General features: G+C 42.6%; 2 protein-coding genes across 2 annotated transcripts; one reads left to right on the forward strand and one right to left on the reverse strand.

The window, feature by feature from the left end:
• The first annotated feature begins 340 nt into the window (after positions 1-340).
• Positions 341-36,717, forward strand: LOC149303538 (RING finger protein 112-like). Its single transcript, XM_089480774.1, has 14 exons — positions 341-451; positions 6,403-6,503; positions 13,556-13,874; positions 15,317-15,532; positions 16,702-16,839; positions 18,019-18,123; positions 18,241-18,291; positions 19,936-19,992; positions 21,870-21,956; positions 23,706-23,832; positions 27,302-27,432; positions 30,661-30,714; positions 31,978-32,052; positions 33,927-36,717. The coding sequence occupies exons 1-14, from the start codon at positions 341-343 to the stop codon at positions 34,470-34,472; spliced, it is 2,118 nt and encodes a 705-aa protein (XP_089336900.1). The 3' UTR covers positions 34,473-36,717.
• A 1,273-nt stretch (positions 36,718-37,990) lies between these two features.
• Positions 37,991-53,647, reverse strand: LOC149303539 (microfibril-associated glycoprotein 4-like). The gene is made up of 6 exons (XM_089480526.1): positions 53,193-53,647; positions 47,814-47,898; positions 46,582-46,742; positions 45,122-45,218; positions 43,553-43,735; positions 37,991-42,639 (listed from the first exon to the last, which is right to left on the reverse strand). Exons 1-6 carry the CDS (start codon positions 53,196-53,198, stop codon positions 42,392-42,394), a joined length of 780 nt encoding a protein of 259 aa, XP_089336652.1. The 5' UTR covers positions 53,199-53,647; the 3' UTR covers positions 37,991-42,391.
• Positions 53,648-72,089: the final 18,442 nt, after the last annotated feature.

A 72,089-nucleotide genomic window follows, 5' to 3' on the forward strand; every position in this document is an offset into this window, starting at 1 on the left:
AAGAACCCTTAAAAGCGGGTTCTTAATGCGGCGCGTTTGTGACGCTGCAATGCACCAATGGCGCACTTGTGGCATCACAAACGCGCTGGGCATGCGGATGCTAAGCGCCCGGCGTGTCAAAATAGCGACACCCATGTATACAGGGTTAGGGAGCGTGTGAACGGTGCATGCTCCCTAACCCTACTGCCGCTGCCATGCTACATTTTGCCGGTATGTATCCCGCCAAAGTTTGAGCTGGGAAAGAATGAGATCCTCCTTTAGCCGGTCCTACTGAAGTTGTGTGGGCCTGCCCACAACAGGCAAGGTAAACAGCAGCTGCTTCCCGAATCCTTTAGTGAGCATGTGTGAACAGCAAAATAGAGAGAGCCAGAGCACCCAGAAGCTGGCCTACATCTGGGCAGCCAGCGAGTGTGAAGCCAGCTTCTGGGTGTCTTGTGGGCATGCATTGTCTGTATGCCATACCTCCAAGCCACCAGGAAGTTGCCTTTAATGCTGGTCTGTTTCACCCCAAAGTTTGTGTTGCTTTGAGATGATATGGAGAAAGATCCTCTGTAGGCTATAAAACTAGGTCACAATTCTAATGACCATAAACTGACTGGGACAAAGGCAGTCAAAGTTAGTTCACTAATAGAAACAAACCAACAAAGCACTTAAGAGATTAAATTGAGGTTAAGATAAGGGTCATGAGGCTAAATTGCTTGCAACAGGTGCCAACTTGTCTGTGAAATCTCCCAGACAGTTCCTGATTTTTTATCTATCTCATCAGCATCTTGAGAGTGATCCATATTAATCTTCCATATAAAATGTTAAATTGGTATTAAATGAGATTAGTTAGCAATCTTTCATCAGTTGTTGTTGTTGTTTTGCGTGTCTTCCAGTTGTTGCTAATTTATGAAGACTGGTGAACCTATCATAAATTTTTCTTGGCAGGGTTTTTTCACTGCCTTCCTCTGAAGTGAGAGCTTGACTTGCTCAAAGTCACCCAGTGAGTCTCCATGGCTGAGCACAGCTTTGGCCCCTGGTCTCTAGAATCCTAGTCCAATACTCAAACCACTACACCATGCTGTCTCTCCCAATATTAGCCTTACCATTAGTCAAAAGAGTAGTGACGCCATGATTTATCTAATTGTGCATGAGTGGAGATTTTTGCTGTTTCCCTTCTTGAGACCCAAGAGAAAGCCAATGGGCACGTCTACACTGGCTGAAAAAATCTGAATACATCCTGGAGTTTTCTGCTCCAAAACTGCCCTTAATCTACCATGTGAGCACCACAGCAGTGAGGTGAAGCCCCATGGGGACCATTAGTCCATGGGTGCCTTGTTCTGATCTCCCCAGAAGTGATGTTGTCAACAAGGCTCTTCTGCCAGAGAGTTGCTTTTATGGCTGGTGAGGGAGTGGCCCTGAGGAGCATAGGGCAGTGTGTTGATGTGCAGTGCAGTTTCCCTGGCCTATCACCTGGACAAGAAAGTGGCTTCACCTCTCTGTGGTGCAAGTATGTATGGTGCTCACATAGTGAATTTGAGGCATCTCTGGAGCAGAATATTCTGTGCAGCATCTGAATTTTTAAATTGGATCACCCTTAATCCAACCCGATCCCACTGTTCATAATCCTGAGGTCCCTTCAGAGTTCTCTAGTAAACTCTGGTCTTCTTTCATCAGATTAAAGGCTAAAAGGAGCCTTTTTAGTGCAGGACTGGCTGTGCATCATTTGGGCTGATAGCATCAGGTCTGGGGTGAGTATGGGCTTTTCCCCTCATGTAGATATGTCCAACATCAGTCTAAGTAGACAACCTTGGGCTAAATAGAGAAATACTGTAGTCTAAACTCATATGATTTAACTTAGTATACTGAAATAAACAAATTGCACACATACACAAAGAACACAGCAACAAACCTATTACTAGGCGTTCCTTCAGCTCTCTGCGGGCTTCTGTTAATTTGTTTTGCTGTTCATTTTGTACAATGGCTTAGTTTCTTCTCAGATTAACTTTTAATTTGCTTGGCTTTGGACAAATCATGAGGATTTCATGGGCCAAGTTAGCCTTAAAGAGGGAAATAAGGGACCAGCCTCTCTAACCTGGCATCTTCCATGTAATTTGGGCCACAACTCACTTTGTTGCCACACTGCAACATTGGGAAAGTCAGGTTGCTCCACTCATTCTGTAAGATGTTTGCCTGTTATTTTATTATTGTACATTTTCCCATCATTTGTGTCATGCATTTCAACTGTCCCTTATTGCTATTTTGAAAATATAGCAAAAGTGTCACTGTTGAAATCAATAAGACTGAAGTTGTGGTTAACTTAAGTTAGCTTTTAAGTACGGTAACCAGACTACTCTCTTATCCAAATATAGTCAGCCCTTCATATCCACAAATTCTTTAATATAAACTGCAAAAAGCAAGCCTTGGTTTTTAATGTTTTATATGAGACATCAATTTACTACACCATTGTATTTAACAGGACCTGGGCATCCATGGATTTTGATATCCATGGAGGGTTCAGAAACAAAACTCCAGCAGATATCAAGTGCCCACTGTAACTGGAAGCTGAAACAGAATATTTCTGTGTGAAGTGTTGAATCCTGCCATTCCATTTAGCTTCTGTCTTCATGGAGGAAAGAATTATTCAATGTCTTATGTCTCTGTGTACTGAACACTGTCAGTCATCATTGGACTATTTTGGGCAGTCCTCCTATTAGTATTTTCCTCTCCGTTTGTTCTTTTTCTAAGTTACAGTCAGCCTTCCTTATCTTGGTATTACCAAGCATCCATGGTATGAAAATATTCAAAAAATATGTAAATTCTTAAAAGCAAACCTTGATTTTGCTATTTTATATAAGTGGCACCATTTTACTATGCCATTTTATATAATGAGATTTGAGTATCCACTGTTTTTGGTATCCACAGGGGGTCCAAGAACCAAACCCCAGTGGATACCAAGGTCCCACTGTATAACTGGAAACCTTGGGGTTTTTCTAGACATGCAGTTACTTTCCTTTTGTACATGGATGATGCCATTTTGACTCCATAAAGCTAGGCTCGTGAATAATGACTTTGCCATTAGTATGTATGATTTGCATATGTACTATTAGTAGGTATGATTTATTTAATATGCATCTGATATGGTTATATATAATTTAAATTTTAGTATATATTTATTTTCATTTTTTCCCTCACTAATTCGTGATAAAAATATATATGACAGAAAAAGGCAACTCTGTTAGGTCCAGAGTCCAATTTTCAAGACTCTTTGGGGACCTCAAGTATCAGCAGTAATGTCCATTAAAAAAAACTGGAGTAGCTAGATATGGAAGCTTTGAAGAATGTCAATTCTCCTTTGAGTGATCTATCTATCTATCTATCTATCTATCTATCTATCTATCTATCTATCTATCAGCATGTATGTAGTTCAAACAAGTCATGAATTTTGCTTACTTACAAGTGTGTTTTGTATCCAGCATGGCTACACTGACCCCCAAACTTTGGCCTTCCAGGTGTTTTGGACTTCAGCACCCAGAATCCCAGACTATTGGCAAAGATGGCTGAGGATTCTGGGAACTGGAGCCCAAAAACCTAGAGGGACAGAATCTGGGAATCATTGGAAGTTTCAGTGTTAGACTAGGGCTCTGGGAGACCAGGATTCAAAACCACAGTCAGCCGTGGAAACTCACAAGGCTTGCATCTGCATTGCAGAAATAATGCACTTTGACACCGCTTTAACTGCCATGGCTTCATGCTATGGAATTCTGAGGTTTGTAGTTTGTTATAGCACCATTGCCATCTAAAAGGGAAGGCTATATATCTCACAAAAGTATAAATCCCAGAATTTCACAAAACTGAGCCATGGCAATTAAAGCAGTGCCAAAGTGCATTATTTGTACAGTGCAGATGCAGCCTAGAGGATCATGGACAAATCACATTCCCTCTGCCTGAGAAGAAGGAAACAGCAAACCTCTTCTGAATAACTTTTGCCAAGAAAAACCTGTGACAGGGTGGGTCACCCTGAGTCAAGAGTCAAGTTGGCAGCAAGCAACAATAACAAACATACTGAACTAAACTAAAAAAGAGACGCGTGTGTCACATGCTATTCAAGACTGTTAAAATTAATATCATAATCACAAACTTCAATACAAAAGGAAAAGCCTAATAAGTAACAATTAATCAAAGTAAAAATTATAGAATATTTGGGAAGAATGGAACATTCAACTAACCTATATTTGCTTCAAAGAAGGTAAAGAGAAGAGGAAGCTATTCTCTTTTACAGAAAGCTAAACAGGACTTACACTTCAGGTGTATGATTTGGCATTGTTAGGGTTCTTTTTGAAATAAAGAGCAAAGCAGTCTCCTGTTTACAGTTATAATATGGACATCATACTTAATGACAACAATACACCAAAAACATTACAGTGGTACATCTAAGCACATCTATTCTTACATCTGCACTGCAAAAACAATCCAGTTTGACACCGCTTTAACTGCCATGGCTCAGTGCTATGGGATTTTGGGATTTGTCATTTGCTGTGGCACCAGAGCTCTCGGAGAGAGAGAAGGCTAAATACTTCACAAAACTACAATTCCCAGAATTCTATAGTATTGAGCCATGGCAGTTAAAGCAGGACACAGTGTGTATGTTTTTTCCAGACATGCAGAAGGATCAGATGTATAAGGCATTTCTGCCTCATGCAATTACCTTAAATCTCTTCGGGTTTATTTTTATTCTTGCTTTGCTCCTGGGAGGGCTCTTAATCTTGTCTGTGCGTGATCCTTTTAAATACAATTTAGCTTCATCTTTCCTGAGAGAGGGCATTTCATCTACCCAGGAGAGTGTCTCAGGCCAATTTTGCCCCCTCACTGGCTACATGGTTATAGCATTATTTGGAGCATTGCTACTCCAAATACGAATTCTTCCCCTTCCCCCCTGAAATTTTCTTTCAGTCCCCAAATTTCTAGGGCCTTGTCTAGACAATTAAAATACTCCACATATGAACTGAATAGACCGTGATCCGGCCACATGTGATTCAGAGGAATTAGGACATTTTTGCAAGGGGCATGCAGGGGCATGGTATTCCATAAACTCTGTGTTCTTTACTGGAGTATCCACAAGGATGTGCATTATCGGATGTGTTGTTGTCTGTCAACTTTGCATGGATTCACATGGCTGCACATTTTTGGCAGAGTGAGGATGAATAGATGCACATTTCTGGGTGGCGGGCTCGCCATTTTTGGAGGCCTGAAAGCCTGTGTGGTGTGGCGCTTTTAGTCTTGGACTAGGATGCTGAAAGACCAGGGTTCAAATATTTGCTCAGCCATGGGAACTGACAAGGTGACCTTAGGCAAGTCACACTCTCTCAGCCTAAGAGGAAGGCAACGGCAAACTCCCTCTGAACAAATCTTGCCAAGAAAGCCCAGCGATCTGTTCACCTTAGGGTTGCCCTAAGTCATGGCATAGTGTATGTTGGACTGTGACTCTGGAGACCAGGATTCGATTCCCTGCTTGGCCATGAAACCCACTCGGTGATCTTGGGCAGGTCACACTCTCTCAGCCTCAGAGGATGACAATGGTAAACCTCCCCTGAGCAAATGTTGCCAAGAAAACTCTATGACAGGGCTGCCTTAGGGTCACCCAAAGTGAGCAATGACTTGAAGGCTACCCAACAACCACAAAGTCGGAAACAACTTGAGGGCAAACAACAACAAAATAGAAATAATGGAATCTGTCCCCACTAAAGACTGGACAGTTGGAGGGTCCGACCAGTGCCCAGGCCTTTGGGGGAAAACATAAATCGCCCTTTAGGGGGAAAGCTACTTTCTTTCATCCAATTAATCTCCCAGTGTTTATGGTGACCCTAAGGTGAACCTATCACAGGGATTTCCTTGGCAAGTTTCTTCAGAGGCGGTTGGCCATTGCCATCCGCTGAGGCTGAGAGAGTGTGACTTGCCCAAGGTCACCCAGTAGGTTTTTCATGGATTCGAACCCTGGTCTCTGGAGTCAAAGGGGGCATCCACACTGCGGAACTAATCCAGTTGCACACCACTTTCACTGCCCTGGTTGAATGCTCTGGAATTCTGGAAATTGTAATTTTGTGAGCTATTTAGCTTTTTCTGTCAGTGTGATTAGACATCCTCCTTTTCCAGGACATGTCCTACATTTCAACCTTCTCTCCAGGAGGAACTTCAAAAGGCCCTCTGGACCCCACAACAAACTCCAACTCCCAGAATTCCATAGCTAAGAGCTAGACAAAGAGTTAAAGCAGAGCCAAAGCGGGTTATATTTCTCCAGTGTGGACGCAGCCTTCCTGAGCCTCCTCCTCCTCCTCCTCCTCTCTGGCGACACTGTCTCAGCCACTCCTCCTGGGCAGCAGCAGCAGCAGCAGCAGCAGCGTCAGAATGGGGAAGCAGTAGCTGCTCTTCCTTCGCACGAGATGGTTTTACTTTCGTTTCTGTCTGGTCTTCTTCTTTCTCCTCCTTCGTCCTCAGGAGCCCAAGAGCCTCGCCTGGGACAGGTAAGGGGCAGCAGACCCATCGATTCTGGGGGGGCTTCTCTTGCTTCCTTGCCTTCCCTCTCCACCAGCAGGAAGGCTGGCTTTGGCACAATGGGCTCCGCTTTGGGGGTGCTTGTGTTGGGCTTGTTCTTGTTGTGTGCCTTCAAGTCTAGACCCCCCCCCCCCCCAGTCGAAAGAAAGCAGCAGCCTCTCATAGCCTGTCATTAACTAAATAAAACAAATGACAGGACTTGCCCATAGGGAAACATGAAAGAATATTTGCCCATAGGGCATACATTGGGGAATATTGGCCCATAGGGAAACAGTGGGAATCATTAGCCCTCTTAAGGAAACATTGGGGAATATTTGTCCATAAAAAATATTGGGAATTACTTGCTCATAGGGAAACATGAGAGAATATTTGCCCATAGGGATGCATTGGGAATTACTTACCCATAGAGTAATATTGGAGAATAAGGAAACATTGGGGAATACCTCTCCATAGGGGGAAATGAGAGAATATTTGCCCATAGGGAAACATGAGAGAATACTTGCCCATAGGGAAATATAGGAACAGAATACTTGCCCTAAGTATGGTTTCCCTGGGGGCAAGTACTGTCATTTGTTTTGGTACATCCCATCATTAACAGGATTATTTTAAAAGACAGGAGGGGAGGAGAGGAGAGGAAAGGAGAGGAAAGGAGGGAGAGGTCAGTAGAGGATGTGTGTGTGTGCATTGTGTGTCTTCAACTGAGTGTCACACTCTCTCAGCCTCAGAGGATGGCAATGACAAACCCCCTCCCCTCAGTGAACAAACCTTGCCAAGAAAACCCCATGATAGGTTTGCCTTAGGAACTGTTGGTGACCCTAAGGCAACCATATATGGGGGTTTCTTGGCAAGATTTGTTCAAGGGACGGGGGGCTGCCATTGCCATCCTCTGAGGCTGAGAGAGTGTGACTTGCCCATGGTCACCCAGCGGATTTCCATGACCAACCCAGGATTCAAACCCAGGTCTCCAGACTCACAGTGTAGATGCACCTCAGCCTCCTCACAAGAAGGAAATCTTGATATGAAAGGAATTCTATAAAAGAGAGAAACAAACTCTTCTGGGTTGGCCTTGCAGCAGGCAACAGTGGAGCAGAAAAGGATACTGGTGCTATCATTGACATCTCTGTCTCTGACGTAGGAATTCCTCATTTCTTTTTAATGCAAAGGCTCCTGTAACAGCTCCAGTAGATCAAGGACATTACAAGCAAGTCACCCATGGCCAGACAGTTTCTCTGGGTTGGGTGGTTGGTTGATTTGTTGTCCTTTCCAATTTTGTTATCAGAAAAAGTTAATTTTTCCTTTGCGCTGACAACCTGTAGTTGTGGGGTGGATGAGTGGATGTGCCTCCTGTGAACAAAGTGACTCCATTGATATGGTTTGGACTGGAATCCCCATGCTCCCAAGCCAGCATAACCAGTGATGAAGAATGTACTGTAGTTTATTCAGACAGTGAAAATAATCCAGGTAGAATCAGGATTGAATATTTTATTGTTCCCGTGCATTTTGAATGCATCTGATTAAGTTTGGGGCATGTGTGCCAAAACCCCCACTTAACCCGGATTAACTGATGGCAGTTTTTCCCCCCGAGTTTTCTTAAAAGATATGCATTATCAGCTGTGTGAATAACTGATGCAAATAGACTGGGGTAAACTGGGATAAAACTCTGCATGCCTTCCTTGAATGTGTTTTGAGTACTTCCACATCATTGACTCCATCTTTCTTTGAGTGCTGGCATGTGTGAGCAACAGAACTCACAGAGATGTGCAGAGATGTGGTTCCATAGTGTGAACAACAAACCCAGAATGCATGAGTGAGATTATTCCCATAGTTGCACTAAAAAAATGACAACAACATCAGAGCTGGAAGAAGATGCAAGAGCAATACCCTGCCATGCAAGAATATACAATTAAAGCATTTCTGAAAGATGCCCATAAGTACTAAACCTGGAGTGGAGAAAAGTTGAGAAGTGAGGCTGAGTGAGCCAGCCACTCCAGTCATTTCCGGTTTTCATGAAAAGGGAGCAAATTGCTAAATATTCAGTTAGTTGTATTATTGGTTTTGGTTTTATTCTCGGAGGTTATCCCATTAACAAATAAGCCAATTTACCTCTTCCGGCTTGAATTCAGGATCCAAGATGCCCCCAGATATTGTCATACCTAAATCGCTGCCAATCTAACCAGAATGCCACCAACTGGATGCATCCCGGGTCAAAGTTGGCCAATTTTTTTAAGCTGGAAGCTTCCTGACTTCGAAAAAGTGCTGGCGGAGTGAGGCTTCGACCTGGGATGCATCTGGGCAGTGGCATCTCGGCTAGATGGGCGACGATTTAGGTAGGATAACATCCAGGGCATCCTGGATCCTAAATTCAAGCCAGAAGAGGTAAGATGGCTTATTTGTTAGTGGGATAAGCTCCCAAGTCAGAGGTACAGTGAAGCACTTGAAGGATTTTCTATCTCCTGTGCCAAAATAATGTGGCTGATTTGGGGTAGTGTACAAGTTAACTTAGTTGAAGAGTAGGTGGTATTTTGCTAGTCTGCTTCAGGCAGTAGTATACTTGGGCTGGACCTGCCTTCTGCTGTTCTTTGTTTCTAGCATCTGTTACTTGAGAAGGACCATACAGTATCGAGGGGGAAGAAAGTCTTTGTTTCCAAATATTTTGTACGTCAACTCCCAGAAGTTAGTTGAGCCAATTACAATGTGTTGTGCGAGCTGTGATTCAAAACATCTGGGGAACCAAAGCTCATCAGTTCTGACCTAGGGGAAAGGGTGATCCTAAGCATGGCCAGGCTTCCTGCCTCATGCATTCCCAGCCCCTCCAGTCCCCAATAACCACCTTCCTCACACCACTAGCCTCTGAGTATGTGCCAACTGATTTTTCCCTTAATGATGTACATCGTGTAGATGATGTAAAAAGCTACTCTATGTTGTTTTGGAACCAAGCCTTCCAAACACACACACATATATACATTCACAAATTATGTGGTTTCTTGCTAGTGGTACCTTTTATTCTGGCGACTAAGGCATACTCTCCATGATATCTAGTTATATAAGACGAAAGGGAAAGTGAAATAGAAAGATAAGACATTGACTCAGCATGTTAGCCCTCAGTTGTGAAATGGGTGTGGATTTAAGTCTGGCTTTGTAGAGACAGTCCATTCCCTTTGTGGATTCCAGGAAAGAGAGCAAAAATAAAGAGATGATGCTATTACAAAACTGTTTGTAACAATTTGTAGTAAGAAAAAGGCAGTTGCATTTAATGGAATTTTCTTGCTTCTGCTTGTGCTTAGCTACATTTGCCTGAAGACAGTTGTAGTCTAAAAAGTGGAAGCATTATTTTTATAAGACTAAACTTCCCAGAATCTTCCAGCAATCAATTAGGCAGGCTAGTGGAGTGATATTCTACAAATTGTCATCCAAAAAAGTAAATTTTGCAGACAGTGATGTCCTTTGTTGGACTGAGATATCTCTGTGCACAAGCATATGTGCATGAGATTATGCAGATAGATTTCCGTACCCTCCAACATTTCACAAATGACAATAGGGACATGTGTGGCCAAGCAATATCAGAGTGCAGTCAAGATGGCAGAAGTTATTAAAGAGGGAAAATGCACAAGCCAAAAGATGCTGCAGCAGTTTGTTTTTGGTTGAGTTTACAGGGAAGGATGAGAGTCTGTTCCCTCCTTCCTTCTCCCACATGCTAATCTAATTGAGTGAAAACTACATACTAATCTAATTGAGTAACAAAGTGCAGTTCAGGCGTTATGCCCACTAGCTCAAATAATAATTCATCTTTTAAGAAGTGCTCTTTCAAAGCAAATTATTTTGGATGAACTAGAAGGATTTGTTTGTGAATGACATTTCTTGCACCATGAAATAGTGATTAAAAAGAAGCAACTGACACAGAATACTGGTCCAACAATGAACAACTTGCAACAAATTGTTTTAATTCAAACAAAAGGTTGGAAATTACTAATAGTCAGACTTTTTAAAAAAATCTGAATAATCTATTAAAACAAACAGGAATGTTTTTTAATCATTTTAATAAACTTGAGTAAAATGGTTCTACAAATTCTGCAGTAGACATAGGGTAGTCATTAAATCTGGCTCAAAGGATTCCCACTTCTTGCCTCCTCAATGTAGCAGAAGAGGTCTTTCTATGTTTTTAAGGTCCACCTATTCCCACTTCTCTCCATCTCTGTACTATCACTCAGAATATTGAGAAAGGGAGGGACAAAACCCTTAACTTCACAATGATGACTTTGTCTTCTAGGAGGAGTGAAGCCTATCTTGACTGAGGCCATCAGCTCAGGCTTGCCACAGGATGGGAAACTCAAATACTAAAGCGTACGTTTGACCAACTGATTTTCCATAGAAAAATAGACTAATCTTAGGAAAAGTTGTTTGAAACATCCCAGCAGTGTAACTAGATCAGACTAACCTTTGTAATTTTTTTAAAAAATATTGGGACGTTGAAACATTATGGTGGATGAAGATGTTAGGATCTGTATTGTCCTCAGGACATGGTGCCCTCCAGATGTTGTTGAATTGCAGTACTTATTATTATTATTTATTATTAACCTTTATTTATAAAGTACCTGTCATCATCATCTATGCTGAATAGGGATGATGGGAATTTTAGTCCAAGAATTTCTGGAGGGTCATAGGTTCTGTGATATAGTCATTAGGGGGTGGTGTAGGACTTTTCATATGTTATTTACCAGCCTCCCTCAAGCATCCAAATGTGTCAGACTACAACCTGCATTATCCCGAGCCAGCAACATTCATTCAGAGGATGTTTGTCATTGCTAGAGAGTGTGACTTGCCCAGGGTCAGTCAGTGAGTTTCTGTGACAGAGTGGCGATTCAAAGTATTCAAGCAAACCATTGAATCATGCTGGCTCTCCTAATTATCTTATTTTAAGACATTCTCTTCTCCTGCCCTCATAATTTTGCTATTTCTCATCTGTCCATGCTATTTCTATTGCCTGGGGATTTCCCCCCCTCAATCCCCATACCTTCTCTCCCTGAGCTTGATTCTTCACATGTTTTCACAGAAGGAACATCCCTGGAGTTTATTGGTGTTCACAGCCATGTGAATGCTCAAAAATCACAATCTCCCACTAGCCTTTTTTTCTGGGGTGTGGTAGGGGTCTGTGGGTTTTGCTAGTATGTAACATAGTAAGGGACCTTAATCCCAGTTTCTTCGGTTTTGCACTTCTACCTAAATTCCTTCTTACCCTGCCGAGTGCTCCAGGAGGCAGCTGTTGCAAATGACTCATCCACTTCAAACAGGTCTGTCTGCCCAGAAGTAAACTCACCCCAGATATGTCCTTACCTCCCAGCAACCAGGAAATTATCAAGTCCTTTCAGTTTAAAGATTCAAAGAGAAAGCACCTCGTGTCTTCATTGCTTTCTCATCTTGCTCAGGTAGATCCAAAAACCTTCACCTTCATCCATCATGAGTTCACTGACTAGTTTCAGGATATTATTTTTCCTTAAATATGTAGGTAAATTTATCTGGGCCTCCCTTTCTGCTGTCAAGGCACCAGATCTTGTCTGATCTTGGAAGCTAAACTGGGTCATCCCTGGTCAGTATTAGGATGGGAGACCACCAAATACCAGATGTTGTGGGCTATATTTCAGAGGAAGGAAATTCATGGACTCATTATAAGTTGATAGGCAATTTGAAGGTAAATAGACACCAACAAATTTCCCTGGATTTATTTGTGCAAAGCTTGATCTGAATTTTATCCTTATCATGTGGAAATCTGGATCTTTGTCAGGTCTACTACTCAGAATCCTGATAACAGTCAAGCGTTTCCTTGATCCTGTAGAATGTACAGACACCAAAAACCTAAACTTTATTATCGGTTCCAGCTGGAATAGATCTCTTGAATCAATGTGATTTAAGTCTGTTTTGTTCAATGCATCTATTAGGAGTTAGGTTTTAATCTATAGCTGGGTTGTTGTTATTGTTTGTTGTTGTTAGCATTCCTCTCGCTGAGGAAAACACTAAAGAAGAAACTGTCAGGCCACCTTGCCAGACCCACATACCTGACTCTCAGCCACAACATCTGTCTTTGCAAAATTAGCTTTTGTACCAACAACAGCAACCACTTAAAGAGGGCCTACCACCAGCAGAAGTATCACTCAGTATTTTTTGCAAAAATAGTCTCAAGCTATATTTCCCAACTGTCCTGATTTGGTAGGTACAGTCCTGATTAATCCCCTGGCATTCCACTTTTTTTAGCTGCTTTTAAAATGTCCCAATTTCTCTCTCCTCCTCTGACTTTCCTCCTTTGTCATCTGCATACTTTAGCTGCTACAAACTAAAGAAGGGGAGAGGACAGGAGGGGTGGAATCCTGTCCTCCCCATTAGGCTCAGGCAACAGCAAACTACTGAAGCCTCGCCTAGCTTGTGTATCACTCCGCATTAATAACTTTTGGCATCTTGACCACACTCTGATGTTGCTTTGCCATATGTGTCCCGATTTTCACCTATGAACTATTAGAGAAAAGGCACAGCAGTGGATATTAAAGTAACTGATTGAGAGGTCTGAGTTCAAGTAGTTGTATGGATATTACAGGACTGCAAATCCAATCAACCCTAGCAATCATAGTAAGTGGTGAGGGATGATTGAGAGTTGTAGAACAGCAGTATCTGGAGGGCCACAAGGTCATAATCTATGCAGCTGTGGCTGCTTCTCCTTATCTGTCCCAGAGAGAGGAGGTGAGTGGATCTTAGAATCCAGAGGGTAATTCCACTGAACTTGCTTCTAAATAAACATCCTGCATACAGTTGTGCTGTAATCAACAGCCACAGATTACCTTGTTTCTTTGCTTATTTCAGAGATGGGGAATTGGGGGAGGTTGTTTCCCTCCAGATGATGTTAGACTCCAACTCCTGTTATCTCGATCATTGGTTGTGCTGTCTGAGGCTGATGGGCAGTAGGGTCCATCAATATTTGGTGTTCTATGGGGGTCTTATCCCTTTTCTAATGTGGACTTCTTTGTACGCTTTGCAGTACATCACCAGCCAATCCTGCAAAGACATCTGCAGAAGGCATGATCAAGAGGTTACAAGAAGACTTCACATGCTCCATCTGTCTGGAACCCTTTGATGACCCTGTCTCCATTGACTGTGGACACAATTTCTGCAAGGAGTGTTTGTCTGCCCACTGGAGTGGATCTTCACACTATGGATACCGTTGTCCTGAGTGCCGCCATCCCTGCAGCCGTGAGAGGATGAAGCCTGACACTCGGCTGAAGAACTTGATGGAAAAAGTTGTACAGCTCCCTCTGCAGGAGTTTGTTGACAAAGAACAAGTGAAACTAAATGTAGAGGTACTGCTCACACCATTCACAGTACCCAGTAGGGTGGTGTCTGTGGCCATTCAGCAACCACATTCAGTCAAGATGGAAGAGTCACAGAATCATCTATAATGTGCAGCCTGGAAACCTATGCATTGGATTCATGTTTAGTCATGTATTGGTCATACCCATATACCTATATGGGTATGGTCATACACATATAAATCAGTGAGATTTGAGTGCATCATCACTATCTCAAGTCCCACTGAGTTTCCTCTAAACAAGTCTCCTCTAAGCATGAGTAGGCCTGGATCTGACTCATGGAGTTAGAAGAGATCCCAAAGACAATTTAATCCAACCCCCTGCCAGTTCAGGAACCACAGCCAAAATACTTTGAGAGGTGGCCGTCCATTTTAAAAATTGTAAATAAAATGTAGCCCCTTATTGACATTCAAACAAGCCTTAAAAATATAACAAAACAAATACAAAGTGATTTCTGTGGTAATTTCTTTTCTTCTTATCCACCTATGATATTTTCATTTTTGTGTATGGTGCTTCAAGAGGCCTTAATTTGGGGGGGGGGGGATAGAAATTATTGCAAAAAATAATAAATGAAAGTCTAGCTCAGAATGTAAGATTTTTTCTGAGTTAAATACTACTGGGAAAATATGGATGATGTGATGAAGGACAGTGTTTTGTTTTGTTTTATTTTAAAAAATATTTTAAAATTCTCTGTTGACCCTGGAAGTTCATTTGTTACTGCATTATTGATCTCCAGTACAGGCACAAAACAGAACCTTTGGACAATTGTAAGCAATAAACTAAATACTGGACAGAGCTAGTCTGAAAACCCAAGGTGATGGAAGCACCCTTGAAAGCCCTTATTAAAAGCAATCAAGGTGTAAAGATATTGTTACTGTTCATATGAAGCTGAACAGAGATGCTCTCCTTAAGTAGGGAATTCCACAGCTAGAATGTTGCCACAGTAAACAACCTATTCTATGTTCCTGCCAACCTTTAGTAATAGGTTATGCAGCAGGATCTCAGAGGAAAAATAACCATGACCACTAATGATCATACTTACCAGGATACTGGTAATATATCATAAGAGCAATTCAGTCATACTGGGTCAATAAGGGGGAGCTTAACAATGAATGAAAATACCAGAGATTGAAGATACCAGGTACAGATGCCAGCAAAATGTCAGGGATAAACTCTTCCAGAACATGGCCACATAGCCTGAAAAATCCACAAAAAACTGTTTAATGATATTTCTACTAACATTCACTGATTTTATGTAGTTATATTGTAGTGTATTTTACTTACCTGTATTCTACATTATTTATCATCCTGGTCACATGAGGGTTTTGTGAATTGTCATCCAAATAAAGCAACTTTTTCAGACTCTGGGTTAGCTGAATCTGACTAGCTGGTTTAGGATTGGTTTTAATCTGGTGGGTTCCCTTCCCTTTCAGGAGGTGCCAACAACTCCATTGCCGCCAATGCAACCAGTGCAGCTTGTGGGTTTAGATGAGAAGGGGGATCTTTGCTTGGACGAAGAAGCCCTGAGCCATTGTTTTGAGCAGGGGCAGGTGAAGGATGCTCCTGTCTGCCTGGTTTCAATCCTTGGGGAACAACGCCGCGGCAAATCCTTTCTGCTGAATTTTCTCCTGAGGCGGCTCCAAAACCTGGTGAGCATCATAAGGTGTATGTGTGTTTTTTGTTAGTGTTTGTCTTCATTAGCTGACACCTGTGTATGTTCGTCAGCTTTTCTGGATTAAAATCAGCCAAAGTTATTACTTTACAGTTAAAAGCTATAATCACTGCTAACGGACTTGGCAGACCAGCCATTAAGGCCAGCCTGGGGGCGGAGTCGGGGCATGGTGTCCACATGATGCGTGTCCTGATTCTGCCCCTAGCCTGGCATGATGCTGCACACTGCTCCACACAGTGTGTGGCATCACAGCATTCTACATGACGCAGCACCAAAGGAGCATGGAAAAGCCATGCACCAGCAGCTATAGCACCCTTTCTGGGGTGCAAAAAGCCCCTTTTGTGGCTCCTTTTTGCACTGTGGAAAGGAGAGATTGGGATGCAGCATGTGGTTGCCGCGGCTCCAATCTGCTGCAGATAGAGGTGGCTGAAGGCTGCCCCTTAGGGGTAGTCTGTACAGCCCCATTATCGCTGTTTTCTTTGCCTTGCTTTTCATCCTTTTTGATGTGTGTACATTTTCTTAGTTCCACCTGAATCTGGTAACCTTCCCCAGACATTGCACAGCCATCATTTATTGTAGTTCCCTCCTCATCCATCCAGCCTTTGGAGTGAACACACACAATTGTACCTGTAAGGAATTTTGTAAGATCTTTGACTTTGTTTTCCCTTGCTTCATTTTTTACATCCTTTGTTACATGCCCCTAAATTTTACTCTTGACTTATCCATGAGCCATCCAAATCTGTGATCCATCCAAATGTATAATTTTTGGCTTCCAAACCTGCCCTCGACTTATACATGAAATCAGCTTATAGTCGAGTATACTGTATATGGTAATTTGAAAGGTGTACCTTTGCAAGATGGCCAAAGATGTGAAAGGCAGGACAGATGCTCTAGGTAGGGTAGCAAGGCAGGCAAGTCCCTGAAATGGTGAAGGCTTCCTTTAAGAGGAAACATTTTCCCTCTTTTGGCACTAATCACTTCACACACAACTTAACTGAACTACAGAGTATAGAAAACTGAAATCAGCTTCTGGATCACTGGATCACTTATGGCACATCATTCCTAGTCCAAACATCTCCCCTATCCTAGACTGCAAAGTTTTTCTTGCTTTCATGGTGAGTCTTTGTCCTCTGTGCTCGTTGACAGGTGGCTGAAGATGATTCATGGATGGGCCGAAAAGATGAGCTACTGACCGGATTTGATTGGCGACCTGGGCCTACAAGCACAACCAAAGGGGTGTGGATATGGAATCAGCCATTTTGGCTGCACAGCGAACATGTAAAGGTAAATAAATTAGAGCAGAGATGTCCATCATGTTTGGAGGTGGGTAAAAGGTGTCTTAGGATCCACTGAAGTAGCCCAGCAAGAATTTCTGATGACCAATAACTTATAGGAACAATAAAATGATTCCCCTCTGCCAGATAATACTGAACAAAGCTGTGGGAGGATAAGATGTGATTGTCAATTGCCACGAAGTCGACTTTGACTTGATGGTAATTAAGTCAAACTCTATGAATAGAAAGCCTCCAATAGACCCTGTTATTGCTGCTCAGGTATTCCAGAAAATAGGACTGTGACATCCTTGATTGAATCAATCCACCAATAGTGCAGTCTTCCTCTTTTCCAGCTGCCTTCAATTAGGGTCTAATCAGCACTGCAGAAATAATCTAGTTTGACACCACTTTACCTGCCTTGGCCCAGGGCTAGGAAATCCTAGGAATTATTGTTTGTTGTGACACCAGAGCTCTTTGATGGAGAAGGCTAAATGTCTCACAAAACTACAATTCCCAGAATTCCCTAGCATTGAGCCAGGGCAGTTAAAGTGGTGTCAAACTGGATTATTTCTGCAGTGTGCTTTGGCACTCAGTCTTTTATTATTGTGGATTTTTATTAGTTCAAAGGAGTTCTCCAAAGTGCTGAATCTATTTCAGGGATTGGGCTCATCACCTTGTAGAAATTCTTTAAAATTCAGACTTAAAACCCAGAATGAATTTACCACAGCAATAACATGGAAGCTGCTGCCAAGCTCCATTCTGCTCAGGGATAGAACAGATTCCTAAAATCCTAATTCTTTAATCCAGCATTTATGTCTTCTTCAGCTGGTTGGTGATTCTTGAAATTTTGGTTTAAAAAATACTAAGAACATCAACAATATTGAATCCATAAACCTGAATGTGTTTTAAACCTGCTGTTTGATCATCAGCCACATTCACCTAGCAGCCAGAACCAAAACTGTAAAGGCCCAGAAAACTCCAGGGGTAAACGTCCCCTCTGGCTTTTCATCACTCAAAGCAGAAAAGTTTTCCCTAGTTTTCTCTAGGCCTTCATATTTTTGTCCCCAAGTAGATGCATTGGAACATGTTCACCAAAACCATCCTTTATCTGAACAAAATTATGTCTCATTTTAGAATTTATTAAATCTTTCCTCCTCCAACCATTCTCCAACTCCCCCCCCCCCCCAAGGTAGCCATTTTCTTGATAGACACTGAGGGTTCGATGGACTTTGAGAGAAGCAAGGAAACTGGTGTCAAGCTCTCAGCTTTCTCCATGCTGCTCAGCTCCTATCAGGTGGGTTTCTGGCATCTCTTTCTAGTTTTCTTCTCCTTTCTACTGCATAAAAATATACAACACACCTCTATATGCATTACTTCTAACACCTTTCCTGTTCCTCCTATTATTTCCTAGATATTGAATTTGGCCACCATGATGAAGGACACAGATCTGGAATACCTGGACGTAAGTTGGGTTGTAAAGAATTAGGACAGGAGAGCTGAACATTTTGACCTCCAAATTTTGGGATTTTAACTCTCATAATGTGATAATTGGAATTCCCATCTTATAATTGACTGTACCAAGTGAGGCTGATGGGAGTGGAAGTCCAAAATATTTGGAGGGTAAGTGTTTCCCACTCCTGGATTAGAAGGAATGTTATGAATCATCTGAGAATAGAAGGGTAGAAATTAAGATCCCAGACTCCAGGTTTGTCAAGTTTTTGGAGAGAGGAAAACTGTATTTATCACATCATAGAACTGGAAGGATTCAAAGATTATTTTGCCTGACTCCCACTGGCCAAACTCAGAAATCTGCTCAGGGCATGCACTACACAATCCAAATTAGGTGCAAACACAGAATTCATGGATTTTCTGTAGAAGCAGAGGAAAGCAGCCTACCCTTAGATTTGCCACCCTTTCATATCTTGGAGGGAAACAATAATTTGCTTGAGATGACATTTGAGCTTAATGGAAGGGAGGGCCTCCATTGTGCCTTATCCCAGTGGAAAATGTATTCCTTAGTTATGTTTAAATCCTGGCTTTCCTCTTGAATGTTCAAGACAGAATACATGACTCTCCCCACATTTTTCCTCAGAAAAACCCTGTGAGGTAGGTCAGACTGATGTGAGTGGACCGAAGGGTATTCAATGCTGATGATTACACAGGCATAATCTCTCCCCCTTTATGTCTCTGTATGTGTTTTAGTTCATTTGAACAACAAGATATTCAACTCTGCTTGCACAACAAACCATCAGGTGCAATCCACTTTGTCCATGGCAAACAATGTGGCCCATATGGCCAGTTAATGACTGGGAGAAGGCAAGGGCACATGGGCAGTGTCCAGCTGTGGTTCTATATCTCAGAAAAGAAAGAGCATGTCTTCCTTCAAGATATCCAGTGTACTCATGTTCTCCTTGGAGATACAGCAGAATGATTTCCTCTTCTATCAACTGTGGAACCATGGCTGGATGCTGTTCACATACTCTCATCCTCACTGATTAAGACATATGGATGTACTCCAATGCAGACATTGTGCACTGGGACAGAAAGATTAGGGGGTCATAAGAGCACCAGCAGAATGCTACACTCTGCCACACTGAAACTTGCTTCCTCCAAATCCCACTTTAAGACTGACCATGACACCACATTGGCAGTGCACATGCTTCCTGTGTGTCTCTGTGTGGTGTTTGTTATACATTCCTTAATTGTGGACCACTATTAAAGTATCAAAGTAGATAGCCCATACTGAATGCCAGGAGTTGGAGTGTTGAACTGTAGATGCTGGAACCTGAGTTGAACCTTCTCTTCACCACAAAGCTAATCTCTGGCCAGCTATTTTCTCTCAGCCTCATCCACTTCTCAGGGTTATTTTGAGAATAAAATGAGATGAATCCATATATGATCCCCTGAGCTCCATAGAAAAACGAGCAGCACATAAATGTCATGCAATAATAGGTATCAAATAGTTATCAGTTCATCTGTTTTCATTTTGGCTCTTATTATTGCCTCTGAGAGGGGAGATGATATGAAGGGTTGGGCTAAAGGTCAGGCTAGGTGAACCAGATCCCCTCATTTTCCAGACTCACATTCTGCCTTCTCTGTCTGCTAGATGTTCATGTATGTAGCCGAGACAGTGGGACGCGCCTGCAAATTAAAGCCTATTCAGGTAACAAGTGCTGGTTGTTCAGCTTCCTTCCCTTCCTAGTCACGTTATGTGCTCCTTCCCTCCTCTCACAGTCACCATCTGGTTCAGGACTTCTGTCTCACCAAGCCATCAAAAAGCCCCTTTGTTTCCTTCACTGCCATCTATACTTTCTGGCTGTCACTTTCAGCTCTGTACTCCTCTGCCTGGCACCCACATCTCTCTCCTCCCCACATCCTCTCCCTCTCTCTCCATCTCTATTTCTTTCTCTCTCATGTACGAACACTAGTAAAGTTACTGTGCACCCTCTGCTTGTTACTGTGCTTCCTGTTGTTTTTGTTGCTGTGCCTTCAAGTCGTTTCCGACTTATGATAGCCCTAAGGTGAACCTATTCCAGGGTTTTCTTGGCGAGTTTCCTCAGAAAGGAAACTTTGCCATCCTCTGCAGCTGAGAGAATGTCACTTGCCCAAGGTCACCCACTGGGTTTACATGGCTGAGCTGAGATTCAAACCCTGGTCTCCAGAATCATAATCCACTCTTCAAACCACTACACCATATTGGCTCCTACATTCATCTTTAATTGCTAGGATAGGAGCCACAAATATTCCATCTTATGGAAGAAGCTTGGAGAGAGTGCTAAAATGGTTGTGTGCTACATTCACATGCTAACTGGGTTGTTTGGGAAGCAAGGAGCCAACCCTTTCTTTTTGTATATTTCCAAAATATATTATAGTTATCTGTTCTTTTGTCTGCAATAGCACTATATGGTAAATTATGTATTATTAATAGTGAAAAAGAAACAAATTCTAAGCCTTAAAAGCTTGGCTGGGAACTTGAAAGTCAGAGTGAGAAGAGTTTCACAGCTCTGGAAGAGATATAGCAGGAATATATGAAACTATTCAAAAATGGATGGAAAATGGATTTCTCAGTTGCCAGAAAACCATAACAAGAAGATCCTATTTAGGTGACAATCTTTGCAGACAACCCTTTCTAAAGCCCATAGGTTTTTTGCACAAAAATGTTTTCTCCACAAAAAGCATTACTATACATAAATTATAATATAATATAATATAATATAATATAAATAAAATATCTGTACAAAAAATGCTATGTTGTTTTTATTTTTTCTAAAACAAACCAGACAGGTTATTTTCTGTTACTTCTATGCGCTTTTAACACTTTCTATGTAGGAAACTTGTTTTCTACACCAGAAAAATGCATTCATGTGTCGCATGGGATAGTTCGTGAATGGTGAATAGTACATGTCTCTCAGCATTCATGGTCTTGTCATTCGTATCCCTTAGTCTTTCATGAATGGCAAGCACCTAGGGACAAAATGGTGTGTGTGCCCACAGCGTGTGACCATTCAAGCCAATGGGGCTTGAATAATTGCAATTTTTTGTTTTCACAGAGGGTCTGGAACGGATCCCCTGTGAAAACAGAGGGGCAACTGTATTTGCAAAGTGCAGTTTTCATCTGCTTTCTTGCACTGAGGAGAAAAGTTGTAAATTCATTTCTTCTTGTCTGTGAGAAACAAAAGTACAAAGAAGTACATCCCTACTCTGGAGTGAGCAGACAGTGAGAAACATCCCTGTGTTTTGCTGTATGAATTTGCACCTATGGTGGAAGAAGTCTTAGTAGATTGAGGCTGCCATCCCATCTGCTATTGTGTGAGCCCAACATAACTTAGTGGAGCTTCCTTGTGAGTAAATCTTCATAGAAATGTTGTGCAGAATGCCTTTATAAATTTTTAGCCATGAATAAAGCTTGTGCAACCCTGTTGCTACAGTGCATTCAGTGGTCATGTAAATGGGCCCTAAGATCAGAGGTGTATGTGTAGAATCAGTGCAGAAAGGAAGCAAAGGAAAAACCCTGCAGAATGTCTTGTTTTCTTGTTGCAGCAACTCGATGTCTTGGTGCGTGACTGGTTTTTCCCACCCATCTATGGATTCCAAGGGGGCCATAAATACCTCCAAGAAATCATAGAGGTAAGAGTGGTAACTGAAACATTGATCAGAATCCTGTTGGGGGATTCACATTCTCATAAGTGAACTGAAACCTACAGGAATTAGCATTGGGCAGTCCCGTAATGTCCATATCCAGACTGCTGTTATATGGACTGTTATATTACAATAGGGTAGCCAGCAAAGTAACTGATGCACAATGAGACCAATGCACATTCTTACTGATGCATATCAGTCCTATTGTTCATCAGTCTCATTTTGCATTGCTGGCTGGGGAGTGCTGATGCACATTGGTAAAGTGCAATGTGCATTGGGACTTTTGCCAGTGTCCTATTATGCATCTTTGCACTTCACTAATAGGGTTCCTTAGCACCTCTGCAACATAGTTTCTTAGCACCTTTGCTTTTGTTTTTGTTGTGCGCCTGCGAACCTATCATAGAGTTTTCTGGGCATGTTTCTTCAGAGGGGGTTTGCCATTGCCATCCTCTCAAATTAAGAGAATGTGACTTGCCCAAGATCATCCAGTGGGCTTCCATGGCCCAACCCGGTTCGAACACTGATCTCCTAGTCTCCTGGTCCAATGCTCAAATCACTGCACAACTCGAAAGTTACATAATGTACACCATGATAGAGGATTCCATCTATTGATTCTTCTAATCCAGGTCTGTGGGTTGCATGTGGGCACCCCTGGGACTTTTTTGTGGTCTCCATTTCTGTCGTTTGCTACCCAACTGAAGCTTTAACCACCTGCCCTTTCCTTCTAGAAGGAAAGACAGACACTGCTCTATATGCCAAGAGCTTTATGGTCTGGAAGTATACTCTAGCATCTAGAACCATTTAGCCCCATAAAGAGCCATGATAGTTGCCATCCAATGATTGGCATCCTTTTACTGGCATACCAAGGCTACACATGCAGGGTGATTTGATTTATTTAGAATGTGCAATAGTTATATGCAGCTTTTGGTGATGTAAGCTGAGTTGCACATCTGGGACCATTGTGCCTGTGGCAGCTCATTAAAGTACACAGAGTAGCATATGAATGAACATTACCTCTGTGGGTACTGTGCATTGTAGTTGCACAGTGGGCTTTTTCAGTAATGCACATTGACCCTTGAGCCCCATATGCTGCCTTATGTTGGTATTCTGTATAGAGGTTGCATAACATACTCTACCAGTGGATAATAACACTTCACTCAAGCAGTGTAAGATCTTGACAAGTATTAGGGTTAACCTCCTATAAAGGGCTGGGCTTGAGATTCGTTGGGGACCACCAATGTCTGGAAGCTGACCTTCTTATAACCCACATCTGCTAGCTTGTTTGGAAAGACAGTGAAAATTGGGAGACTAGAAGAGGGAAGACTGGTTCCAAGTCATAGCATACCATCCAACTGTCACGGTTGGCAGAGAAAGTCCTGATTAATCTTCTGTCATCCCACTTTTTCAGATGCCTTTAAAATGACCCAGTTTCTCTTTCTCCCTCTCACTTTGTCCTCAGTTTACTTCATTTTTTTTCAGACTGAGTTCAAAGTGCCCAAATAGTTTGCACTCAACATAACAGGGGAGTGGAATGTCCTTACCTAGACTCAAGCAAAAGCAAACTGTTGCTTCTCCCAGTTTGTGTGCTCTTCCTCACTGATATATTCTGCTATCTTGCCCACCCAATGATGTTGCTTGGCAATATGTGTCCAATTTTTCATTTGTGAAATGTTGGGTATATAGTAGCTCTAAAGTGGCTTAATCTAATTCTTTCTCTTTGTCTCGCTTTAACCACAGAAGCTGGAATGTCAGCCAGGCAAGCACCCGCGTGCCCTGGAGGCTCTGAGGAATGCCAGTACCCACTGTTACCTCATGCCCTTTCCAGGCAAACGATTGGCAATGGGAACTGAGGGCCTCCTTGCAGGTCAGTACCTTTCTATAATTCCTTTTTTGTATTTCCATCATATGTGTCTGTATATGTACCTTAAAATCACCTGTTACCTGGTATTCATTGGTGGTCTTCCATCCAAATACAAAAAAGGGCTGACTCTGATTAGCTTCTAAAATCAGATAGGATCTGGTGCCTTTCAGGTATTTAGTTCTGATATATTTGTACTTAGATAAGAGACTTTCAACAAATCATGGAATCATGGAGTTGGAAGAGACCACAAGGGCCTTTCAGTCCAACCTCCTTCCATGAAGGGATAAACAATCAGACATTCCCAATGGATGGCCATCCAGACTTTGTTTAAATACCTCCAAAGAAGGAGACTCAACCATATTGTAAGTTTGAGGGCAGGGAAATGTCCAATTAACAATTTGTAAGCCGCTCTGATAGCCTTTTGGGGTATCAGTTATTATTATTATTATTATTATTATTATTATTATTATGTCAGTGTGTTCCACTGATGAACATCTCTTACTTTCAGGAAGTTCTTCTGAATGTTTGGATGGAATCACTTTTCGTGTATTTAATCCCTTGCTTCATTTCCTAGTATCTGGAGCAGCAGAAAACAAGCTTGTCCATCATCTATATGACATTCCTTCAAATAGTTAAACATGGCTATCACGTCATACCTTAATCTTCGCATTTTCAGGCTAAACATATTCCAGTTCCATAAGACACACCTCATAGAGTATGGTTTCCAGACTTTTTACCATTTTGATAAACCTCCTTTGGACACACCCCAGCTTGTCAAATCCTTCTTGAATTGAGGTAACCAGAACTGGACACAATATTCCAGGTGAGATCTAACCAAAGCAGAATAGAGTGGTACTATTACTTCCAGGCACTATTGGCTATATTTCAGTGGAAGGAATTAGCAAAACTCTTGAGTATTCCTTGCCTAAGAAAACCCTATGAAATTAATGGGATAACTATAAGTCAACAGGGAACTTGAAGACACATACACACCCATACTATCTTCAGAAACTATCTACAGAAACTATTGCTTCATCCTTCAACTAGGGGGAGCTTTGGTTCTAGAAAAATCACTGGAGGCTTTTTTGTTTGATTATTTGTTTGTTTCTTAACATCAGATGTCAAAAGGCTTAGAGTCTGATCAATCCAACTAAATGGAGACCTGATCTCCTAGTTCTTTTGATGCTTTGTGCTCTTCAGGAGTCTAGTCATTTCCCACACCAACAAAATGTGGCACATTCTTCCTCTTTCTATTTCAGGTGTTCTGCCTTGTTCAAAAGAAAGTGTAGGGCAGGAGGAGTTGTTTTTATATTTTTAGGACTGATTTTTTAAAATAAAATTTTAAAAATGTTGGTAAAAAATAGCCCATAAAATGAAAATAAAGTCTTTTGTTGATATCCCCACATTGAGAGTGGCAGAGAAGGCTATGGCTGAGAAAACACGGCATACAATAGCACACCAGTGGATAAGAAGTTATTAATTATTAACAGTGTTTAAAAAACTTTTTCGTTTAATCCACATTAATATCTATTCTTCCACTATTATGTGTATGTATGTGTATGTTTTAATGAAGTGTTGGTGGGAGGGGCTGTGCTAAAGGAGATGGTGATTAACCTCTTTCCTCCAGATGAAATCACCTCAGACCCACTGCAGCACCTTGCTGCTTCACTACTGTTGGTGAAAATGCCATTTCAGGGGGTAAGATTTCCATGCAAAACTGTCCTGTTGGTAAAGGGTTAATCATCTCATTTCCCTGACACTGTTGCTACTTGCCCCCATGACAATAATTTCCTTTTTTGGAGGAAAAAAAAAAAAGAAATCCCAACTTCCTTTCCATGGTAGCCCTTCTACCAAACTACAGTGGACCCTTGCCTTACACAGACCCCCCTGCGTAAGACTAATTTTGTGTATGCTGGAGCCCCATTCATTTGAATGGGGTTCGTGCTCGACGGTGCGGGAGTGCACGGGGCGCCACGAGTGTGTGCCCCATTCATTTGAATGGATGCGCTGCCCCTTGCACCCCGCATGCTCCCCGCAGCTTGAGCATGTACGCTCAAGTCCGCATAAAGCGCACCCGCGTATAACATGGGCACACTGTATTATTCAGGATACTCCAATGAATGGGATGAGCTGTGATGTGTTCATGAAGAAGCCTCTGCATTCATGTAAACACAGAGGATCTTGGAATCACAAAAATAGCAAATCTAAGGAGCAGGTAAAACGATGGGATCCAGAGAAGGGGGAGCACAAGGCAAAGGGAGCATGTGTCTGTATATGTCTCAGAAAAAAGAGATCAAGTTCTTCAGGATAGTTCCTAAGAATTCTTAGCCGTGTGCAGTTCATGACTCCCATGTCCTTTGGAGCAGTGAATCCACACTGGGCTGTAGTCTGAATTTTAATGGAATTATCCAAGGCATTGCAACTATTGAGGATAGGGTTCAGCCCATTTGAGAGCTCCTTTATGATTGGGATTGAAACCCAATCATAACTGCCCCACAGACCTGAGAACCAGAAGCATTCAGCAAACAGTGGCATGGTGGCCAATGGAGATGAGTCCTTGCTGGGTGATTTCTGAATGTGTTGTGACTTAAGGAAAATCCATAATTTTCCCCATCAAACTTGTGTGTGAGAGAGAGAGAGAATGAAAGAGAGATGGTGACACAGAAAAGCTATATAATCCTAACCATGTTGCAAACTCCACTTCTTGCTTGGCTCTAGCTCCACCTGGCTGACCTTTCCCATGACTCTACAAGAGCATCTCACACAAGAGGCTCCCCATCCCAGTGTAGCCGGTAAACTTCTTGAGCTGCCCCCTCAAATGTCTCTGGCTGTGCTCTGGCTTCCCACTTCATTTGGTTCAGCAATTGCAGGGATTAACTTTGCACCTAATTAAGCAACAGCAAACACAGACTAAGAGTTACTTTGTCCCTTACGGCCAAATCACAAAAGACGTGTAAGATCTACGATCAGATCTCTCTGTGTTTCTTTTAAACACCCACACATAATATGTTTATTGCAGGGCAGGCTGGTGGGTTGGGTTGGGGGTTTCTAGGTTGATCAGAGGTTCTGCAGAAGACATGTTTTTAACCCTCTTCCCCTGAGCTGTTTTCACAGATGTCTTGCCCCTCCCTTGAACCTGTTGTTGGCCCACAGATATTAGTATTTTTCCACAGGCAGGAAGAGAGTGATTAAGATTGATAAAAAGGATCCAAGGAGACCTGCCAAGAAAATAAAATAAAAATGACAAGCCCAGTTTTTAGTTTGCTAATTAGTTCCCTTCCAATTTGCAGCACTAATTTTTTAAATCCCTTTATGTTAATGAAATGGGAGAGTCTCGGACTTCTGTGAAGACCTCCTGTCAACTCAGATTATCTGCATTACTGCAAATGGCCATCAGGGGGAGCAGCTGTACAGATGATGTATTATATACTGTTCTTTTGCCTTAACTGTTTGATCGACCTATTTCTTGCAGACATGGATGATGATTTTAGGGAATGTCTGAAGGATTATGGGAATGAAATAGCCAGATCAGCAGGACTGCATGCAAAGAGAAACCAAGATGACACAACCCTCACGGGGGCACAGCTTGCGTCCAAGATAAAGGTGAGGGATGCAGGTCTGATTCTAGAGGAAATCCTGGGTGCAAACACGTTGAATTTCTGCCTGTCACAGAACTCTTACTGGACAGAAAGAGTAACAAGAAAGGAGAAAAGTATTGGGATTATGAAACCAGAGTCTTGTCTGCATCAGCCAAAAGACCTCCCCCCGCCCCCGGTTCTGGCAGCGTCTTGCTCAGACAATGCACCATGCAAACAGTCCAGACAATGGAGATTATCATATGAGGGAAAGGAGGCGAGCAAAGTGTTTCTGTCCTTATCATGCGACCGTGCAAAGATTATCAGAGGACACAGTGGAAATGCCCCATCATTTTGTATTAACGAAAACTCCATTAATACAATGGGGCCATTCCACTTCCCTAATGGGAGATGGACAGGATAAACATGATACATTAAAAAAGGGATAAGGATAGGAGAGTTCAGCTTCACTCCCTCCTTTCCCCCGTGTTATAGTCTCCAATGTCTGGCACATCCCAGTGCAAACAAACAGAAGAATGTCTGGCATGCTCAGTAACAGAACTGGGGTATAACATCCTTAACACAAAATTTTTAAAACCTACCTCTTACTCTGAATCTTCCAAGAAGATCTGGAGCCCTCCATTTCTGTGCCAAGGTGGCTGATGGCACAGGCGTTCTGCTGAGCCACCATGCATGTCCGCCACTGTCGCCAGTCACTGAGACACTCAGCCGTATAATTGTAGCTAGGTACTGGGTGGCTCAGTGGGATGCAAACAGCCACCATAGCATGGGAACTGAGGGCCAGACAATGCTGGAGGGAGTAAGGGGGGCAGGATATTCCAGGCTGTCCCTGTAGTATCTTGGCCAGTGCAGACAAGGCCAAGGTTTGGCAAATATGTGCAAAGGTTTGGAAATCTTGTTGTCAACTGCCTCCCCTCCCATGCCCTGGTATGTTCCTATGCCTTTAACAGAGATTCGATCTATTAACAGCCATATGAAGCTTTGTGTGGCTTATTCACCTGTTAACTGCCAGATGGAGTCAACCTTCTGTTGTGAAGGCACAACTACTACAGGAGCTCCTTGAAAAGTTGGCAGCTGTTTCACGTTCAGTTTTGCTGGATGATAACCAGTGCAAAAGAGGTCCAGTCAAAAGTTTGTCTCTTGTGTATTTTGACTATTCAAAGAAGGGAAATACAGGGAAGGACCACTAGCAGGGACAACTGGTAGTAGTCCACTATATACTTACTGAGGTGGATGCACAGAGTGAGGCATCCACCTCAGGTGTCAGAACTAGAGGGCATGGAGCAGTAGTAAGATTGTCAGAGGATAGGGCTGTGTATCATACAATCTGCAGTATAATCCCTAAAATAGGTGTCTTTCGTACTACATACTTATAACACTTTGATATCTGTGTCAACTGCTATAGTTCCATTCTGTTGAAACATGGCATTTGTAGTTTTGTGAGGTATTCAGAATGCTCTCTCAAAGGAGTTTTTCACACTGGGGCTAATTTTGTCATTAAAGAGAGATTAAAGTGCATTTAAAGCATCCCACAAATAAAGCTAAAATGGTGAGTAATTGCGCAAATGATTATCACACACAATTGTGCAAATAAAGTGATATAAGAAATGCATTGTTGCTGAAATCCCAAAAGTAAAAGGAGGTGATGTTAATGCTTCTTTGTGACCATTTTTATGGTGGGTTTGTCATGTGAAATCATTTCGCGCAATTACACAATTTTTCCAGGATAGTCACAGGATAAACTCTCAATCTCCTTCGTGTGATAAACTCCCAAGTGCTGCAGTGCTATAGGATTCCACAGGATGCAGCCATAGCAATTAACATGATTCTTGAAGTGTTGTGGCTGTATAGCATGTAAGAGATCCTAGTCTGTTGCCTGAGTGGGGGCATGCAACTGTGGAGGATATCACACAACTGAAATTGGAGGTATAATCCAGTGTCATCCTGAACGCAATCATGCGTATTGACGTTATTGCACGAAAGGTTACCACACATGATTGCTGGCGGTCCGAACGCACTCTGAACGCATTCACGCATCAATCCACAGTTAAGTAAATTCGGTGAACTAGCAAAGTCACAAACCCTATTCCTAGGCAACTTCACACTCAGTGCGCTGTTGTTTGGCATGATGTGCATGTCTCCTTTGATCCTGGTTACCCCCCCCCCCCCAAAAAAAAAAAAATCCGGAAGGCGTTCCTTGGTTCCTCTCTCTTACTCACCTAAATATGCTATGCTCCAGTCATCTGGAGTCTCATTGAGCATGCATAAGTGTGCCAATTCGCAATTAAGAACCCACCAATGTGATGGCTTACTTTGTACAGAATCTGGGTCACGTTCGGAGAGGCCATTACAGCAAATTTAAGGTGTGATAAGTAATCACGTAATTGCGTGAATTTTCAAATTGATCTTGCTATGTTCTCCTTCGAAATTGAGAGCTTCCTGTCCCGTGTGATATCCTCCTCTGTCACCAGTGTCACCATTGCTGGGGCAGCCTAGGCCTAGTGGCTTGTACTGAAACCCACTGATTCCCATCTGAAAAGTTTTACCTGCCTAATATTTGTTGGGTGGTGGAAAAATAATCCTTTGGGGAAATAACAAATTATTTGCATCTACTCCCTTCACTTTCAGACTAAATGTGGGCCAACCAGGAGATGGGAGCAGACAGGCTTCCCTCTTTCATGGAGCTGTGAATAGGTGGAGAAGCCTTGTCAAGGCCTGACACACCAGTTCAACTCAGCTGTGTTATTGACTCCCTTCATCTTGCCAAGTGAATCTGGCAGGGATTCACTTACCTCCTTGTCTGGAGATATGCTGCCAGATTCAGATTATTTATGGGACTAGGCAACAATCCTAGCATATATTTCATTTTTACTGTGTTCGTAGAAATGTGTTTACCTCGCTTCTTATATATGTGTATACATATGTTGGTGCATATGTATGAGGTAGTATTTCCTAGCTATTTAATGGTGTTGGTTATATTAATTGTTAAGTTTCAAAGATCAAAAAACTTGGGAGGAATTATTAGGATGAGAAATGAGGATGCAAATGTGCTTTTTTAAACAAATAAAACAGTAAATGAATTTATGAGTTCTGAATGTTGGAAAATAAACATTGTGGAGGCTGTAGTTTGGAGGTGGATTCTGAATATGTATGTATGTGTGTGTCTGTTGGTCAGTTGGTCGGGAGCTAGCTGTGCATTCCTATCCTCAGATATCACTTCTGTTTCACCTTTTAGAAGTTCTCGACTCTCATGAAGCAATACAAGTTTGCCTTCTCTTCAGTCACACAGGTACCAACTTCTGTCCTCCCTCCTCTTCACTTGTGATTCTCACAATCCATCCTAAATGCTCTTTATCCTAAATACTTCTTTTGCTGGAGCATATCACCTCCTTGCTTGTGGATTAGATAATCTCTTTGTGCTAGTCAAAGAATTCAGCCCCTTGTACCCACCAATGAGGGCATGACCAGTAAACTGAAACCAAGTAGGTCTGGGCCTGGATGGAAAACTCTCCTACCATGAATTCTATCTTGGAAAGAAAGTGGGATGGAATAAAAGAATAAACCTATGTGGGTTGAAATCTCCAGGGGGAACAGGTGCAGCTTCTGTAGTTATTGGAGGAATCATCTGATCTGTCTCCATCATGTACATCATGGTTATGTTTCTTGCTAACTAGAGAAGGGGGTTAACATGAACAGGACCACTTTAAGCATCAACCCTCTGCACCTGTTTTCACATATATTTTTTTCCTGTGGTCAAGTGGTTTGAGTGACTCTAGCGACCAGGGTTTGAATCACCGCTCATCCACGGAAACTCTCTGGGTAACCTTGGGCAAATCATACCCTGTCATCCTCAGAGGGAGACAAAATAAACACCTTCTGAACAAATCTTATCAAGAAACCCTCATGATGGGGTTTTCATACATCATAGGAACACCACACCACAGAAAAAAATGAGAGCAGACAATCACTTTTGCACATGGTTCTAAATATATACATATATGTTGAACTTTGGAAACTTCTAAAGGGTGGTCAATTGTGGAAGGCTAGGAGGGTGTGCTTTAGGCACCAGGAGGCTTTGGAAGGCTGTACTCCTCACAAAATAAATAAATTAATAAATATTGTCCCCGAATGTCATCAAAGGAGTAATTACACCATATTTTTAGTGCATCCCAGGCCATTTTAGGTCCAAGACCCCCCCCCCTCTATTTTTTTTTAAGAGCCAACAAGGTTTTGTGGTTGGACTATGACTCTGTGTTGGACTATGGCTGTGGAGAGCAGGGTTTGAATCCTTGTCCAGCCATGGAAACTCACTGGATGACCTTGGCCAGTCACATTCTCTCAATGTCAGAGGAAAGCAAAGGCAAACCCCCCACTGAACAAATCTTGCCAAGAAAACCCTATGATAGGTTCTCCTTAGAGTCACCATAAGTCAGAAATGACTTAATGGCACACAACAACAACATTTAGTCATGGAAATCAAGGGTCCTTAGGAACAATGATTATTCCTCATAGACATAGTGGTTTCTTACCCTTTTCTTTTTCCTCTCTGCAGATGGCCATCACTTTACATGACCTGGACATCCAGGAGACCTTGAGGACAGAATTTGCAGAGTTCATCAAAGAGCAGGTATGTACAAAGAGCAAGTCAAGTGTGGAATTAAAGATAAAACCTTGGCAAAAAACATGAGGGATTTGAAGGAGGAGAAAATAATAAGCACATGAAGAATACTGGGACAGAACGTAGTCTAAAGTTAGGCAAATGATGGATGGAGTTTAAGGATTTGTCTGGCTTCAGGGCCTAAAATATCCAGTACGATTAACTCAAGCGTCCCTGATTTGGAATCTTTCTTATGTTATACTACAGTTCCCATCATCCCAACCAGCATAACTATTGCAGTGGATGGGTAACTGTAAGATGACTTCTGGGACCAGGAGACGTACATTTAAGTTCTGCAAAGGCAAAAAGCTCCAGTCTCAGGGACCGCAGTTGGAGTTATCTGTAGGACAGATTTGATGCAGGGTGAAAGGTACCATAATTGTGCGAAAATATTCTTATTTGATAGGGCTTGGGAAGGTTATGATTGGAGAGAACAACAGTATTTAGATTTCAGTGAACTCAAAGAATCAATGTGATATAATGTCTATAAAGTTGGACTTAGACTAAAGGAACATGGCTTCCAGTTTCCAATAATCACTACACAATCAGTACATGATTAATTGCTGCCTCTAAGTCCATCCTAACTGAGGGGTCATTCCCATTGGAGGAATGACTTGATTTTTGATCCTGCTTGGCTGCATGTCAGAAATTGATCCCAAAAGGTCCCTTGTCCCCACTGCAAACAAGATTTACCTTACTCCAAAGTAAGTGTGGGGTTTTTTGGCATGATTTTTGTTCCCATTTGTGCTCCAGGTGTCAATCATTTGATGGCAGGACTGGAGAAAGGAGGGAGGGAGGAGCCCCCATGTTGGGGATGGAGGAGGGGGAAGAAGGCCTGGGAAGAAGGGAGAAATGGGGGACTTCTGGGATCAGGGAGGGAGAGAAAGGGAGGACTCTGGCAAAGGCAAGGCAAATGGGGGACTTCTGGGGCATCCTGGGAAGGGAGAGAAACAGGGGACTTCTGGGAGCAGAGAGGGACAGAAACGGAGGACTCTGGCAAAGGCATGGCAAATGGGGGACTTCTGGGAGCAGGGAGGGAGAGAAACAGGGGACTTCTGGGGCATCCTGGGAAGGGAGAAATGGAGGACAATGTGTTTTTTTAAAAAGTTAAACTGAGCACATATGTGATTGATTGCTTTAGCAAGTACATGCCTTTGCAAGTAGTTGCAAAAGCGATCAATCGAATATGCACTCAGTTTAATTTTTTTTAAAAAGTACAAATGCAGCACTGACAGGGGGGAGAAATGGTGGATCTATCATAAACTGAGGAGGGATGGTAAACACTCGTCTGCCATTTGTCCCTCCCCTCCTGAATGCTGCAATTCCAATCTGTCGTTCCCACCTATTTGACTCGCTTCAGGATTGAGTCCTGTGAAAAGAACCACCAAAAAAAAAAGTATCAAATAACCCCAGGTTATTTGTGTTTGCCTTGCTTCTTTCCTCCTGGAATCAATCCAGTGAGGATCAGAAGCGGGTTCAAATGGGAATGAGAGTCGTTTGCCCGAATCCTTCTTCAGAGAAAAGTACAATGGGAATGAGCCCTCAAAGGGTTATTCCCCTAACTCAAGGGGAGAGCACAGCAGACCAGCCTAAATATATGTACAACTAGATAGAATCAATCCATGTAATCAATTAACTGACATACATGTTCAATTAGCAATTTCTTACCCACTCTCCATGTGGTCTTGGCCCATGTGCTCTTCTTGCACGTACTATTCTGGTTGGCCCATGTGCTTTTCTTCAACATGTTGTTAGAGTTTATTTTTAGCACAGGGTTGATCAATGCCTTCTTTCTCTCCCCACCCAGTTTTGTAAACCTGTTATTCTTTCTACCTTCATTTCAGGAGCAGATCTCACGCCCCATGATTGCAGGCCTAAAGGTGACTCCAAGCTCAATGACACGGTGCATTTTAGAGAAGCAGCGGCAGCTGGTCCATCGGTGTGAGATGTTGCTGCAGGGAAATGAACCCGGTCGGACAGATTCCATATTACTGCTTGAGTCTTACCTGCAGGCTGTTGCTAAAGATTTTCTTGAACGCTACAGCCGTCGATACAAATCCCATGCTCTCAAAGCTGGTTTGGCGATTGGAGTGGGTACTCTTGGATTAGCTGGTGGGGCCATTGGGGCTGGTATTGCAGGAGCCATCTTGGCTGCAGAAGCCATTGTACTGAGTACCGGTACAGCAGCAACATTTGCCATTGGGACTATGGCTGGAGCAGGCACTTTTGCCCTTGTTGGGGGAGGAGTGGGGGCAGGTGTAGGCAGCAATATAGGGGACCGTAGAGTCCGAGAGGCTAAGAATGTGAGTGAAAGTGATGTCGAGGCTGAGGAAGCAGAGAGTGACCTGTCAGATGAGAGATGCCTTATTGACCGGCAGGGCACACTTTAGAGTTGACAAAGAGACAGTTTCAAGGCATAGATTTTCTGTTTAGCCAGTTGGCAGATTAGATGATAACACCTTTGTTGTCAGAAGGTGATGGAATAGGACTCCTATGCTGTTCTCTGTTCCACAAACCATTGATCTCCCCTATCCAAATGGTTGGATATGGGATAGACATGACATGCACCCCAGATTTCATTATCATGCAGATGTGGACTTGTTGGTGATGAGAGAAAGTGTGTTAGAGTGGCCTTCTAGTGCTAGAACCATCAGTTACCTCTGGTAAATAAGGGAATCTCTCTTCCTGTTGTTCTGCTTTCAATTTTCTCCTTCTCCATTGCTAGGTAAATTGCTACAGGCAGCCCTAGAAGAAACATCAATCCTTTCTCAGGTCCTAACTCTTTCTTGCCCATAATACCTACCCTAGGATCATAAGCAGAGTGGAAAAATCATAGAATCATAGAGTTGGAAGAAACCACAAGGGCCATCCAGTCCAACCCCTTCCTATGCAGGAACTCTCAGTCAAAGCATCTCCAACAGATGGCCATCCAGCCTCTGTTTAAAGACCTCCAAGAAAGGAGACTCCACTGCACTCCAAGGGAGTGTGTTCCACTGTTGAACAGCTCTTACTGTCAGGAAGTTTTTCCTAATGTTGAGATGGAATCTCTTTTCCTGTAGTTTGTATCCATTGCTCTGGGTCCTAGTCTCTGGAGCTGCAGAAAACAAGTCAGCTCCCTCCTCAATATGACATCCCTTCAAGTATTTGGAAGAGACCACAAGGGCCATCCAGGGAATCACAGTCAAAGCATCACCAACAGATGGCCATGCCGCCTCTTTTTAAAGACCTCTAAGGAAGGACTCCACTACACTGAGGAAGGAGTGTGTTCCACTGTCAAACAGCCCTTACTGTCAGTAAGTTCCTCCTAATGTTGAGGTGGAATCTCTTTTCTTTCTTTTCTCTTTTTTTAAATTGAAAATGGAATATTACATATACCTTCAACATTATACATTTCCATATTTTTCTTTCTTTTCCACAATTGTCTTTCTACAAAGTGTATTTCCTAGACAACCTAGATTAACTCTAGAAAAGCATAAATCAACGCACTTCCACTTGGTGTATAGAGTATCTCTCTTGACCTTTATTAGCTACTCTTAATTATTTTCTACTGTTGTGTGGTTCTGACACTTTCTTGCAATCATACTCCTTTCCCCCCTTATCTTACATTCTCTCACTTTCTGTTTTAGTTTTCTCTTTTCTCTTTACTTTGTCACTACCTGATCTTGCTCTGCTTGTTTTTCTGAAGTTTTTTCCCAATACTTCGATATCATATCCCACTCATCATTTATATTTGTACTTCTTCTTTCTTTATTTTTCTTGATATTCTATCTGCCTCTCTTAGGTGTAGCAATCTCTGTATCCATTCTTCTATTGTGAGTATTGACTGTGACTTCCATTGTTGAGCATAAATTATTCTGGCAGACGTTAACATATAGAGGATCACTCTTAGATATCTTTTGAGGTGGAATCTCTTTTCTTGGACCCTGTATCTATTGTTCTGGGTCCTAGTCTCTGGAGCAGCAGAAAACAAGCTAGCTCCCTCCTCAATATGACATCCCTTCAGATATTTAAACAGGGCTATCATATCACGTCTTAACCTTCTCCAGGCTAGTGTGGATCTAGGATTTCCCTGCTTTATCTGCTTGCAGCATTAACTGAAAGTGGGGAGATGCCACTTCTTTTTTTCCGCATTATGTGCTCTACAGCCAAGTAAATAAGTGCTTTGCTCTTGTTGCAGAAAATAGTTGAAATACTCTTTTCGCTCTTACAGAGAATTCAGCTTCACTTCTTACCTCTTTTTGCAGAGATCAACATGGTGCCACCAGTTATATTAGCTGATTCAGTGTTCCTCAGATGTACCTGTGTGGCAAGTGAGGGATGCAGTTCCAAATTCTGTTCAGCTACAGCAAAGGCTGTAGTAGGAAATTGGCATTGCCTCATGGGAATGAACTCTCCTCATATACTCAGGGAAGCCTTTCTTAGTGGCCTCAGTTGTCTATTTTAACGTACCAGAAACACACAGTAGGATGTAATGTATTCTAGGAAATTCAGCTGAATTGCTCTCAGGAATATTTCTAAGATCCCTGCGTTATACCCAAGTGCCTTGACTTTTGCAGCTGTTTATGACTTGTATCTGCCTGCCCAATGTCATTTGGGTAATCATTCAGGAAATACAATTATTCTTCTTGCCTTCTAGTTGAGATTTCCTTTTTGCCCTCAGCTCTAACTCAAGCTGTATTCGCTGTGGTAAGTCTCTCCACCAATACTTCCTGCCAAGGTACAAACCCATTTTATGGGAACACAAAAATAAAGCCAGTATTCTCAGGATCTTAGCCATCCGAGTGCTGTAGCCTCAGGTGACTTGTAGATTTTAATTGCAGAGGAGAAAACTCAGATGCGAAGAGAGTGTAGTCAAAACAAGCATCTTGGCAGGACACAAGAAAATGCTAGAGGATGGGAGGAGGATAACATTCAGTCATCATTGACATCTTTTAAATATTTCTTTGCATTGTGGATTGTTGTGTTGTCCATCCAGATGTCAAAAGCACAAAGCAAGCCACGGACAAAAAAGATGAGTAAATGGTATAACACTGGAGTAGATGAGGAGGTGGTTTTGAGGAATAAAGAAGTTAGACAGGGCCTAAAAAGCTACAGTCCCTTAAAATAATGTTGATTTCACAGCCATCCCAATTTCCAAGAATGGGTGTTTATTTCAGTGTTAGAAATCAAAGGGTACAAATAGGAGGATTGGTTATTTTTAATCTTTTGACAGGGAATCTTTTCTCCTATGCCCCGATTGTTTTATCATTCACAATTCAAACTGTAACCAACCTTAGCAAACCCTCAGTCCTACACTCAAACACAATGAAAACATGCAACTTCAAGCCCCAGGTAAATTTGGGCACATTTTCATTACACATTTAAGCTGGTACAGTATAAAAACAGCTTCACACATCATTCTGTCCAAATCATTCCGAACACTGTAGTTATTAGGAAGTGTTTAAGAATCTTTGTGAAGGAGTTTAGCCTAGCTCTTTGTTTCCAAAACTTTGTTGTTCCAGGTGTTTTACACTTGCTGGAGGAGAGTTGGACTTAGACTGAAGGGACATGGCTGGCTTCCAATCTCAAACAATCACTACATGATTAATTGTTGCCTCTCAGCTCCTAGAAGACCCAGCCAGTTTGGCGAACAGTCAGGAATTCTGGGAGCTGAATTTCAAAACATCTGTAGGACCAAAGATTGGGAACCATTGATCTAGATCAGGGGTTCCCAAACTTTTGACTCACAGAGCCCCTAAAAGGCCAATCCTATGTCCTAAAAGTTAATGGCATTTAGGAGTGTATATAAGAATATATTCTTATTCTTTAACTTCAATCCATTTTTATTTATTTTATTTTCCTGGCCACGGAGCATCTGAGAAGTGCACACAGAGCCCTGATGGCTCGTCAGAGCACAAGTTGGGAACCCTTGATTTAGATCATAGGTGGCAGGGCTAACACAAGGCTTGCATGGGCTGTTGGCCAAAGCTTGGGAAAGTAATTCTGGAAAACAGCTCCCAGCATCCTAAAGCCAATGGCCATGCTGGCTGTGGGATTCAGATGAGCTGTAGTCAGGAAGGTCTTTCAGTCTGTATTCCTAGTCTGTGTCTGTTATTAATCTCTTCCCACATCTGTCCCTAATACCAACCAGACCCTTAAGGCAATATGCTCCACCACCACCAGCAGCAGCCTTCACATTCTCCTCCAAATAGCCAGGTGAATTTAACTGGCTGCATTTGTGTATCCTTCATTAGCCTCTTCTGTCTCTGGCCCATTACTGTGGTAGCATAATAAGCTGGAACAAGGGAGTGCTGGGCTATGGGATGTAAGAAATGTACAGTGGCTAACTACACCAGAAGCTGAGTGCCCATTTTTCTGCTTTCTTCCAGCTTACTATGCTGCCAACAGCCCACCTACTCATAAGAGAAAGTGGCTGCAACTCCATGTGCATTGCTTTTGCAATTAGGAAAGATAAACCTAGGGCTTAAATACCTTAGAAACACCAGATCCTGTCTGATCATAGAAGGTAAGCAGGGTCAGTCCTGCTTACCACTTGGATGGCAGGCCACCAACAAATACCAAATGCTGTAGGCTATATTTCAGAAGAAGGAAATGACAAAGTTACTTCTGAGTTTTCCTTCCCTAAGTAAACTCTATGAAATCCATGGGGTCTCCATAAGCTGACAGGAGACACACACAAAAGGGAAACCTACAGGCTGTTCTAAAGGAGGAAGAGGCTGAGACCTGTTGTAGCACTGACACCACTTGGCCATTCTGGAAGCTCAGTCCATTGGCAACTGACCCTCCTTAACCATGATGCTGAACCCTGAAGCTTCTGCCTGAGATATAGAAATCATTTTTCTCTCTTGAGGGCTACAGTACATTTTCAGGGAGGAATCTGCATGTGGGGACAGAGTTCCTTTTTCACTTCCCATCCCTCCCCTGCCCTTAAACCATGACACATTATGCTGCACTGGAAGTAAAATTGTGTTTCTTACTGACACAATTTTCAGTTAGTTCAATCAGAAAAGAGCCTTGAAGCAGTAGAAGTTTCTGGATAGGGAAATCAAAACAGCTTCATTTCCAAGGAATTTTCTTGCATTTGGGATGGGAAACTGTCTGATAATTGGCCCTGAAGAACATTCGTACATTTGGGGGGAGACAGGGGACATTCTGGGTACTTCAAGCCTGAAAATGTTGAGTTTAGGGGTCTGTGCGTCCCACTTTCCCCATCCCTGGCCTACAGAAAGAATAAGCACAGTTGGACTGCATCTCATCATTGGTTATACTAACTACAGACACCTTCTTCTTTTTAAAGCAGGGTGAGCAAAGTGCACCCCTCCTGGTGGTGGATTGCAATTCCCAGCATCTCTCATCATTGTGCTAGCTAGGGCTGATGGGAGCTGCAGTCCAACATCTGGAGTGCTACACTTTGCCTACCCCTGGCCTAGGGGAATACTCTGCAAATAGCTGTATGCCACCAATGACTAAAAGTAAATGTACCTCTTTTGTTCCCCCTCTTTTACCTTCCTTCCCTGCTTTGTGTGCCCAACTGACTTCCAGAAAGAGAGCAGATTCCTCTTTCCAGAGAATGGAACTGGTTACTTGCAGAAGGCCTGTTCTAGATCCTGATATATACTGGTGAAAGTTAAACAAACTGGAACTTAATTTAAATGAATTAGGATTGATTACAAGGAAAGGAGTTACAAATGTACACTTCTCATGAGTCCTAATTAGCATAGCAAATGGTAATGGGTGGTGGAAACTGCAGTTCAGCCCCAGTTCAGCAGGCAAACCACACGACTACATTGCAGAAGTATTCACACACAAATAGCCCTTTGACACATTTTTCTTGTGTTACAATCTGGAATTGAAAAGATTTTAATCGACATTATTGCCACTAGAGGAACATAAAATATACTCTGAAAGTGCAAATTATTTTTATTGGACAGAAACATTAAGTTTACAAAAACAAATGGGCACTTGTTGGTTGCATAAATATTCACCCTCTGTCTGCTATGACCCGCCAAAAAAACCACTAGTGCAACACCCTGCCTCCAGAAGTCATCTAAATAGTTGAATGGAGTCTACCTGTGTGCAGTCCCAGTGCTATGTGATCTCAGATTAATTGCGCCCATTTATGGATAGTCCCAGAGTTTGTTGGAAAGCGTATCTAAAGAAAAAGAATCATGAAGACCATTATTTGGAGTATCCCAAATAAGTCCAGGATATAGTTGTGCAGAAGCAGAAGCGTTGCATTATTTTTTTAAAAAGAATACCAAACTCTAATATTCCCTGGATCACTGTTAAATTAATACAAAATGGAAATAGGCCACCCATGACTCTGAATAGAGAAAGTTGTCCACTAAAACTTTCTGACTAGGTAAGGAGAGCATAAGTCAGAAAAGAAACTTTGGCCCAGTACAGACTGCCCAAAACTGGCAGTCTGCTGGCGCCTAGTTTTCCACCGGGGGAGAAATGCAGTGTACAAACCACGTGGTTTCCTACCAGCGGAAAAAGAACCTGCAAAAAGCGGGTTCTTTTTGCAGTGCGATACTGATGCTGCAGTGCACCAATGACACACTCGCAATGTCAGTATCATGCCATGATGTGCAGACACTAAGCATCCGTCACATCAAAATGGCAGTGCCCATCTGTACAGGGTGCCATCATTTTGATGTACGGAATACGTGCTAGGGTTGTGGGGCATCTGTAAGTGACACCCAGAGGCAACCCTAGCACGTCATCAAGATGTGCGTTGGGGCCCGTCTGTACCAGGCCTAAGAGACCAGCAGTAATTCTGGGGGAGCTGGAGATAGCTGCAGTGAGGTGGGAGAATCTCTGTGGGACATCTTTCATCTGGCTGTTCCACAAGCTCAGCTTTATGGAAAAGTGGTGAGAAGAAAGCCACTGCTGGATTAAACCCATACCAAAGCCTATTTAGAGTCATCCAAAAGGCATGTGGGAGACACAGCAAAGTTTCTATGGTCTAATGAGACCAAAACTGAATATTTTGGCTTTGTTGCTATATAGGTGCCAAAAAGTCATCTGCTCTCATTGTCCTGAGAACCTTTCCTATGGTGAAGCATGGTGAGGCATCATCATCATGTTTTGTGGATATTTTTTCTCATCAGGGACTGAGACAATGGCCAGAGTTGAGTGAAAGATGGTGGGAAACAAAAACAGGGAAATTCAAGAAGAAAACCTATTTTCTAAAAGAGAACTGAGGCGGGATACAGACCACCCCTTTGGGGCGGCCTGCAGCCGCTCCATTGAAGAACGGATTGGGGCCATGGCAGCCACAACGGCAGCCCAAAGGGGTGTCCTTAGGGCTTCATGCCCCAGGACACCCCGGGAGCCACAGCCAAGTTTATTGGCTGCGGGAACGAGGCGCTCCCCCAGAAGGAGCTCCGTTTCGGAGCTCCTTCTAGCACCATGCCTAGGCCACCATAAGCAGCCTGGGACAGCACAAGGGCATCACACGCGCGCCACTCCGTTTGGAGGCAGCGCGCATGTGACGTAATAATGGTGGCCCCCGTGAGGATGGGAGGCCACCATGATTGCACCCTTGTCACGTGCTAGGGTTAGGCCTCATGTGGGTGGAATGCCCCGAGGAAACTCTAGAACGTGATGAGGATGTCACGTAAGGCCCATCTGGAGAGGGCCTAGGACTTACAGTGGATAATGACTTTAAACAAAGAGCCAAGGTAACTGAATTGATTTGAAAAAAAAGCTGAATGTTTTCTAATGCCCCATTCACGGCCCATACTTCAGTCCAATTGAGAATTTATTGCAAGAGTTGTAAACTGCTGTACATCAATGCTCTCCATCCAAAATGACAGAACTAGGACAATTCTCTCAAGAAGAATGAGCAAAAATTTCAGGATCCACATGTGCAAAGCTAACAAAGAGTTATTGCCACTGAAATGTTTCTATCAAATATTGATGTGGAATTGAATGCTTTATGCAGCCAGAAAGTACCAGTTTATTTTTGTTTACTCAACTTTTGTGACACAATAGAAGTATTTTGTACTTTCACAGTATTAAGTATTTTCTATACTTTAAGTGGTAAAATTACCAAATAAATCAATTTCAGTTCCAGGCTGTAGCACAACAACATGTGGAAAAGTCAAGGGGGGTTGAATACTCCTGTAAGCCACTGTATTAATAGCATCATAACTCCAGTCACTTGAATCAATCCAAAATCTGGATACCTTGCCATAATATGAATAGGGCTAAAAAAAATAATCAACAATTGGAAACCCATCCTACATCATCTTCCCAGTAGTTGCTGACATGGGGAATGGGAAGAGGTCATGAATCTTGGTTCTCAGACACGACGTATTTTCATCTCACTTCTCTTGAGGGAATAGTAGAAGCCCTTCCATTGGTACCAGTTAATGCCATTAGCATAGGAGAGATGGGCTCCGCCAAGGTAGAAACCATTGAGATTGGAAAAATGGCAGCTCTTGAACCACCAGGCACCGGAAGAGAGCGCCGCGCAGTTCTGCACATAAAGGTCTTGGTCACGATCAAAGGTAGAGAACTTCTGGCCACTGTGGTAGGACAGTGAGTCCCCTGGTAAGAGTGGAAATGGATAGAAATAAGGGTTTTTAAAAGGCTTCTGGCACAAAACCTCCCTGGCACAGGAAAGAGCTAGAATGCTTTCATGGCCTCCAACATTTCACAAATGAATACTGGGACATATGTGGGCTGCAAGCTTTCAGTAGGCATGCTATGGAAATGTTAGTAGCTCTTGTGAGGTCCTGACCTTCCCACAAGAAATCCAGAGCCCTGCAATGCAACCAAACTCAGAAATTTTCACATCCATTGTGGGCAAGCAACCTCTCCACACTAAAACAAGCCAATTGCAGCCCCCTTGTGTAAAAAGTCATTAAAGCAAAGTGACAAACAGTTCCATTACCACTCTGTTGTATGAAACTACTTTGTTAGATGGAATATATAAGAAAATACCATAAAGAAGAAGGGGGAACAATCCATGGGAAGTGGATAACAGTGCATATGGCAATTTAAAAAATCAACACCTCTGGTTTCATGGGGTCTAGGGTGGATAGAAATGAAAGGTCAGTAAACATTTATAGACTGCCTTCTGAATTATGCAGCCCTTTGGTGTTTCTTACCATTGTCTATGAGTGTTAGGAACTAGGGTCCAACAACATCTGTGAGAATGTATGATTCCTGCCCTTTCTCTGAACCAACCTTCCCCAACCTTGTGTTCTCTACATGCCATATTGTAATTCTCATCATCCCTGGACAGTCCAGGAATGATGAAAACTAAGGTCTTGCTTATTTGGAAGACATCTGATTGGGAATGCCAATTGTAGAGTCAAAGTTTTAGTGTTACAGTGCCAACTTATAATTCAGTTTCTGCACTCAAAATCTTTCAGTGACAGCACAAATGTTGGGAGAAACTTTGTGGAGTAATTGTGGAAATGAACGGAGTAGTTGCCCAAAGTCAGGGCTCTCTCACCTGCCCCTCCATCAGTGAAGCCAGACACATGCAGTGTGTAGCCATCCTCCTCTGCACTTATCGCGTTCGGTGAGATGGAGAAGTCAGTGTATTTGGCAAAGGCTGTGTTGTTCTCAAAGTCCTCCAGATCCACACGAAGTTCATACTTCTGCTTGAGGGTCAGGAGATGGATATTTTGCAATCCTGGGCCACAGGACAAAAAGGAAGCATTCATTGGGTACACAGGTTCTACAGAAAAACCCATTCTCTCTTCCCTTTGAGAGCTACAGTTTTGTCTGATCCAGCATCTGCTGACAGGGAAATGCTGGACAGACAAAGAAACCAAAGGGATCTTGGCTGTTTCCTTTGGCCCCGAATCATAGTAAACACAACACTCACCCTTAGCTCTGGAAACGTCTGGACCCGAGGACCTGTTTTAACAACTTAATAGAGAAACCCAAACATCTGGCTGTTCCAGAAAGTTCTGGCAAAGAAAGAAGTCTGGGTCAAGAGCTGAGGGAGAATGGGATTAGGGAAAGAAAGAAAGCCAGGGAAAGCACAGGAAGAGAAGAAACAAAAGTCTTTTGACACACAATGGCCAATATACTGTATTACAGAGAACAGCATAAAAGTTCCACAAGGGGAACTATGATGCGTGTCTCCTCTCAGCTCCTCTTCCAGACTCACTGTTTAGCCACTGCAGCCCCACTCATTGACATTCAGAGGGTAGGTGGACAATCAGAAACGCATCTGGCTAATCCCCCACAGCCAGACACAAACTAATGACATCATCTGCCCACGTCTGCCAGAGTTCTCCAGACTCCATGGTAGAAATGTAATAATTTCCCTTCTAGCAATGGGGGCTGGCTGTGCCATGGCCAGATACTTGTCAGATCCATCCAGCTCTCCACCCTCCTGTGGCGTCACTATTGGAGTGTGGGGAGTGTGCCAGGTGACACTCCAGAGGGGAGTGACAGCTGGTCTGGCCCTCTGCCTGACACGTGTGTGAGAGCAGTGTTACTGGCATGTAGCAGCAGGGGTGCTACTCCGGCTCCATTTACTGAGGGAACTAGGGCAGTAGGGAGAAGAAAAAAAACGAAGGGAACTGGGGTAACAGGGAAGAAGACAAGGTTGATGGATATATCCATGTCCCTGCCTCATGTCCCTGCCTGCCTCTGACCAGTAGTGGGAAAAACTGAAGAGGTCTCACCTTCTGTCTCTGCCTCCCATTCTCTGCCTCACTTGCCCAGCTGCCCACCCCCTTACAGCCCTTTTGGGGTGTTTCAGGGCAGCAGGCAACCAGCCAGATGGAGGGCAAGTGAGTGAAACAGATGAGCAGATGGTGACAACATGTGACACCAACCCTAGTGACACCATTCCCAGCAGCCACTTAATGGCCATGAAGTGGGGCTATCACAACAAAACAATGAGTCTTGATTGGTAGAGCATGGGGAAAGAATATTGCTGTCAATTTCCATGACACCAACAACGAAAAAGACCTACGTGAGCATAATGTAGCCTTTACATATAACAGGATGACAGACAATATGCAGCCTACTGAAAAAAGGAGAGAAGAGGAGCTTTACTTACCCAGCCAATATTCACCATCAGCTCTTCCAAAGCCAAATTTGTAGTCATTCCAGCCCCGAAAGAAACTGACTGAACCATTGAAGCGTTTCTGGAAAACCTGGAGGACAGAAGGGATGGGTGGGGAGAAAGGGTGAGGTAGCATTCATCTTCTACAAGTGAATGTTCCCAAGCAGTGTTCCTGACCTCCTAAGGGAAAATGTGAATCTCCAAAATGGCAATGTAGTTACATGAAGAAGACATTGAGCATTCAGATGGTTCATAAACCCATTCTCTTTCCATTCACACCCTACCTTCCCCCCTTTTATTGTTTATTTTACTCCTTTATAATCCAGCTTTCCACAATGTAACACACATATGCTTTCCAAGTTGTCTTGAAAACCCAAGCAATTAATCCCAGCTAAGAAGGCCAATTAACCTGAAAAGTCAAAGAAGCTAACCACAGCAATAGGTGGTATAGCAGTAAGAAAGAAAGGCATCGCTGATTAATTTAATGGACTTAGTCATGAAAGAACAACATCAGTGCATGAGGTATCTTTCTGGGAGTAGTATTCCACACATGGGGTGCCACTACAGGGGGGAAAGCCCCTTATCTATTGCCATTTCATAGTCTTAGAAGCAAGAAACATTGAATTAGGCCCACAAGGATCAGAGGTGTTAATATGAAAGAAGGTGGTTCTTCAGATGCACTGTTTAAAATTTTCTAGAGCAAGACCAACACTTAGAATCATATGTAGAAGCAGAATGAAAAGTGGAAACCAGCCAAAAGATTTATCCCCCACCCATGCAAATGAAATACACTCAAAATGCCACATTCCAGTAGACAGTGTAATCATGACCTATATGGTACAGGTCCAGATTATCTGAAGGACCATATTCTACAAAAAAATGCCCGGGTTTTTGGGATGCTTTGAGAAGGCCCTTCTCTCTGTCTTACCAACCTCATAGGTATATCTGATGAAAACACGAGAGAAAGCCTTCTTGGTACAACACTCAAACCACACTGGCTCAATCTATGCAATAACACTGCATTTTAATACATGAATATATGGTTGCTATATTGTTTAATATCACAGTTACCTTTAGTTCCTCAGGGAGAATTTTAATTGTTGCCATTTGTCCTTGTCTAAATGTTTTTAACTGGTTTTAATTTTCTAGTACCTGTAGTGTCCTAGTAATTGCACATCTCTAGACATTGCACATGTGTAGGCAGATATTCACACACATATTAAAGAGAGAAGGATGCTCTGTTCCAAGAAATGAGGCAGGGCAGTGACTACAAAGAACAAAGACATGAAAATTTCCATAAGAATCACACCCAAAGCTTGTTCTATTACATTGCCTTTTGGAACAACACTGGCACATCTGTCTGAGCATGGTGGATGCAAACATCTCTGCTCTGTGATTGCTAGTAGCACAATAAGATGGACTCCACTCCACAGCCCACCCTGTGCCCTCATTACCGTCCATTTTCCATCGTCAGTGGTCATATCGCAGTATACAGGCACTGGGATGTTGGGGCCCGCAGGGTAAATGAGGTACACACCATCCGTTTCAGAACCTTGATCATAAATGTCTTCACAGTCTAGCGGGAGGGAATCTTCTCCGCAGTGTTGCTGCTGAGCTGCCCCAGCAGAGGAAGAAAATGTTCAGTGTTAAAAACCCACCAGTGCCACATATCAGCAGTTACAAAGTTCCACCTAATAGCTGAAATGAATTTTTCTGGCCTCTGGATGATCATTTCTCTGCGAGCCACATTTCTGGATAGTAGTCTAGGATGACTGAGATATTTTTCTTGGATTTTTAAAAAAATATAAATAATTAATTAAAACATCCTTTAAAAGACATTTCAAACAAAAGGTATTGCACTGAATTATTCAAAGGGCATTTTAAATGCTGTGTTTCAATTTTCCTTTTGTGTTTACAGATAGATTGTCAATTATTCCAGAATTTCAAAAGCGGTGACAAAGAGCCATATGAAGATAATTCTTTTCCAGAAAACACAAGAGTACCACATAGCAACAAATTTGTCACAGCTGTTATTTTTACATGTAGATCACAATGGAGACATCCATTTATCCTTTAGTGCCAATGCCCAGGTCCATTTTAACCAACTTCTCGAAGTTAAATCTTCCACATTTTGTTGTGATCTGTTTGCTATAATTCCTTATGATGGAGAGACAATTTAGGCTCCTTAAATATAGAAATCATCAACAGTGCTCCATATTTTTGGACTGTTTGACTTAACATTTTTAAAAGATGTTTCACCAAACTATAAATCCCAGGATTCCATAGGATGGAGCCAAGAGAGCTAAAAAGGTATGAAACTGCTATAATTTTGCAGTGTCAATGCACTTTATGGCTGCATCTATGCTGTGGATAATGGAGTTTGTCACCACTTTAACTGCCAGAATCCTGGGATTTATAATTTGGTGAGGCACCAGCGTTTTTGACACAAAAGGCTAAGGACTCTGTAAAACTACAAAGTCCAAGATTCTATAGGACAGAGCTACAACACTTCAAGTGGTATCAAACTACATGATTTCTACAGTGTAGATTCAGCCCTAGTCTTTCTGGGAATGTGATGTGAAGCAGAAGACATTCCTTGCAGGAATGCCTAGGTATGGCAAAGTGGCACAGACAGCAAACAGAGGGGTCTGGGCATGATTTAGGTGGCAGAATGAGTAGTACTTACCTTGGTCATTGATTGCTTGTCCTTGCAAAGTAGGTATCTGGACAAGGAGAAGCAGGAACAGTGAGCCTGGCAGGAACAGAGAAGCCTGAGAGAGCCAGAAATGAAAAGAATGACTTATCAAAACACATTGGGAGCAGCATAAAAATTGAGGCCTTTTGAAGGGTACAAATCTCAATGACAGGCTGGTTTTTCAACAGGACTATATTCTTGACTCCTTGAAGTGAGGCCTGTCCTGCACCCCAAAAACTACCCCACTGATCCCAGGTGTAATAGATGATGTTATCTCATTGCTAATGTTGAAGTAAGGTGTTAACTGTGATGCTGGAACTTGTTGTTGTTGTGTGCCATCAAGACTTTTCTCACTTATGGCATCCCAAAGGTGAACCTATCATAGGATTTTCTGTTTCTTCAGAGGGAGTTTGCCACTGCCATCCTCTGCGGCTGAGAGACTGTTACTTGCCCAGGTCACCCAATGGGTTTACATGGCTGAGTCAGTATCCAAATCCTGGTCTCCAGAATCATAGTCCAACGCTCAAACCACTATACCACACTAATGGACAAATTTGTTCTTTCATTTCTCACCAAGTAAACAAAGAACAAAAGCCAGTCCAGAAAACTGAGGAAAGCAATGCTATGGTTAGCCAGCCACTACCCTGTTTCAATTCATTGGACACCTTTGGCCACTGTAAATTGTTTAATGTTATAAACAACCCCATGGATTTTGGTTTGGTGTCTGGGGTACACAGTTCAAATGAACATCTATCCTCTCACAAGTTCAACCACAACATATGCATCCATCAAAAAGTTTTCCTGCACAACTCCAGTTGTGAGCACTGCATTGCTCATGTGTGTTTGTGCACGCACATGCTCAAGTCAGCTGTTGATGTATGGTGATCTCAGGAATTTCATAGGGTTTTCTAAGGCAAGGAATACTCAGAGGTGGTTTTCCTATACAGACGAAGGAACTGACAAAACTATACTATACAGCACCTGGCTTTCGTTGGTGGTCTCACATCCAAGTACTAACCACCACTGGCCCTGTTTAGCTTCAAAGATCAGACAGGATCTGGTGCCTTTAAGGTTTATAGTCTCTTTAGGAGGGCCAGCATGGGGTAGTGATTACAGCACTGGACTAAGACTCTAAAGACTAGGGTTCAAATCCCCACTCAAGCATAAAAACCCACTGCATGACCTTGGGCAAGTCACACACTCTCAGTCTCAGAGGATGGCAATGACAAACCCCTCTGTGAAATCTGCCAAGAAAACACTATGATAGGTTCACCTTAGGGTCACCATGAGTTTAAAAATTTGGAGGCACACAGCAACAATAAGGCCCACTTTGTCTAGACCCAGTTTATTCCAAGAGGAACCTGAGATTCATTTCTCCATAAAATAATGACTGTTGCTCAGTAGAGTAGTACCTGCACTGCATACACTTATTCTTCAACATTTCACAGATGAAAACCAGGACACATGTGGCCAAACAACATCAGAGTGTGGACAAGCTATTAATGTGGAAGATTATAAAAGCTGGAAGAGGCTGCATCAGTTTGTTGTTCCCTAAGCTTACAGAGAAGGGCATCCTCTTCTCTTCACTCTGCTGAGCTGTTGTTGTTGTGTTCCTTCAACTCATTTCTGACTTATGGCAACCCTCAGGTGAACCTATCATAGGGTTTTCTTGGCAGGTTCCTTCAGAGGGTGTCTGCTATTGCCATCCTCTGAGGCTAAGAGAGTGTGATTTGCCCAAAGTATAACCTAGTGGGTTTGTATTGCTGAAAACAAACTACCTTTGCACACTGGATTCATTATTTCAGGGGAATTTGTCCACAAGTACTACTTTTCTCATTGAGGGACCCCTGGAAATCATATGAGGAACCACAGAGTTCTCAAGAACATCGTTCCAAAAGGCTTCCAGTCCCCTTTGTGGTAACTTCTGCATAGTACATTGTTTTATTTGGATATAAATCTAATGATGGCCTGCAGCCTGACATCCAGCAAGAACTCATCAGAAAGAAATTTTAACTAGCAGCCATGCCAGTTGTTCCTGAAACAACAGGTCCCTCTCCCTTCAGATTGAAATCCTAAAATGGATATGGAAGAGTGTTTTTCATATTCCAAATGCTCTGCCTTCTTATGAGCGCTCAGATTTAATTTTAATCTGGCTTGTTTCAAAGGATATTTTTGTAAGGCACTCTCAATCCCTGGCTGTATCCACATTAATGCAGTTTGACACTGCTATAACTGCCATGGTGCAATGCTATGGAATTCTGGGATTCTTAGTTTTCTGAGATAGCCTTCTCTGTCAGAGAGCTCTAGTGCCACAACAGACTACAAATCCCAGGATTCCATAGAATTGAGCCATGACAGTTAAAGCATTGTCAAACTGCATCAATTCTGCAGTGTGGTGGCAGTCTCTGTGGGAGTGGAAAGGGAAGTGAAATGACAGCTTGTTATTGTGTGCCTTCAAATAATTTCAAACCCTATCATGGGGTTTCTTGGCAGGTTTCTTCAGATGGGACTGCCCTGCCATTGCCATCCTCTGAGGCTGAGAGAGTGTGACTTTGCCAAGGTCACCCAGTGGGTTTACATGGCCAAGTCAGGATTCAAACCCTTGTCTCCAGAGTCATAGTCTAATGCTCAAACCACTACACCACACAGTACTCACATGCATATCCATATTGGTGTTACATTTATATTTATTTTCCTGATAGAGAGTACAGTGAAACACAAAAACCTGCTTGCTTTTCTAAAACAACACTGGGGCAACATTTTTTTTTGGGGGGGGAAAAAATCACAAATTTTGTTTAAAAAATGGTTTGAGCCCTGAAGGACCCAGGAGGTCTCCAGACATTGTGGAAATGCTTTACCCTAGTCAAGACTAACAGGAGGAGTTAGGCCCATGTATTCAAGTCAGAAGTTTTTAAGAGTGGGCAGCCTTGATAGTCAGCACATCGTAGATAAGAACAGAATATCCACAAAGATAATAAACTGTTACAGAATATCCCTTTCATGCATTCAGTGAACATATGGAAATGGGAACAGGGATCAAGCTGTTTGTCCTAGACCACATCTGCACAGGCCAAAATACTTCAGGAGCCCCCTTGCAGAGGAAGGAGGCAGGGTGGAAATAACACAGCGGACACTGAATTGGCAAAGGAAAGGCCACAACTTTATTGAACACAACAACAGTATAAGAGGTTTGGCCAGAAAGCATAAGGTCTGGATCTGACTTCCACCAACCTGCATTGGTCAATGAACCTAAGTGCCTGGCCACATCCAGGCTTCGGGATGACAGAGGGGTAACCAGCCTAAAGTGTGCTCACCACTTAAGGATCCGGCTATGCACATGATCGTATCTTCGCCCCATGTTACCGGGGAATGTTGAATCGATGTCGCCCCTGCACTGGTGACATCGCTAGCCCTCAGCACCCCCAGGTCCCGGTGGGACTCCCGATTCCATGCTCTGCAGCATCGGAAACCACACCCATCAGATCCACGACCTATGCTGCCGCCCCAGGAAAACTTGACCTAAAAAGTTGTGACAAAGCACAGCCGTAACAGGGTGGGTGGTTGGGGAGCCGGAAAAAATGGCGCCGAGAGCTGGCGCGCCATGGGCCTATATAGGTCCATCGGCCAATGGTTGGCTGGGAAAGTCCTGCCTCCCAGCCAATCAGGAGCCGCAGCTCCAGCGAACAGCCAATCCGGGCTCACTTCCACCCTGCGAGGGAGGCTGGGAACTGTAGTTCCTGGCCAGAAAGTGGCCCGGCAGTGCGGTGCTTCCGGATCCACTCCCAGAGGAGTCTGGGAGTGGTAGTCTGGGCCCCACGTGGGCCAGAAGCGCCACGGCCGCAGCGGGGACACCACTCAGGCCCAGGCTGGACCCAGTGGGGCCTGGAGCTGGCGGGCCGCCATGGCCCAGGGGGAAGCCTTGCCATCCTTCCCACCTCCGCAACAGGACCAGCCCAGTAGGTCAGGTGGTCCCATTTCTAACCTCAAAGTTGTACTGAATTCCCCCCATTACCTGGCACTCCGAAGTGAGGCCAGGTAGCTGTTTGCATGCACATCCTGCTGTGCCATTGCCACCATGGCCACTGATGCAAATCACACTCATTTTGGGGGAGGGGGTTGATATTTTATACACACACACATACCCTGTGCAGGAGATGTGATACAGAGTATTTAAAAAGGTGGAGTACTACTCAAGAAGAATGAAAGGAGAGGGAGTTCACTTTTTTTCCTTGCCAGAAAAAAATGGGCAGCACAGGAAAGATGGCACAAAAATAATCTTGGGGCTACACTTTGCCCTAGAGCTATACTTTGTCCAGTTTGGAGGCACCAGATCCCTTTTGATCTTCGAAGCTAAGCACAATTAGTACTCAGAGGGAGATCACCAGTGAATACCCAGTGCTGTAGGCTGTATTTAAGAAGGCAATGGCAAACCTGCGCTGAATAAATCTTGCCAAGAAAACCCTATGATAGAGTCACCTTGTCTCAGCATTGACTTGAAGACACATAACAACAAATATATAGGATATGGTATGTCACCACCATCATTATCATTCTCAGCACTCCATAGTTCAACAAACATATTTGATAAGGATTTTATTGTTTGTTGTCCTGCATCAAATATACAATTAGCAGGCTGACCTGGGCTTTCTGAATATCACAGGAACCAAGCAGTAGATCCATCCAGTACATACTTCCAGATGTGTGGAGCTACAAGTCCCATCATGCACACTACCACAGCTGCACTGGCTTGGAGGGTGGGGGTTGCTGTCCAACAAATCTAGAGATGTAAACCTGGTTGTGGAAGGCTTTCTTAGGCAGATGGCTAAAAGAGCTTTCCCATGGCTGAAGGATCATTTGTATGATTCATAGAATAAATGCCAGGGTTTTAATAAAAGAAACACAATCCCACCAGATCCAGTTTAATTCAGCATCCTTTTTCCCCAGTAGCCTGCAAGAATCATTAAGGCAATAGCCTTTTTCAGCTCTCACTCACTCTCCCAGCAATTGGTTTTTGGAAACATCTACCCTCAATAAAGCAAGGCTGTATTCACCGATTGTGGCTAACAGCTGTCCCAAGTCATTGCCTCCTTTAAAAAGATAAACATTTTTGTTCAATAGCAAGTATTTTTTTAAAAGACACACACACTCTGAAGCTGATCGTCATCACATCTTCTGACAACGAATTCCATAAATTCAAATCCATGCCACTTTTACAGAGGTCATTGTGCAAAGCCAATAGGATGGGTGGAACAAAGAAGGGAGAGATAACTAAGAAGATGATCAGATAAAATCATATCCAGCTCAAGCTGTCTGTTATATCCATTGCCCACCCCGCAAAACATAGGCCATTCCCTCATATGGATACATTACCTTCATGTTGTCCTAGGGTTTCTCCTTTGCAAATCTGGTTCCCCTTGTTTATAAGACTGGACAGATTTTGCGGGAGTAGTTGTTTCTCCCACCCTCCTTTTCCTTTGCCTTCTCTGGCCTAAAGCAGTGCAGGTTGTGTCTATTTAGCCCACACACCCCCAAGGCCAGGAATCAGAAACAATTTGTAACGGCTGCTTTGATAGCCCAGAACTATGCAGCCATGGGATGGGATGGGGCAGGAAATGGTGTGTGTTAGTGTGTTAAAGAAAGAAGAGAGAGAGGAAAAAACAGCAATGAGACAGGAAAAGAAAGTTGGGGAGAGAGGAGGGAAGTTATGAATGAGCCAAAAGTTTAGATGGTTTCCAGGGCTCTTGGCAGAAGAGTGTTATTGTTCACCCTTGCATGCATGTGTAAAACATTTTCCTTCCCCCTTTCCCTCCCTCCCTTTCTCTGGAAAGAAAGTCTTAACTTCAACATCTGGATGAGTAAAAACATGATCTTGGAAACCAGGATAGCTGGGCTCAGCTCTGTAGAACAGTGTGGTCAATACGCCGCTCTTGTGGTCACTTACAGCCATACCCTCCAACTTTCCCAGAGACAATCCCAGTTATTCCTCTGTCCTACCACTTTTTCCTCTGCTTTTAAAATGTCCTGTTTTCCTTTCCCCTTTCCCCTATTGGCTTGAGCATATTTCAATTGCTTGAAACTGAATTCAGATTGCACCCATATCAGGAGTTTAGGACACAGAGGCAAATCCCATGCAGAAACGGGATTTTAATATCCACTAAACACCCACGAATGCAAATTGTTTTTCAGATGCATTGGTGGAGAGAGAAGTACTGTAACACGAAAACAACCCGAACGGAAAATCAACAAATACCACTCCTTTCTACTTTCAGAATTTCCTGGATGTAAAAAGGAGCAGGCTTTGTCAGCTTTCTGTTTGGCTTATTTTTGCGTTATTTCTTTCACGCAAATGTCATTTCAAAAACAACCCACATTTGTGAGTTTATTTTACTTTCTGCTAAGGTTAACCCCGAACATCATATGAAAAACAACTCACAAAAGTGGGTTATTTTCACTTTAAATCTAGTTTCCGCATGGAAATTGTCCTGTGTGATAAGCACCACAGTGTGGAGAGGACAGCCAGCATGGTGCAGTGTCTTGAGTTTTGGACTACAACTCTGGAGAGCAGGGTTCAAATCCTTGCTCAGTCATGGAAAGTCCCAGGTGATTTGGGGCTAGCCACATCCTCCCAGCCTCAGAGGAGGGCAAAGGCAAACTCCCTCTCAACAAATCTTGCCAAGAAATCTCTGTAGTAAGTTTGCCTTAGGGTCACCATGAGTTGGAAATTAACTGAAGAAATAGAATAACAACAACAATGAGGGAGAGGAGAATTTTTCCCTTCCCAGTAGACTCATGCAAAAGTGAAATGCTACAGATGCTCCTATCCTATCTATTGTTTCTCATTAATTACTTTTGCCATCTTGGCCACACTCTGATCTTGCTTGGCCACAAGTGTCCTGATTTTCATCTGTGAAATGCTGGAAGCTATCCTTCCCCCTCCCTCCCTCAGTCACACCCAGACACATCACACACACCATCTCTGTGTTTATGATCCTCAGACTCATTCCATCTTTTTTCTCTTTTGATGTCTTAAATAGAAAAGATGAATTGTCTTTCCTCAGTACACCTAGAGACTTGTCTACACTGGCCAGATTACTCCGGGCTGCTCCCAGAGTATTCTGGCCCTGGGAGTTACCTTAAATTTACCTCATTACCTCTGCACTCCAGAGCGATGCTACACACACATCCAATTGTGCTGCCCAGCATTGCTGCAGCTGGTACAAGTCACTTCCTTAGAGATCAGAAATGAGGCACACAGCATTGATCACACAGCTGGGCACCTCATTGTGACCTCAAAGGGAATGACTTGTGCCAGTGGCAACAGTGCCAAGTGGCACAGTGGGATATATGTGTAACCAGCCATCCATTGTAGCTCCAGAGCACTCTGAATTTTCCTGCAAAATCTGGAGCGGATGTTGAGGTTTTTTACACTGTTTTAGCCAGGAATGGGGCAGATTCAGTGTAGAACTGGCTTTCTTTCATGAAGACAGTCCACACTCCAATAGAGGCTTTGGCCCTGCAATGTGTAGACAGGTCATGGTGAGGGTGGGGAAAACTGGTGTATTTGATCCATGTAGACATGGCCTAGGAATGGCAATTCACATTTTAAATAAGTTGCAAGGTCTTTCAGCACGGTTTAACTTTTAAAATTTTGTCTGTCTGTCTGTCCCCCTCTCCCTCTCTCTCATCACCAAAACATCTGGACATTTTCCATTTCTCTGTTTTTGGCATTCTGTGCATCCCCTGGAGGATGTCTGGTGCAGAAAATTAGCCCACAAACCTGATGCAGTTGCACATCTCTGTTACAGATTCCAGAGAGATTTAAATGGGCAGTTATAGAATGCAGGACCATGTTTCATTGCTTTGGGACTTTTTGGCTCTGACAGTACATGTAACTTTCCTCCTTTCCTTTCAAGTATTCTGTTTTCACTGCTCAAACTCAGCCAGTCTTCATCATTACCAGTTTGCTTGTTCATCTGAGGTCACCCAAGACTGGATTCCTACCAGCATGCCCTGCGCTTTTCTGTTCTAATCCAGCATCCCTTTTTTGGTCCCTTTGTCAGAGCCAGATGAACCCAATTGCCCTCATTCCCACCATCTCTGCTGAGACCCCGTCTGCAATCAATACACCTAAGGCAACACTGCATAGCTGGCAAAAGGCCTGAGGAACCTGGCATCATTTCTCTATTTCCATTTGGCTCTTGACAGGAGCAAGAGAGAACTGAACAAAGAGATAAATGAGGACTGGCAAACAATGGAACTCACAAGGTTCCAGGAAAATCATACCTTTCCTCTTTGTAGGAGATTTGCTGTAATCTTTTCTGAAACAGCCCAATAACATTGTTTACGATCAGTGTTCTCAAGGCATTCCATTTCCACCCCGAGACAGATATTGGAAGATAAACCATTCAGTGTAGGAGCAGGAATCATGCAGCCCTCCAGATGTTTTTGTATTGCAACTTCCAGCATTCTTTACCATTGGCAATACTGGCTAGCGGGGGGGGGGGGCAGCATGGTGTAGCGGTTTCAGCATTATATTAAAGACGAGGGTTCAAATCCCTACTCAGCCATGGAAACCCAATGAGCAACCTTGAGCAATCCACACTCTTTCTCATCTTCAAAGGAAAACAAATGCCCTCTGAACAAATCTTGGCAAAAAACCCCAATCATTGGTTTGTCTTAAGTCTGCCATAAGTCAGAAATGACTTGAAACCACATAATAAATGCTGGCTAGGGCTCAAAGGAGATGTAGTTTAGCAACATTTGAAGGGCCAAAAAATTTCATCCCTGATTTAACAGGCAACCATCTTTGGATATCTGTTCATACAGCATTTGTTTACTATAAAATCTCCCCATCCTGCCCTTCTTTGTGAGTGTAGAGGCTTATAATAAATATAAAAAACTCAGAACTAGAATCAATTTGCTGATCTTGCTATAAATGTGTAGCTTTATTAGATAATACTCTGACAGCTAATTCCCTTCCAAATGTCCTGATGTGACTAGGCCAGAGTTTTGAAAAGTTTTTTATTAGAGTACAGTTCTCATATTCCCTCAGCTGGCATGACCACTTGTGGTTATGGGAGCTGGCATCCAAAAAGTAACTTCCCCAAACTTGGAGAAGTAGGCTTCCATGGGTAGGTACATGGCAAGCTGGATAAGGAATCAGGCACAGCAGCAAGAGTCTATATTTTGCCATCACATGGAGCATCAAGCTTTGCCACTCTGCCCAAGATGAGATGGATAGCATCTAAAATTAGTTAAATTATTTTGGTATCTTCTAAGACAGAATACCCTATAAGTGCTGCTGTGCATTTTCTTGCATCTGAAACAAGAAGCAGATTCCACTTTCTACTGAATGGAGACCAATGCTGTCAGCTTTCAAACTGCTGCAGATCTAGCTCTTCATGGAGTTGGTTGAGACAGGACTTGTGGGATTTTCTGTCATAACTCATCATTTGGAGATGAATGATTCAGACACAGTCAGACTGTCATGAATTGATAGTTCCTGAAGATGGTGACCTATTTGAGTCTGAAGTTCTGGAAGCTGAGGCATTGGGGGCCCTTGCTCCCCAGCAAGCAGAAGCAGAAGTTGAAAATGCTTTTGGCACACTACCATCCTTTGTTGAAAGATTAAGAGACAGGGAGAGATTGTGCCACTCCCAGGAGCCATTAAATAGGGATGCAGATTAATTAGGCACCAAGTATTTTGGAGCTCCCCAGTAGATCTGTCGCTCACAACCTTATCTAGGTGATTGTCATTACTCTTCAGTATTCATGTTTTCTTGAATTTGGACTGGGTATGCTTTTCGGACTCTGCTTACTCCTTGCTGGCTTCTTGCATCGGGATTGCTGACTTGCTGTAACAATGTCTGGCTGGAGGATGACCATTGTCTTGCTTATCCCGTCATCTTGTTTGGTTAACCTGGCATATAGACTGAACTGATGACCGAATAGTTGTACTCCAACCACCTTCTTCCTGCGTCACTTGTTGACTGGCACATAGGACATTTTCTGCCTCACATGCCAAAATAATATAGCAGGCCTTAGACAGTAAATTGAATGAGTGAGGGAGAACCCACACTGTGTTTTCAATTTATGAATATGGGGGGGGGGGGGGGGGGGTAAACAACTCGAGCTTCTTAAACTCTTGTTTGTTAATCTGATACAAAAACATCTACTGCTCTGCTTATTTCTAATCAATCTCTGAAGTGGCTTCAGTAATTCTGAATCAGTTGTCATCATATTATGCAGATGCTCTCCACAGATAGACATAGGATAATTGTTGCTCCTTGACACAAGGTGCTTCTTTTTTTCTTTTGCACAAATCCAAAGGTTGGCTTCCTTCAAGGTGTTCTGATTTAAATCAAGGCAACTTTCACTGTTGATTCAAATCATCACTCTTCCACATCAACTAGACAAGGGATCAGAGGCATTGTATCTGGAAGGCCACACATTGCTCGCCCCTGATTTAAATCATCACATAAGAAGTTGATTTTAAACCAAAATCCCAACTATCCAAATTATCTTTTTCCCTGAACAAGTGTGCATCTTAACTGGTTTCTGTTATCATTTAAAGGTACTTTTATTTGCAGCTAGAGTGGTCAAATAGTGACCAGAGACATAACTAAAATAATTGATGTTCTTTCCTTTTTGCACTGAAAAATTTACATTTTTCCTTAAAGGAATTGTGAAATTAAGAATCATAGGGTACAAAAATAATGCAGTTCAACACCACTTCAACTGCCATGACTACATCCTACAGAATCCTAGGATTAGTAGTTTTGTGAGGCATCATCACTTTTTCCTAGAAAGACTAAAGATCTTGTAAAACTACAAATCCTAGGATTCCATAGCATGGAGCTACAGCACTTAAATTCGTATCAACTGCATTATTTCTACAGTACCCATATATTCAGAGTTGGACAAGACCACAAGGGTGATCCAGTCAAACTGCTTACCATGCAGGAATACACAGTCAAAGCACTCCTGACAGATGGCCATCCAGCTTCTGTTTAAAAACCTCCAAAGAAGGTGACTCCACCACCCGCTGAGACAGGAATATTTGTTTGGCATAAAGCAAGATCCATTGTCTTGAAGGACAAATTTCCAGAACTTTCAAAAAGAAACAGGTAGCGTTTATTGGTAGCTATCAGACTTGGGGGGCAGGGAGGGGTGAGGTTTCCAAAGTGAAATAAACTTCTGCAGTTGGTGCTCTGTTTATTTGTCTTAAAAGTCAGACAGTACTTAACAGTCAAAGATACAATACAATCTGTAATGAAAATGAATACATTGAATTTGGTTTCTGTAACATACGTACATACAGCCATCACAAACCAGTTCATTTATCCTGCTGGGGAAAAAAATAGAAAGAGTATTGACTCCACGCTGCTAATATGAAAGGGAGTTCTTAAGAGCCTATAAGTTACATTTATACACAATGGTATAATTTTGTCAGAATGAGACCAATGATAGGTCACTGCACATAGAGATGCATTCCTTTTGACATCTGACTTGATGAAACAAAGGAGTAAGTTGCAACCCAGAGATCCCTGTAGCCATGTATGTGTAAATCTTCATTTAAAAATTTTGTGAATAAGAACTAATGTTGTAACATTCTTGTCTGCCAGATGCAAGAAGTTCCTCTAAAGCTGTGCCACTTTCAAGCACTATCCTCTGTGAACTGCAGTTTTAGCATAGAAAATGCTATGCCTTTTGGCACAGAAATAATATTTTCTGCACAGATAAATCATTTTCTGTACTGAAAATCATGTTTTTTACACAGGAAACTTGATTTCTGCACAGAAAATGCCATGCTCTGGACAAAAAAAAAAAGTACATGCACTTTTGTGTGTTTGTGTGTGTGCTGAGAAGATCCCAAACGGTGAAGATTCTTGTTTCTCCACAAGCCTCCTTTTTGACATCACTTGGAAAACGCCATTTCATCTATTATTCAAGCAGCTTTGAATATTTTTTCATTCCTATGTATGTAAAAACCAGTGGCTTCACATCCTTTGCTGACCTATTCTGTAGGTACAGTTTTCTAATTTCAAAAATCAATAATCTTTTTGAAGATACCATCTATTATTTGAATGGCTGTTCAGTGCAAGTCTGGTTTAAGACCCAGGCTCTTAAAAGAAAGAAGTCCAGGAACCTTGAAATTGCCCATCACATTTATTACCGGGACAAAAGATTGTGCATCATACAGTCACCAGTTCATAGCCTTCTCCACTATGATAGGATATGCTGACCTTCTGTTAAATTATATGAACAATCTCCACAACTGCATCTACACATATGCAATGCAAATGCATATATTATGCAAACCTTTGGCCATTCTTGGTCCTCTTTGTGCAAAGTCAAACTACCTAGGCGTATGGAAAGCCTGAGCATTTTATTGTCTAATATCTCCTTATCATGACCTTGTAAGTGAGTGCCATACTTTTATACCACCCCTGTTGTCGATGAGAGAGCTGAGAAATATTGTCTGGCCCAAAGTTGTCTAGGAAGTTCATGGTGGGAGAGAGATCTCAACAGGAATATTCCTATGGTACAGTGTCATATCAAAAGGGGTCTGCTAATACATGGGCAAACTCAGAGCCTGGACTAGTTGTTTTTAGACTACAATGGTCATACTAACTAGGGGATTCTGAGAGTCATAATGCAAAAAGTAACCTTTCTAACCTCTAGACAAGCTTATTATTTTGGTAAAGATCTAGCACTTAGGAAGCAGGATTGTTCCCTTACTGATATTGTGTGGATGTAATACAAATTTATTATGGAAAGGGCTTAACCCTCCATGCATCACCTTACATTTTATTTGGACAATTTGTGTACTGATAGCTTGAAAACAACTTTCTACAGATGATGCCTTGTGCATAAGGACCCTCTGCACTTCATTTTTGCAGTCTCAACTAGTGTACGGTAAATTGCAAATGGCCTGAAGTAAAACAACTTACACTGTGTCTTCCTAAAATTTAACTGGCACAGATTTGAACTTCAGCTGAACCAGAGAGCTGAGTGATGTGATAGAATCTTGAATGCTGAATGCATTCCAGCACTTCCAGCTACAGGTAGGGAATACATTTGTGACTGTTCCTGTGGTCTCAGGCAGATGTCTTTGCAGTGCTTGGAAAAACAAATAACTGTTTGGACTACAACTACCAGTATCCTCCAGCTGGCTGGCAGGAAGGATTCTGGTAGTTGTCATTCAAAAGAGTGACTATCCCAAGTTCAGCTTTCTCACCACTTGGTATCAAAGTTTCTTTTGTCTGTATGCTTGCTGTGCATATCATGACTGTCTTCATAAATTAGAGAGGCCATAAACTGAATTTGGAATCTTCTGCATGCAGACGAAGTGCTCTCCAGGGCCTCCCTCTTGTTCCTTGGCAAAATTACTGGCAGCTGCTTTGTTCTTTCTAGCACCTAACTCACTGTTGGCTGCAAATCAAGAACTGTGCTACTTGGTTTTGCAAGCTTTGCTTTGCTTATCTTGGATTGGCTTTGATCAAACATGCTTAGCTCTTGCAAAGCATGATGAGATCTTAATTGGCAATAAACCTGTTTAGAAAACTTCAACAAAGAAATAAACATGAGATGAAACTGAGCGGAACATCAACAAACCTGGAGGAGGTAGATTAAATGCAAAAGAGTTAGGGAGGTAGATAGCCTTAATAGCTATAGAGAGAGTCATGAGGAACAATCAAGAAGCATTTTCCTTATATGTTCACTGGTTTCATCACACACGTCAAGCTTCCATTACCTGCAATGGCATCAGAGAAATGAACAAGGATGTCTACCTGAGACAGCATACCCTTCAACATTCATAAATGAAAATGGGGACATATGTGGCCAAGCAACATCAGAATGTGGTCAAGATGGCCAAAGTTATTAATAAGGAATGACACATAAACTAGGGGAGCCAAGTGAAGTTTGCTTTTGCCTAAGCCTACTGGGAAGGGTAAAATCCTGCCTTCTCTTCTCCTCTCCTTTTGCCCCACCAACCCAGCCACACAGAGTTATTTGAAAGCAAAATAGCTTTGCATTTTAAACTCAGTTTGCTGCAACTGAACTAAGCTGAGGACAAAGGGGAGAGTGTCAGGAATAGCGAGAAATATTTTTAAAGTCACTGAAAAAGTGGGATGACAGAAGATTCATTGAGACTGCCCCCACCAAATCAGGACAATTGAAGAGTATAAGGAAATGTAAACATTGATAAGAACAACAAACATACAGTTGCTCTTAGCTGTCTTTCTTTCTAAAATAAAATATTAAGGAAGGGGGAAAGAAATTTAAAAATAGACACTTGAAGTGTAAGCTTTTGAGAGCTCAATTTTAAGAAAAAACAGACATCTTCATAAAGTCACACTTGACAACCTGGACAACTTGTAACTTTTTTTAAAAAAATCTCTGCCAGTCATTGATGCAGTGAATAGGTAGCTGTGGCTTTTAGGGCTTTCCTTCATTCCTTCAGACTCCTAGTAAAAATCCCCATTCTTGCAATCTGTAGCTTAAAATTAATCAAACCTACCCAACTGAAATAAAGGTTCAAAACCTTTATTTTTTTTAAAAAAATGTATGGTTTCAGAATCCACACTCAGGGGATTCACATGTGAAAACCTTAAACCAGTGCAACAGGTAGTTGCAAATATTAGTACACATTTTGAATTCAGAAAGTTAATGGAATTTCTCCCAAAGTTTGACTTATCAAATAAAAATGGCCTGCATTTCCCACCTCCTTTTTCTCCAAGATCATTCTCTGAGTTTTAATTGGTTTGAATCATAGAATCATAGACTTGGAAGACACCACAAGGGCCATCCAATCGAGACTGATATGCTTGTCTTGCATATCAGTTCTTGAAATGTCTCTCTTAATAGGAGAAAGAAAATATTCTGTTTAAATTTCCCAGCAATAAATATAAAGATCCTTTTCCCCCTGAAGAGGAGATGATAAAAGCCAAGTTGTTTCATACAGCTGACGTGTATTAGAAGGCTGATGATGCCTTTCTCTTCCATACTGTGGTTGTTATGAAAGGTTTTTCCCATTGTACATTGGTTACATGAGAATCAATAGATAAACTGAGAACATCAAAAGGCTGACAGTGAGGGGGGAGGCATGGTTAGACAAGTGGACCCCAGGATGCTTTTGGCCTTTGCTGTCTTCTTGCCAGTCACGTAGTTCACGGCCACTTGGGTCTTTGACAAATTCAATTTCAGGAATATAGCTGTGGATCCAGTTCTCATAGTAAGTAAGCCGACTGTATACTCCAGGGCGGTTCTTGATAGCACATCCTTCACCCCAGCTGACAATGCCAGCCAAGACCCATGAATTGCCAATCAGACATACCATGGGACCTCCAGAATCACCCTGTAAACCAAGAAAGTAAAAAATGTATCATAGAGAAAGGGCATGATGCAGGTGACCTTGTAAAGGGGAATCACTGCCTGGGATTGGGATTAAAACCTCTATTTAATGGCTTTGCATTCCCTCTGAGAAGATCAGCTTCATAGCTTGGGTTTCTCTTGGACCCAGCATTGCTCCTGGAAGACTTTGTGGCTGCTGTGGTATGGAGTGTCTTTGCCCAATCTCAACTGGTACACCAGCTGCACTGCTTTCTAGGAAAAACAGACACTAGTTCGTGCCTTAATTGTCTCCCAGTTAAATTATTTTAATGTACATTCCATGGGATTGCACTTGAAGAATGTTCAGAAGCTAAGGTAAACCAAAATTGAGAGGCCAGACTGTTGTCTAGTGTGCAAACATGTCACCGGTCTGGTACTAATTGTTCTTTATAGCCTTTGGTCTTGAGTGATTATATCACTTGTGTGGATTTTTTTTAATTGTTCTTTGAAAACTTCTTTTAATGAATATTTTTATCCAGTGTGTATCACTCTGAAAGCCTATGTTGGCTGAGAGGTGATAAATGATTACCTTTTATACAGTGGGTCCTTTGTATCAGCTGAAGTTTGATTCCAGGACGTTCTGTGGATATGAAAATCCACAGATGCTCAAGTCTCATTAAATACAATGGTATAGTAAAATGGTGTCCCTTTTATATAAAATGGCAAAACCAAGGTTTGCTTTTTTGAATTTATATATATTTTTAAAATATATATATTCAAGCTGTGGATGGTTGAATCCATGGATAAAGCACCCGTGGATATGAAGGGCCAACTGTAAACAAAACAAATGATCTATCTTCTTCAATAGCAGATTTGGATTCTTACAGATAAAGTTGGAAATGCAGCATTGTACATTGGTTGATGATTCGTAGGGTTGCTTTTGACTTATTGGACAACCTGGGGCCACCTCTCAACTTAAAATGAAAAACAGGTTCTCATACTGCAATGTCTTTTTCAATGCTGAAGGAGCCACTGTTTGTGAACCAAAGAAGGGGCTATCTCTACCAGAACTGAGTTGTCTCCCCCAACATACTGTATTCCCATTGTGTTGGATTATAACTCTCAGCATCACCAATCAGTCTGGCCAATGGGAGTTTCAGGCAATCCGTCTAAAGGGTTGCATGTTGGAGTGAAGATGTGGGAACTGGTGCAAAGCTAGGGAGCCACTTTCTGCAAATTCAATGATAGAATGGAGAAATCAGATATCCTTGAGCCAGCCGGTTCTTCTTTTAACCAGTATCTGTCTGCTTTCCTGAGGCTGCACTTGTTCAAGCTCCATTAAGGCAGTCTCTCAGCTAACCATTTAAGAGCAAAAAGATATACTATGCATAAGGAGCTGAGGTCTTACCTTACAGGCATCTCTCCTTCCCTCTGGATAGCCAGCACAAATCATATCATCCTGGATATTCCGTGGGGTCAGGCCATCACCCATATTTTTGCGATAGAGTTCACTACAGGTCTTTGAGTCAATGATGGGTACCTTCACCTTCTGGAGGGTTTGTGGGGAGGGAAGGTTGACTGCAATGACAACACCGCACACTACTGAAGCTCTTCTTTCTAGATCCCACCCACCTGGGCTTCTCCCACATGTCATTCCACCCCACTGCATCGTTCTTGCTCCTTATATTTCCCCCCATCCCATTATTATTAATTTTTCTTTCTCTCTCATGCACACCTGAATGGTGTAAGTTGCCCCAGCCGGTGACCCAACACACTTTGCCTGGACGGAAATGCAGAGAGGCATCAGGCAGGCAGATGGGGAGAATCAAGTCTGAATACTGGACCTTCCTGGAGAGCTGCACAAGGGCGATGTCACCACTGCTAGTCTGGCCTGCATAACTGGGGTGTACGATGACCTGCTGCACTCCCAAGCAACATGCCTGTGGGCCAGGATTGGACAGCTGGGTGACTCCCAAAAGGACTTGGTACTGGGAGAGATCCCTGAACCTGAAAACATGACATAAAGGATGGGGCAGGTAAGAAGAGTTATACCATCTGGGCTTCAGGCAGGTGAAAGAGCAAACAACTCCATTCTTGCAACAACTACACTAGCTGCTGGTCCACCAGGCACAAATCAAAGTGCTAATTATGACTTTAAAGCCCTACTTGATTCAAATCCAAGTTATACCTTATTCTCCCTTACAAACCACTCTATGCTCTGAGATCTGTTGTGGAGTCCCTTCTCTGTCCCACCACCCTCACATGTATATCTGGTGGGAACATGGGAGAAGGCCTCCAGGCTCTGGAATTCCCTTCCCCAAGAAGTTAGACTGGCACTCTCCCCACTTTATTTTCTCAGACAAAGATTTTTCTATTCTGATAGGCATTTGATGAGTGGTTATATAAGAACCATCTTATACAATGCGCTAGATATTTCTAATTGTGTGTGTGTGTGTGTTGATACAGTGAGACTTTGGTATTCACTGGGATTTGATTCCAGGATACACACACACACCCCGTGGATACCAAAATCTGTGGATGTTCAAGTCTCATTAAATACAGTGGGCCCTCCTTATCTGTGGACTTGCCATCTGCTGATTCCAGCATCTGCGAATGGCAAGCCTTCTGTTATCAGTAATGGTGGTGCATGTGCACAGCCATGCCACCATTAGGGACCACATTTGCAGTTGCACCTTTGGGACAAGCCTGCAGGAGGAGGAGGACCAGCAGGAAGCCACAGGCTGACCATGTAGGCACCACCCCAAGGGAGACTTTGCCAGGCACTTGAGGCATGGGCAGATGAGGGCACCAGCTGCAAGAGGGGAGTTGGGTGCCCGGTTGCCCTCAGCGGAGGCTATGCTGCTGCTATGAGACTCCTGGCTGACCCAGTTGTGGTGCTGCCTCCTTGCCCCATTCCTTACAGAGCTGGTAGCATCTGCTTTGGCATCCCCCCAGCTCTGCCCACTGACCTATCAGCTGCCTTGTGCCACTTTCTGCTCCCTGGGCACACCTCACCTGGCTGGCAGGAGCAAGGCAGGTGCCACCCACTCCATGGGGTGCACGAGAGAGAGGTGTCATGAAATAGACATCACATGAATCTCTTTCTTGTGTGAAGTCAAAGGCTTTCATGGATGGCATCCATAGTTTTTTGTGGGTTCTTTGAAGAGGCCAGCCACAGATGCTGGCAAAACGCCAGGAATAAACGCTTCTAGAACATGGCCACATAGCCCAAAAAACCCACACACACAAAAAAAATCTCTTTCTTGTTTTCAAGGGGGGGGGGGATAATAAGCAAAACCTGTACTGATGAATGGTGGATACCTATGATATTCATCCTCTGAGATGCCCAACCAGATAGTATGGTGACAAGGTAGGATTATGATAGTAGAATCATAGGCTAGCCCTCCAGGTTTCCCATTCTGCTCCCTATACTCACTGATAGAAACAGTGGGCTGCAGTTATCACCCAGTCCTCCAAGATGAGAGAGCCTCCACACACATGTCTTTGGTTGAGCTGCAAGCTGATCTGCCAGGGGAACTCTCCTGGCACAGCATCCTTTCCCTTCACAATCCGGTTGAAAACGACTGGGGGCTGACCGCAGGCTGCAAGAATAATCTGTAGTTCATTCAGTCTGATTTAGAAGGATCAGGATGTGGGGTATTAGAGTCATGTGAATTCTAATAAACAATACAGTGGAGATTGCTTTGACTTGACCTAGCTTTTGCTTCAGAAGTGGGTACGCATGCTGCTGCTGCTGCTGTTTGCAAAGTGCATTCCAACACTGTGTCCATCTATGATGGAAATAAAGAAAGCCTCTGTGCATGGAAACTTAGAACAGATCTCTGAAGAAAGAAATCCTTCTTTCTATATCAAGAAAGAATAAATATTCTAATGACACTCAATTCAGAAATGGGGCGGGAGGATTATTGCCAACAGAAAGGCTGTTTAGTAGGATACAGAGCAGGGCATCATGCAGAGACACACCAGCCTCCTCTCTGGTTGGGTTATCTGAGTTCACAGGAGTCATTAACTATTTAATTTACTTAATTCTCATGACAGACTTGTATGTCTCAACATTTCCTGTAGGGAAATGAGGGCAGAACTTCAGTTTCTCAAAAGGCAACTGTTAGCTCAGTTTGGGATGGAAAGAGTGTTTCCTCTTTCACCCAGAAAAATGCACTGAGTTGATCAAAATACCATGAGCATAAAAGAAAAGGAGCACAAATATCTAATGTGACAATCTGTTCTCATTTCAACCAAAAAGATTTCATCAAGGGGTTGCTTTGTAGGAAATGCACACTCACCTCTGCTTGCCTGGATCTCTTGGACTCCTGTAACACAAAATTAAGATATGAAGATACTCGTGACAAAACTGGGGCTATTGTACTTTGGACATATGAGATGATAATGATCAGTGAAGTGCAAGGTAATAAAAGAAGAAGACCACAGTATTGTGGATCGACTCAGTCAGGGAATCCCCGAGGCTACGTCTGCAAGACCTGAGCAAGACTGTAAATAAAAGGATCTGTTGGAAGTCCCTCATTATGGCTTAGCATAAACTGAAGTCAGCTTGATGGCACATAAAAACAACATCACCAATGAGTTTCATTGGACTTAAGGCAGCAGTGAGAATATGAGACCCATGGACTGCATGTGGCCCCCAGAATTGTTGTTGTTGTTGTTTGCAATTCACTTGGCTTTTCTAGACTTCCCTTCACTCAAAAAGCAAGACCCCAAATAATCATTCTGGGGACCTCCAGGAGCAGCATTTACCTTAAAATAGATACCATTGCCATCACCCCCAAAATACCAGAAGTCAAAATTAACTGAAAATGTACAGTACAGCTCACCATGGGGTGGTTTTCATGCCATTTCCAAGTGGGTGCTCTTCTTTATCCCATATCAATGATCTGTATCAAGCCGGTAAGAAGCTTTTTACTAAGAATATGTCAGCACTCCTCACTTAGCCAGTTGGATGCATTTATAAACCAAGAGAAATCATAAGGAGTTGCTGAATATGTTTACACTATACAGTTATAGTAGTTTGATATCACTTTAACAATCATAGCTCCATCCTACAGAATGCTGGGATTTGTAGTTTGAGGAGGTACTTAGAATACTCTGTTAGAGAGTAGGTCAATAATTCTAAGCAAAGGTTCTCTCGATATTCATTAATCTCTCAAAGAAAACAACCAGATGCTTTGTCATGCCAGACGACACAGCAACCAATACACATGGGCTTTACAGACAGTTCAAATTTGAAACAGCTTGCCACAAAAAAGGAGAAAAAGTAATAATAATAATAATTATTATTATTTATATTTCCTGCCTCTCCCTGCGGATTGAAGCAGTATTACAACAGATAAAATCAAGCAATACAGTTACAAAATGTCAATAAAAGCACACAAAATACATGCACAGTCATTAAAATAGCCAAATCGACATCTGTTTCTGTACTATTGAATCAAATGTGGAAGATTCTTTAAGATCAGTTACAGAAGATCAGATGGGTAGGCCCGACAGAAGAGATCTGTCTTAAGTGCCTTCTTGAAGGCATCTAAGGTGGTGATAAGACGGATCTCTTCCGGTAAGTTGTTCCAAAGCGTGGGGGCCACTGCTGTGAACGCTTTATGGGAAGTTGTGATTAGTCTGGTCTTTGTATATTCCAATATTTTCTTCCCCAATGTTCTGAGAGTGCGAGGTGGATTGTGTAGGGAGAGGTGTTCCCTTAAGTAACTCGGGCCCAAGCCATGTAGGGCTTTAAACGTAATGACCAACACTTTGTATTGGGCCCTAAAGCTGATCGGCAGCCAGTGTAATTATTTTAATATTGGAGTAATATGGTCAGATCTAGATGTATCAGTGACCAATCTGGCTGCAGCATTTTGGACGACTATGAAAAAATTATGAGTCATGCAAACATCTACGAAAACAGATTCAGCCTGATTCAACATTAGACGCTCATTCAGCTGAAGTTCAAAACTATGTATATGATTCGAAGAATTCCTTCTCTTTTCTTGCTGAAAAATGTCATCTCATGTTTCTCATTTTAGAATGGGGACAGCAACTGTAATATAAAGGCTGAAGAAGGAGGATAGTTATGCATGGATTATTGCTAGTTCTAGCAGTGTCTGAGATGGAGCAGCTAAGCTGTCCTCAAGCCTTACCCGTCTCTTCATCCAAACAACCCACACAGATCTACGGCCTTCCTGTCGCCAGACATAACTGAGAAACAATAGACTGGTGTTTGCCATAATTCCCCACTGTCTGGATCAAGTGCCTCTCCTTCTCCATCCTGATCAGAACACCATGTCCTTCTAATACTGTGACATTACCATTTCAGTTCCAGGCAAGGGCCGGTGCTCCAAAGACAATCTCTCTCTTCAAAACTAATTTAGCAAAGCCGTAATTTACTTTTCCCCACCTACCTGGCAACGCCCTGAAACCCAATTATAACATCATCAAAATCAACTCAAGAAACTATTACGGCGCCTCTTTTGCTGGCATTAATGACCATTCCTTGTTGGCACTCGTCTGGTGTAGATGTGTTAAGATGCTATCGCTAGCCTAGTTAGTACGTTTTTAAAAGTTAAAAAGAGAAACAACAAACTCTCTAAGCCAGAAATTCTCCTTTAGGCTTTGAGTTCCTCTGAGGTCAGAATCTGACCTCTTAACTCTCATAACTGAATTCAGGGTGACATCTACCCTACTTGGTCCCCCATAGTCAGGGCTGGACAAGGTTGGGGTTAATGTTCAGGGACAGTTCCTAAAATCCCCGAGTGTGGGCTGGCTGGTGGATATGTAGTCAAAACAGTATTTTTTTTTCCTGAGCTGTGAAATCTGATGGAGATCTCATTAGAAAAATTGCAGTAAATTTCGAAATGTTCAATCATTGGGGAAATAGCAATACAATTGGCCATCCATATCTACGGATTCTGCATCGATGGATTCAGCCATCCACAGCTTGAAAAGCAACCCAAGAAGGAAACCTTGATATTGTCATTTTATATAAGAGAAACCATTTTACCACCCCATTGTATATAATGGGACCTGAGCATCCACAGGGGGTCCTAGAACCAAACCCCAATGGATATCAAAGGTCCACTGTAACCAAAAAGTGATGGCATCATGGGGAAGGAACACTGCCTGGTGCAGCCAGAGATATAGTGTCACTAAACATTTCAAACTAACAAGGGCAGTAGCCACAATGGATGGAAAGAATATTCCAAACATTTACCTACCTACCCCACTCACCCCAAAATACATGTTTTTCAAGAATCCAGGACTGACCCCCCCCCAAAAAAAAAGTCTTTGCAGTGCAGAACTTATTTTATGTAAAACATACACTGGTGATTTGCATAGAAGACAGCATTTTCTGCACAGAAAACAATATTTCTACACAAGACAATTATTTTATGCAGCACAAATGCTGTTTCCTATATAGAAATTGCTGCTCTTTAGGCAAAATACCCAAGTGCTTTCTTTCAGAACAAACTCGGTGAAGAATTGCACCTGTAGTAACTGCACACTATGCTTCCGGTCTTCAGGAATCCCCTTCTGCATGTCAACCATAGCATCTCAGGACCTCACCAAAAATCATAAGGCAGTTTCATGTGATACACCAGCCAGGCATTCTGTCACTTTAAAAAGTATGGTATAAAGCAAGAACAACCCCCACGTTCCCCTGCACCCGTGTTTGGTAGGGGAAGAACAATGACAGGGGATGTACAGTCTTATGTATCTTCTCACTAAGGAACCACTGCCAGATTGTCACTGATGAAAACATTCTTAAGGACATCCACCCTAAACCACTCTTGAAACACCTTTTAAGTAAACTGTTTTTCACAAAAGGCTGAAACAGTGAGTTCCACAGGCTGAGTAGGCATTTTGAGGCGGAGTTATATTATCTATATTAAACAGCCAAGATCCCTGTGGCACCTGAAAGATTAGCTAGATTTATTTGGCTTAAACTTTTCTGAACTGCAGCCCACATCATCAGCTGCAGGTACATTCCCCATGTACATATCTAAAGTCTTGCTGACATGGTATTATGAATAGCGTTGTTACTGTGGCCTACATGATTCCTCCCACAACATTCTAGTAATGTGCAGATCTTTTACCCATGTTCTTGCATAGTTACATCTCAAATCAACAATCCCCTTGGAAGATATCTCAAGTACGATGCATGACTATACAATTCAGTCTAACCAACATGGAACGTCTGCTATATGCTCCTGAAGCAGCATGCGAAAAAATACAGCAAGGAGAAGTACATGGGTCAAGGAAAAATGGAACTCATATCTCAATCTGTTACACTGAGACGTTTTAATTTATTATATACGTGCATTTTCTTTCACAAGGCTGCACAATGGTATCACACACATGAGGCCCATTCTAGCTCTATGATTGTATCCTGGACATCCTGCAAAGCGCCAGAGGGTTAGACTTATGAGGCTCCTTCTAATTCCATGATCCTACACTATCTCACACTTCATCTAATGGCAAATTCATTCCACCACAGCCAGTCTTCAGGTAACCAAAATGATACTATCCATATACAAGGGAAAAAAATATATCAGCACGCATAGAGCAATAACAAGGCTGATGTAAGCAAACAATTAGACATTTTTAAACATGGGGAGGGGGAGAAGTAGAAAGTGGTTAAGGGAGGGAAAGAGTCTAAAGAAAGGGGACTCTCAACATAGCTCAGTGAGGACCAAGCCTTGTCATTCCTGACAGAAACAGAATGCTTATTATTTTGGAAGCAGGTCTAGCACTGTCATGGGGGGGGGGGGGGGGGAGAGAACACCTTCAGGAAGCAGATGCTAAGAGTGGACAACAATGCAACCATTTTCTTAGCTACTCCCCTCTTTTGGAATACAAGTTACATGTTCTATGCAGCTTGTTTTTCACCCTTAAATTCACCCTTAA

Source organism: Sceloporus occidentalis, unplaced genomic scaffold, assembly GCF_023333645.1.
Source record: "Sceloporus occidentalis isolate IW3139 unplaced genomic scaffold, rSceOcc1.0.p SCAF_14, whole genome shotgun sequence".
In the NCBI taxonomy this organism is placed as follows: Eukaryota; Metazoa; Chordata; class Lepidosauria; order Squamata; family Phrynosomatidae; genus Sceloporus; species Sceloporus occidentalis.

What these genes read in the sequence shown, in the direction of transcription:
- LOC149303538 (XM_089480774.1), top strand. Translation starts at nt 341, where the DNA reads ATGTGTGAACAGCAAAATAGAGAGAGCCAGAGCACCCAGAAGCTGGCC. An exon ending in TGCTGCTCAGCTCCTATCAG is followed by an intron (nt 18,124 to 18,240) that starts GTGGGTTTCTGG and finishes ATTATTTCCTAG; the next exon opens with ATATTGAATTTGGCCACCAT. An exon ending in CAGAGTTCATCAAAGAGCAG is followed by an intron (nt 32,053 to 33,926) that starts GTATGTACAAAG and finishes CCTTCATTTCAG; the next exon opens with GAGCAGATCTCACGCCCCAT.
- LOC149303539 (XM_089480526.1), bottom strand. An exon ending in ACAAGCAATCAATGACCAAG is followed by an intron (nt 46,743 to 47,813) that starts GTAAGTACTACT and finishes CTGCTGGGGCAG; the next exon opens with CTCAGCAGCAACACTGCGGA. An exon ending in CTGACGATGGAAAATGGACG is followed by an intron (nt 45,219 to 46,581) that starts GTAATGAGGGCA and finishes TCTGTCCTCCAG; the next exon opens with GTTTTCCAGAAACGCTTCAA.